This window comes from Cornus florida, unplaced genomic scaffold (genome assembly GCF_030987335.1).
Source record: "Cornus florida cultivar Cherokee Brave unplaced genomic scaffold, ASM3098733v1 CherokeeBrave_3.0.0_Hap2_Chr06, whole genome shotgun sequence".
NCBI classification, from domain to species: Eukaryota; Viridiplantae; Streptophyta; class Magnoliopsida; order Cornales; family Cornaceae; genus Cornus; species Cornus florida.
Window position 1 is genome coordinate 43550661 of NW_026775576.1, and position 72089 is coordinate 43622749.

Consider the following 72089-nt stretch of genomic DNA (forward strand, 5'->3'; position numbering starts at 1 on the left):
ATTCAGCAGCCCTTGACCTAAATATATAAAATCTCTAGTCGGTGTTCCACGACCCCTCTAACCACCGATTATACCTTAATTCTACTGTATGATTATGAAAGTAGACTAACAAGTTCCCATTATCACCGGATGAAAGATAAGGAAATCTAATAAAGTGCAACTTCAACTCATATAGAATTTTTTTTTTTTTTTTTTAAATGTGCATTTCATTAATTGTTTGAGCATGTGATTTAACAAGTTCCCATTTGTTTTTTTGTGTTTGATATGTGGTCTAAAATGGATTTCATCTTTTTTACAAGATGTCGGCATCGTAGCTTGGATGATGATCAATTGAGTTTGGCCATTGGGTCAATCGATGAGACAGAACTCTTCCATGTTAGCAAATGGATGATAAAATGTATGTAAATAGTAGCTTGGATGATAGCACAAGACAGAAAAAAATCATTACGTGTGCTTCAAAGGTTCTTTCTTTCTTCAAGTTAAGATATTAAGAAATATTGTTTGAAGAGACAGAAACTAAGAGTAAGAGAGATTTGATAACTATCAAAAAAGAAGAACTTAGCCTAAAATTTGACGCCTATATTGTTTCTCCTTTTATTTTATTTCCTTTTTTAAATTGTTAAAATTACTTTACCTGCACTGCCATGTGTATTATGTCAAATTAATCGGCCAAAATCATCGGCCCATCTATCACTACCCTAAAAATTATCTCAACTCTCTGTGTCGGTGCTCTATCGATGGAAGCTGGTTGCCATGATGCCTTTTAAATTTCAACCCCCTCCCCCGTCCCCACCCCGCCTCGCCACATTAGCCCCCGTCTCCGCCCCACCCCGCCCCGCCTCGCATAACTTTTTTAAAATTCCAATTCACCTTCAACAAAATCAACACAGCTACAATACTTTTCAACCTAATAATTTAATAAAGTTTCAGCACAATTATAACAATTTAAAACATATTATTTCAACCCGATCAAACTTATTGCAAAATCACATATAACGTTTTTTGGAATAGTCTGGAAATTTTCAACATGATAAATCAAAACAAATAACATTGTTCCAACAACGACTATGCTGCGAGGAAATAGATCCAGGGTTTCAGAAGTGAATATATTATATATATAGTTATGTAATTTAGTAATATTCTATAACATGTACGGGCAGTATTGTAAAAATGTATTATAAACGGAGCGAGGAGGGGCGGGGTTACCCTCCCCCGGCCCCCCCGCCCCCTGCTGGGGTTTCAAATACAATCCTCATCCCCTCCCCATTTACATAAATGGGTCTCCAAACCCGCCATAACAGGGGCGGGGTGAGGCGGGGACCCGCTGGGTATGGGAATTTTGCCATCCCTAAGAGTCGATAACCATTTTTTAACTATGTTTTTTCTAATCAGGTAACCTCACAAAATAAAATCAATTCATTTCTTTTCTCCAATATTTTTCCCAAACACAATTTAAGTTTATATTACATTAACAAGAACAATATATGACAAATGCACTTTTTTTTTTAATATCTTATATCAATCATAAGGGCTGGCATTTGATGAAGCATTCCAAAACTTGACCTACTGCAAGCTGTGGAAATGAGATACCAATAGCTAAAACTGTTGGTAAAATATATGCTTAATGTGACTTTTAAGATATAACAACCCTTATACTAATATGTCATGAGATAATTAACATTATGCTAATAAATCATTAATTAAATATGCAACTCTATATTTAATTAAATATGCAAAATAAAGTAATAAAATAATAATAATATGCAAGGAATGAACCTGGACCGAGGCTAGTATTGGATACTATGTCCTTAAGACAGATTCGCCCCACTATGGTGCTAACGGACTCAGTGGCGTCTATCTCCCGAGATACAACGGTCTACATCCACCAGTAGCAGCACTACAAACTCGTGGATACGGCGAACCTCCTCTGTGTAATACTCTCTCTGACTAAAAAATGCATCTATATACTATATAAATGCTGAATTGGGTGTAATTCGAACCAAATGGTTCGGACCAATCTTAATATGGCTCGATGAAATTGGATTAGGGTCGAAGTGGCTCGAACCACTTAACCTATGGTTTGAACCCTCTTGGGTTGGGTTCCAGTCTAGAGAGGGAGATAGAAGAAAATGAAAATGAATGACTTACAAATGATCCAAAGGGGGGTATTTATAGAAACAGAAATGCCTTTTCGGATGGGGTGCGTCTTTTCATCATTGGACACAACCATTGCAATAGGTTGTAATGGTTCACATGGTGTCTATTCACCACTAGACACATCTATTCCAATAGGTTGCAATGGTTCACATGGTGTCTGTTCACCAATAGACACATCTATTCCAATAGGTTGCAATGGTTCACATGGTGTCTGTTCACCAATAGACACATCCATTCCAATAGGTTGCAATGTGCCTTTTCGAGTGGGTGCAACTATAGGTTATGATGGTTCGGAAAAAGGTGTAACCCTTTGGAAAAAAACTAAAAGTGGTTTTTTAATTTAAAAGGTGTAACCCTTTAGAAAAAACTAAAATATGGTTTTTTAATTTAGAAGGTGTAACCTTTTAGAAAAACTAAAAAGCAGTTTTTTTAATTCAAAAAATCAACCACCCAAAAACCCCCACTCATTTGTGAAACCCATTTAAATAAGCCCAGCCCAAAATTAGGTCCAATCCAAAATTCCAAAAAAGAATAATCTGGACTTTACAATTAGGCCCAAGTCCAAGCCCAAATCGTAAACTCAGCTTATTTAAATTTCAATTTGTTTCAACATTTTTCCATGTGGGACAAACACTTCCCACATTTTGCATACCCATTTAGGCTTATCAAAACACCACACTTTGGAGCTAATTTCTCATTCATCCGGAAATGGATTTCAAAAAATAAATATACCACGTTCATCTCCTTGCGGAGAGAAACGCGCTTGTCTAGAGATCCGTAAAAAATTATTAGCGGAATCTATTTCAAATCTCATCCAAAGTTTATGTTTTTAATGCCTCTGTTTCCAACAAAAACAACTAAATATGAAAGGCAACTCCAAATATGCTTTTATTAACAAATGAAAGGACTTACAGTAGCGCACACAAAGCTTTAAAAAAAATGATTTGAAAGCAAATACGAAAAAAAAAGGAGAAAATCAAGAATGCAACAATTGTACATTTCCTGGGGACCCAAGTAGGGTCTGAAAACTGGTAGAAAATACTCCCACTGACTTAGTAATGATGATCCTGATATATAGCTCCAAATTCTGCTCTCCATGCCTGATCATCGTCTGGCAGCGGGGTACCAGTGTTGTGTGTTATATCAGAATCCTCCCTGTACAAGGGTCGCAGTGTAGCTTCCGGCAAACGACTCTCTGCAAGGTATTGTTTCACGGTGATCATCTCCATTTTGTGTTTATTCTTTTGCTTCTCCACTTGCTTCTTTAACTTCTCATTCTCTTCCTGAACCATTGTGAAGTTCTCCTGTAAATATAGAGAAAAAGCATTAATAAAGACTCAAAAGTAGAAGAAAAGCAACAATGTTTCCAACTTAGAATTTCCCCTTTTATGAAAGAATTATCTACCTCGGATATTGAAGCTGCTTCCTCGGCTTCTCTGAGCCTAACAAGAAGTTCTCCAGCAGCATGAACAGCTTCTGCAGTGTCTCTAAGTTGAATTCTAAGACTTTTGTTCTCCTTCTTCAATAATTCTCTCTCCCTCTCCCTCTCCCTCTCCCTCTCCACTCTCATGACTGAAAGTTCTGCAGCAAGGGACTTGGCAAAACGAGAGCCATGACCTTTATTTCCTGCTTTTGCAGCTGCCCTTTTCACCTCTGCAATCCCTTCCATAATCATCCGGTGTTTTTCAGCCAAGTCACTATATTTCTCCTGTAGTTCAGTATAGTGTTCAACCATTCTAGCATGCCCAAGGACAGCTCTTCGAAGTGCATCATCCAACTCCTCAGTGCAGTTCTTCTCTGACCTCAACTCCATCTCCGCCTTTTCTGCTTGCCGTCGCATGGACTCAAGATCAATTCTTAATTCATCAGTTAAACAAATCCAGTCGCTGTCCATTTCCATCCATCTCTGTCTTTCCTTCTCGAGTTCCTCCTCACTGTTTCCTTGAGAAAACACTCCACTTTTTCTCAATCGAATCGATTGTGATAAAAGGGAGGATCTCAATCTCTCAGTGGACTTGTTTGGAGATGCATCAGTATATGATAGTAATTTACTTCTTAAGATTTGAATTTCCTTAAGAAGAGCTTCCTTCTCGTTCATATCAAATGATGTGTTCCTGCAACCATAATCCAACTCTTCCCGGACTTCTTTTATTTCTTATTTTTCTTCTACGATCTCTGGCTCATGATACTTACTATCATCCCATCACATAAGCTGATACAATTGCCAATGACACAAATAAGAACAAAAGACAATGAACTTTACAAGAATGATCTAATGGATGGAAGGCGTTAAAGAAAAAAGTGCACAACACCAACTAACCTTGTTTTCATCGTTCAGTGAATGAAACTTTTCATTTTTCAACTCATCAGTTTGTATTGTTTCATTCTTCAAGCCCTCAAGAAGAAGAGTATTATTATGTTCCTTCTCATGTTTGTACTGCTCTATCTGCAGAAATATCAGATTATTAATATTGTTAAATCCTGGTTGTGGCAATCTCATACTTCATAGAGGACAAGAAATTATCACCAGAAGATTTAGCTGCTCAATGTTTGCTGCTTGTTCCATACAAATATTTTCTAGCTCGTCTCTTCTTTTGATGGCTTCTGCAAAATCTTTTCCACCATCCTGGTGGAGAATAAATCAAACACAAGAAGTAAATTAAACAGGTCCAACTAAGGGAAAAGAAGTAATAAATGCATTTTTTAGACTAAAACCTTGAATCTAGACATACTTTAGGCACTTGATTTGCCAGACCATTCAAATTGCCTTCCCCATCTACTGTTACTATCCATGATTTCAAGCTATCGTGGACTTCTTTGGAGCCAATTAATGCAGTTCGTCAGCAAGATGCACATAGGAAAGAAGCAGGTGGTCCATCTGAAGATGGTCTCTCTTCTGGCAATGTCTGAACAGAAGCATTGTTTTTGTCAACAGCCTGACACGGTTTAAGTGTCAGCTGATCAAAACAGAAGGCAACTGAAGATTTATTTGATGATGAATTCCGTTGGTGATAGTCTATAATCTGTAAGCCTCTCTGAAGACTAGCAGCCAAGGATTCAGTGGGGCCTGGAAAGATCTTGCTTGACCGCAAAGAGGATTGAACATGATCACTTTGTTTTTGTGACTGCCTCGGCACATCTGAATTGGACTTGGAACTCTTCAATACAATGTTCTGACTCGCCAAATCTGATGAGATTGCTATGCTTTTCCTTAGGGTATTTCCAATTTTTGGGGACTCAGTGAATGTCGGATCTTCAAGAACTGAAGTCTGACGGCATGCACTAATTGAAAAGGTACTTCTAGGTTCAGGATCAATGGTCATTGAATTGGTGAGGGCACTTGAAAGGTTGACCACAGATGCAGATTTTCCCATCTGTGGAGATTCAGTCTGAGATTTCTCCAAATTAATTTCTTCAGTTTCACTTTCTTCTAAATGGCTTATGTCATGTTCACTTGTCAAGTCTGTCTCAGAACCTTCTTCTAAAGAAGAAAACTGGATGCAGTCTTGGCTCTCAGATGCATCTTTTGAATTCTCTTCATAAGAACTACGCAAATTATCTAGCTGGTGGCATAGTTCTCTTACATCATCCTCATTTACATTAACTTCTTCCTCAGAATCATTATCTATTTTGGGTAGGATCAAGGAGCGATTAAGGCTGAGTCTCAGTTGATTCACGCTTCCACGCACACTCTGACCTTTAAAGTATCCATAATCACTTCCAACTGAGTTGCATACATTTGATTTTGCTCTTATGAGTTCCTCCTGCAATTTGTTATATATAAAAAAATACTTTCACCGACTCAATAATGCAATTAGAACATGCCTACCCTTGCAGGACGGGTTAAAATACCTTTAACTGACGAATCTGGTCACTCAGACCATTAACATCATCCTCTGTTATTTGATTTATTACTGGATCATTTTGTACAGTTTTTACTCGCTGTCCAAATCTGAGTGTGCTCAGTGATTCACCATTGCTCCTGCATTCAACAGAGATGACCGTTGCTTCATGAAAAAAATGGAAGCCTGCAGATTTCATGTGCAATTTTGGTAGAAGACAAATATTTTGATCGGCACACTAGGTTTCCTATATCAGAGTGATTCTGATGACTATATAAGTCAAATCTTTCTAAGCATTGTAATAAAGATGTATTAACTAGTTTCATCAAATCTTTTTTTTTTTTTTTTTTTGATAATTAACTAGTTTCATCAAATCTTACTCGTATAACATTATAATTAAGAATGAATGATACCCTATCCAAGGAGTGGTTCTGAACAGCACCACCAGCTTTCAGCATGACCATATACATACCATAACATTTTCTAGTTCACAGCAGTATAAATTCAGTTTGTATAAATAGAATGCTGAAATATTTAGAAAGTGAAAATTACTTCTTGTCTTGGGAAATGGTACATATAACTGTGAGTTTGGCATTGCCACCGAGTGATTCTTTCAGTAAATGCGTTAAAGTGGAACTTCTATATGGAATATCTTCAGGTTTTCTGGACTGCGTTCCTTCAGCAAGGAAATTTACCAAGTGCCTGCGCCAAATTAACGGAACCACAACAAAAGAAGCGGCAGGTAAGTCGAACTATAATTTGTTCACTACTAGACTACTAGTTACAGAAAACAACTAAGTAGTATTGAGCTATAAACTATTCTTAAAAGCAGCCAGACATGAGGTGTTGCAAATTTGCACAATGATATCTTTACCATAACAAGAAAAGGGCAAATAATGAATTAAATCACAACATCAGAGTCAAATTTCTAGATATTCAAAAGATTTATTAACTCGTGAACTTTATTTTGGCAGCATTTGATTACTACTACTCCACATCAATTGTTTTTGAATGCCAAAAACAAACATAAGCAAGCATGGTTTTTTTTGAGATGACTGTTGCAGGGCATTACTTGGTGCATTTAAATGCTTCTATTGTGCAACAAAAATCAATAGTTGCATCGGTAAGAGGAACCAGTGACTTATGACTTCAAGGTGCCGACAACAAGAGGAAAAATGACTGTTGGTTGTTAGGAAAGATAGGGTTTTCTACAAGATATCGCGCTACACTGAGTATAATTACAAAGAGGATTCGTCTATCCTACTGACATGTAAAAATTAGGTTCTGTGGAGATTATATGTTCATAAATTTTGGAATGCAAAATCTACAGGAGTTTTCTGTATGGCTTACTAGGATCACCAGTACTGTGAGATTTGTCAATATTGAAATAATTTTGACAATAAGAACCCATACAAGGATCAGTCATACAGCCAGTAATATAAGATCTATTAAGGTGATGGCTGTTGGGAAACGTGCAAGTTTTAAAAACTTTTCGAGGGATTTTGATTTATAGATCTTGATTCATCACATAGAGACAAGTTTTATGCAAAAATAAAAATATGATGTATCATTCAATTAATGGATTAAATACTTACATCAAATGTCTGAGTAAACCTTTAAAACTTTCCTCTAAAGTGAATGTTGTCACTTATTGTAGATCCCTTAGCAAGATGTCTTCTCCTTAGATCTCCATCTTCTTGGTAATTATTTTACCTTTAAGAATCACTCATAAACCTCTATAAATTACCTTAGAAAACTAAGCTTGTGGGAGCCTCCATTAGATGAGAACATAAACCCTAATTTTCTAGAGAGAGAAAATTTATTCCTTTTTCCTTCTCATAAAAATCACCCCCTAAAATATACATAGACCATGTATATTTATAGGCAACATAAAAAAAAAAAAAAAGGAAACAACAAATCCTTCTCCATCTCTAATTCATATGTCTCAAATCTAATATGATTCCAATATCAAGTTGGGCTATGAGTGAGAATCCATTGGGCCTATTATTTGTGATACCCCTCGGATCCGAGACACGGGTTGATCAGGCCCAGGCCCAAACCCGAGAGAATATCAAATAATTAAAGTATTTTAAAATGAACACAGATGACAAAAAGAACAATAAAGATAGAATAAAACTGAAAGAAACATTAATTATAAAATCCTCCATGGACAACTGAAAAATAAAACTCCGATCCTCCAAAACTTCAAGGTTACAACTTGGGAATCCACTGATGGACCCCTAACCAAAAGTTCAACTGAAACTGAAAACTGAAAATAGATAATGCTAGAAACATCGAGAGAAGTCCTACGTATTCAGATGAAAGTGAGACTGTCCTCGACAAGCACGATCAAGCTCTAAGGCTGGAACCGTCCTGTACCTGAAAAGCATAATAAAGGAGTGGGTCAGACCCACGAGCAAGTTCTAATCTAACTGTAATCCATACAGTGACCCGATACGCAGATACACCGTAAACACCTCACAATATCTATCTAGTCCATACGTATAAATATATCCACACTAAGGGACATTCACCAGTCTATAATAGGGGTCTCAACCTGAATAGAAGGCAACATGCGAATACGCACCCAAAGGTGGGCATGAGTACCTAGACCTAACAGGGTACACCTCAACCTATTATAACCAGCTACGCATCCACTGCATATACGCACCCTAACCAACGAGTCTGAGACTCAAGCTCAACTCGTGGTACCATAACCATATATATAAAGTCCGTCCGAATCCAGGGTATGCAGTTCAACTATTTATTAAACTGTCATACATTAAACCAACTAGTTAGTCATTCAACTTATTCAGTTGACATGACTTAACTACCATCCGTTAATCCAGGAAGTCATCCAACTTGGTTACAGCTGATCTGACTTAGTCACAATTAGGATTCGATATCTTTCAATCCATTCCATTAATCCATTAGGTTAGGTTTACGCGTTTTGAGCTAAACCGTCCTTAGTATGTCACCGTCCCATACCGGTACATACCATCCTCCATATCCATGTAAATTACAACATATATAACAGTTCAATAATTTACAGACCAAAAACTACCATCCAAACAATTGCAGAAAAATATTTAAAGCTTCAGCAATTTAAATCCAAGCATTTAACCATATAGTTGCAGTAAACAAATTAATAATTCAGCAACTAGCCTCCTAAGCATGCATAGATCAAAATTAATAATTAAATGACCTTATCATGCACTTGAATGCATTCTAAAACAAGTTTTATAAACACATTATGTTCCATCAAATTGCTGAATTTTAATTCAACAATTAATTCAACTTCCATTTGTTAAGTGCCTTAATTTTTACACTGTTTGTCCCGACAACTTAGAATTAACCTTTACTCAATTTAGGGTCTTAATGACACTCAAAATTCATTCCTTGATCCCTCTGTAAAGTTCCAAATTCATTCCAACAGTCTCCATGCTCCAACAGTGAACATAGTATGTAGAAAATTAAAAAAAATCGTAAAATAAACCAAAAATACCAAGGGAGCCTGCTCCAGAATTTGGAGCAGGCTCTTTTCCAGCCTAGAGCCGGCTCTAGGACTCCCTAGAGCCGGCTCCACTTTGTTGTGGGAGCCGGCTCCCACTTCCATGGAGCCGGCTCTCACCTCCTCTGAGAGCCTTGTCCCCGTTGCTTCGTTTCAGTCCGTCCGCTCCTTCTCTGATCAAATCCAACCACTCTGTTGGTCTCTAAAACTAATCTTAGGACTCGTAATTTAGTCTAGAAGCATTCCCCAAGATTGTTTACAATAGTTTTGAAAGCAATTACAGAGTTTAATCAGGCTATGTAAACTAGCGTTGTTGAAGAACGGCACTGAAACTAAAGTGCAAGATCAGTTTTATCCCAACCCCTCTGTTCTTCCTCCAATTTTAAATTTGAAGTCTTAAATTACATCTAGTATCCAATCAGACCTCAGTTGATTCCAGTAAGATTCCAAATAAAAATTAAACCAGTAAGACGTTACGCCAAAACAGAGTCAAGAAAACATACGTGCTATAATTGTTTTGTAAATAAATTTCACAGATAAAGCGATCAAGTAAAACATATATAAAACATGCATGGTTCAGTTTAAGGCCAATTAATCTCCTAGAGATGTCCAGGTGCACAGAACACAAATCAAAGGGAAAGAGGAAGATAAGAACTTGCCTGTACAGTTTTATAAACAGAACCTTGACGCCGTTGCTCTAAGCTTTCCGGCAACCACTGACTACCTTCTAGCCTCCTCTGGTTCTGATCTAATCCACCAAACACCTCCCTTGGTCCTCTCTGTTATTCTCCTTGACAGACCGTTACGACGCTCTGTTCTCTTAACTTCTCTCTTTCCTGTATACGGGAATATGGTAAATAGGGTTTTAGAAACCCTCGGCAGACGTATACCCATATATTTATAGAGTTGTACCCAAACCCTACATTAATTAGAGCCCTAACTAAATCCTAACCGGCCCATAGAACTTAATTAAATCATGTGTCGGCTAAAGAAACTAAACCCTCAATTTTGAAAAATAGTTAATTAAAATACTTCCTAAATTACTTCCTAAATTAAAACCTTTAATAATCAATTAAATAAATAGAATGCAATTTAAACAAAGAAATAGATACCAATTAAATACACGTCACACAGGTAAACAATTAAATAAAATAATTAAACCAAATAATCATGCAAAAATACAATAAAAATAATAAATAAATACCGAGACTATCCTTTTAAAATTAGGGGTATTACATTATTTTATTGGCTACAATGAATTAATAATTGACCCGGTCCATGGACCCAATTCAATTAATTTCTACTCCACTAAAAGAAATTAATTGAACTCCAATTAAATAATAAATAACCTCTAAGTCAATATTACACTTTGACCCCTCTATGCATAATTAGTTATCGGATAAATAAAGTCATCAATCCGACTACTTAATTAATATATTTATTTTGGTACCTTTAATTATTTCTGACTCGATCACAATAAAACATTTGTTTGACAAAAATAATAATTTAAATAAATAAATATATAATAAATCATTTTGTCTAAAAACACAAGAAGGCCTTCGAATTTACTTTGTGATCAACCATAATCAATATAAAATAAATACAAGTAACAATGATGCAAATATTGAAAATATAACCCTCTAACTATTAATCACATAACTACCCAAAGTGTCGGTCTAAGGATCCCGAAGAATCCGCCGAACAAATCAAAGTAATTATTAATTAATAAAAGCGTCTATAATTTTCTCATGCTTAAGAGTCAAATGCTATGACGGTGATAGGGGAGCAATTGCATACGACGGCTCTCGCAATATATCTCAACCTAACGCGGATCCAGTTCAAGTCTTAATTAATTATGAGTCCATCTATAATTACTGACTATGAACAATTTATTATTACTATTTATATATCATGCATTGATTGCCATCACATACATATATATAAATATCTCTTGTAATCAAATGAACACTATCAATTCTATAATGAATCGAAATATAATACATTGAATTCACCAATTGTATAAAACATAAATATTTCAGAAACGTCAGGAACATATGTCACTTAATCCAAACAGGAATTTGCTATGCCAGGGCATATAAATCCCAACAGCTCCCACTTGCCCTCATAGCCAATTCAAATTGCACCTAACTCCAATGTTATCCAGATGATGATCAAAATTATTGATCAATGACACCTTTGATAATGGATCAACAAAGTTGTGTTCCAATGCAATGTTCTAGCTACAAGTACATTTTCTTGCCGGACAATATCATGTAGAACATGATACTTCCTATCAGTGTATTTTGTTCATCTATGGAACCTTGGGTCATTTGTTTGGACTACTTCTACACTATTGTCGCAATATAGCTCGATAGGCAGGCTAGTATGCTCCACAACCTCTAAATCAATGAGATCAAACCAATAGGCTTATTTTACCGCCTTTAAGCCTGCAATATATTCACCTGCAGGTTTAAGTCAACAGTTGAAACCTGTTTGACAATCTACCAACTGATTTCCCTTCCATTAAGTGAACATACACTAAGTCATGAACCTCATAGTATCTACTTCTGATTGAAAATCAGAACTAGCATACCTGACTAGGACCATATCATCACATCCATAAATGAGTATGATATCATTGATTCTCCTTAGGTACTTAATGATATTTTTCACAACAGACCAGTTGTCAAGTCCAGTATTGGACTGATCTTTACTGACTATCCCTACTATGTAGCGGATGTCCTGTTTGATATAGACCATGGCATATATGAGACTCTCATATGCCAAAGCATATAGTTTCAGTCTCATTTACTCAATCTCCTCTGCTAGTCTTGGAAACCTACTTAATAGAGAGAGCAATCCATATCAATTAAGCAAGAACTCATTCTTTAAGTTATGCATACCAAACCTGGTCAAAACTTTATCAATGTAGGATTATTAAGATAAGCATATTTTCCTTTTAACCCGATCTTGCAAAAGCTTGATCCTAGGAATATAGCTTACATCTTGAAAAACCCTTCATTTAAAAGTAATTGAACAACTATCTTTTTATTGATGACTAAACTTCCACATCATCCTAAATGATTAGGATGTCATCAATATATATAGAATCAGAAAAATAATGACATTCCCTTTTATACTCATGATTTATTCACTAAGAAATCTTCTGGTGTCTTTTTGTAGATTAACTTGCCTTCTATAGGTATCACCCTACTAGAAAGTTCTATAAGATCCCAGAATTTATTAGAATACATAGATTCCAACTCTGATTTCATCGTAACTCGCCAAAACGATCTGTATCCATATCGGTTCACGCTTCCGTGTAGCTTACTGGGTCTAACTCATGTTTAACAGGGATGTCCATAATGGTCTCACCTAAAAACATGATTCTATCGGATTGGATGATAATCCTCCCACTACATCAATGTACCGATGCAGAAATCGATGATGCTAACGCATTAATAGGGAATTCATATGTTATTCTCAATCTCTATTATATTAAGTGTGTTCATATGTGGTACATCCGGTACTCATACCATATTCTCTAACACTATGCTACTAGGTATATGATTCATAATATGATTCTCCTATAGATAAACAGTGAGTGTAAACAATTAACTTTTATCATTGAGATCATAAAATAATCCGTCCTAGTGACCTTTAGAGTAGCTATCAAATCTATTATGTGTATGATCTGTTTCCAACTTACTTGTCCATATCAAGCGCACATGTGCAAGACTACCCCATATGTGCATGTGATTCAAACTAAGATTTAGTCAAAAACACAGCTCAACGATATCCTTGAGACAGACTAAGATGGAATGCAGTTCATAATGCGCATCGATGTCATTAACGCTAAACTCTTAAATGAAAGAGATAATGTGGCATAACTGATCATAGATCTAACCATGTTAAGTGGAATTCTGTTATTCCTATTTGACACCTAAATGCATTTAGCGTCAATTGCGAAAAACTGGTACACAACACCCTCATTGACCATATAGTCTTTGCACTAGCCCAAGAAATACTCATATCCTCGATCAGATCGAAGTGTCTTGATAAGTTTACCTAATCTGTGCTCCACATCAGTCTTAACCTTCTCAGAATATACCAAGAGTTTAAGACTTGTGTCGCAACAGGTAAATTTATCCAAAACGTGAGTAATCTTGCTTGGATGTTCATAAGACCACACGTGTCAGTGTGTACCGACTCCAATTGTCCTTTATGTCTATTTCATCTGGCTGATTAAGCCCTAAGAGTTATCTACCCTTCAAAACAGGGTTCACAAGTTTGGTTTAGGCTCCTCTGCCTCACTAGGTAATTAACCTTCTTTGACCAATCTTTGAATCTCATTTTGACTGATTACAACCCAAAAATAGACGCTAAAAATACAATGAGTCAGGAATAACAATTTTTCTCTTAACATTCAATCTAGAAGATGCAACATTAGTTTCTACATCCTACAAATCTTAAGAGTTTGTGATTATAGTATATTAACCATCTTTCAATGCACCAGAAGCAATCGCATATCTATTCAATTTTATAAAACCAGTTTTACAAAATAACAACACAGTTTTTATAAACCACAAGTGAAACAAAAATTAGATTGCGTCTAACTTCTGTGCATAAAGATAGTTCTCTAATACTAATATCCTCATACTCTCTAATTTCAGATGTAATACTCCCACTGACCTAACTACAACCTTGGCATCAGGTCAAAAAATAAATATATATCTATATCATTAAGGCTTCTGGATTCCTGAAATCCTTACGATGAATTGCAAACATGTTTAGTGGCTCCAGAATCTATCCATCAGGAATTAATAGATGCAACCACATAACATGGCTCAATGATTAAATATATATTTTCCTATGCCACGTCATTGCTTAGACAGTTCGTCCTTTAGTGTCTTCGTTAGCAGCAAAAGAAACAATTTAATTTGCCCTCAACATACACTGTCTTATTCCCTTTAACCTTTTGGATACTCATGTTTTGTGCTAGCCTAGTCCTATTATCATCCTTCTTTTTTGCTTTGTCCGTCCACTTGGGCCTAGAAAAAGATGGTATAGACTAGGTTAGATTGATAGGAATGCCCATACTCTTGATTATCCCTTCATCTGTTACCAATTCTATAAGAATATCAGCGAGTGTGAACTCAAACTGATTCCTTATTTAGTTCACTCTAAAAAAAAACCAAACCAGTTTGGTAATAAGGCAATAATCATGTCAATTCGAAAATTACCACCCAAGTCAGCCCTATTGATCTCCAGCTAATTTTTAAATAATAAACAATCATTTTCCAAAATTCGATTTCATACTAGAGTTCCTTAGGCTATCTTGATGCTATTCAAGTCTGACATAGTACTTTGGCATACTCTCTATCTAATCTCACCAAAACATCTTATTGAATTTTAACATGATGCTTGAAGAAAATAAAATAATGTAAATGTTAGCTTTGGAGCGTATTCGAGGTAAACTCTAGAATATTGCACCAAGTCATCTCATTTGCCTTATTTCACTTATTCAAAGTATTAATGTTCTCTTGGGTATCTTAAAGTAAAAGAATTAGGTTTAGGAGTAGTAAATACATTTGTACCCTTACGTTGTGAATAAAATATCTAAGTTTCTTTCCCAGTCAATATTAATGAGGTCCAGTTACATTGAATATGTAAGCAAGCAGATAAACTGGATTAGACATAATTAATTTGAATATAAATGCATTCATACAATATGCAAGGTGAATTATTAATACTGTCATGCATATTTAAAATTAAAATGAGCTTGTTAACCACATAATACAATAAATCTCAATCGAACAAGAGATCATTATCATTATTGGTGAACAATCCCTTTTAATTAATGCGGGTCCCTCAACTCTGTAGCATAATAAATCAACCAATCAATATGTCAATAACTTATCATGTTGGAGGAGTTCATTATTACTATTGTTGAGATTCATTTACTATTAGGCGAGCACTTTCATTAAAATAGTATGTGGGTCCCTTAACCACTGCATGAAAAATCAGATAACCAATACGCTAATAACTTATTCGGTTGGCGAAGTTCATTATTGCTATTGGCGGGCAAATCCCATCATCTCCATATATCTTAAGACAATGCCTTGTCTATCTATATGAAATGATTCCCGATTATGTTTAACCTTTCTAAAATCACCTAGTGTAGACCACTCCGTTGGGGAGCTAACACTATTGATTTTAGATTGAGTGTATAACGTTATTAAAGCTCTAATGAAAAATAAAACATTAAATATGTTGTCATTATAATCTAAACTCTTTAAATCATGCGTAGGGCCTTGTTTTTAAAGATCTAATTACAATGAACATTTAACATTTTTATTTTCATGAGACAACCATTCTTGTAATATTAAGACTCTTCAAATCATACGTGGGGCCTTATTTTTGAAGATCTAATTACAATGGTTTTAATAGCGAAGGCCATGGGGCAATATATAAAAATCCCCGCTCCCACTCAATTTTTAGTCATTAATAATTAGGGTTTTCAATTTACATGATATAATGCATGCAAAACGTCTTGATTTTAATCCCATTAAATTTAGAAAATATTTGGACTTTAAATGATTCACTAATATTTAATTTAAAGCACACTTTAAAAATAATTTACAAAAATAATTTTTCGTTTCCCAATAAGTGCCCTCAAATTAATTAGTAATCTCATCCAATTAATTTTTATAATTTAATTAATGTAAATCAAGCCATTTAAATAAATATCATGGATCCAATGCATGAATAATAATTAATAATCAATTATCTATTCCATGCATCACATACATCAATAAATAATTAAACCATAGATAGAAACAATTTAAATGGCCAATGGATTTAGCTTTTAACATTTAATTGCTCTAAGTATTGCCCGAGGGTCCTCCATCCACTTGCAAACACCCGTAGAAGACAAGAACGCGCCTGAAGAAGCATAACAGTGCCTGGAACAAGCCCTAAGGACCCCACACGCGCTCCCACGCGCCTAGGGGAGCTGCCAGGTCAAGACACGCGCCCCCACGCGCTTGCACGCGCCTGGGGCGCGTGGGAGCACCTCCACGCGCTTGCACGCACGCGTGGAAGAGGTTGACTTGTGCTGGCGCGTGCTTCTCACGCGCCAGCAAACTGATGACCCTGGCGCGTGCTCCTCACGCGCCAGGTGTATTATGTTGGTGCTGCACTTGATTGCAGCCCTTGATCAACGGTTGTGGATCTGGTTGCATGGTCCTGCGCTGCACCGGATCCCATCTCTTCCTCCGATCCTGCCTCTTGCCGCCGGCGAGCCTCCAGTCACCGGAAAACCGCCGTTAATTCCAGAAAAATTAATAAAAATTTCCAGAAATTAAATTTAGGCCCTAAAAATTTCAGAAAAATTCCAGAAAATTTCTAAAAAATCCCAGAAAATTCCTGAAGCCTAATTTAACCCTCTTGGACCTTCTTGAAGCTTCATAGCATCATTTGATGAAGATTACATGGCTTTAAATAAATTTACAATTTGAAATACAATGGAAAAATTAAATTACATCATTGAACTTTCAAACGGCTAAATCAAAGCCTTAATTACAGTCATCCAAAGATAAAATTACATTCAATTAACCTATAAGCTTCATCCATGACCTAAACACACATCATCATCCATTCACAATTATACATACATCATCATGTATCAATATATTAAATCATACATCAATATATATATATAATTTGGATCCATGATGATGATTTTGATAAAAACATGATCTCTAGTAATGAATCAAACCATGCTATGATACCACTGTTACGAAACATGCAAGTTTTAAAAACTTTTCGAGGGATTTTGATTCATAGATCTTGATTCATCACATAGAGACAGGTTTTATGCAAAAATAAAAATATGATGTATCATTCAATTAATGGATTAAATACTTACATCAAAGGTCTGAGTAAACCTTTAAAACTTTCCTCTAAAGTGAATGTTCTCACTTATTATAGATCCCTTAGCAAGATGCCTTCTCCTTGGATCTCCATCTTCTTGGTAATTATTTTTCCTTTAGGAATCACTCATAAGCCTCTATAAATTACCTTGGAAAACTAGGCTTGTGGGAGCCTCCATTAGATGAGAACATAAACCCTAATTTTCTAGAGAGATAAAATTTATTCATTTTTCCTTCTCATAAAAATCACCCCCTAAAATATACATAGACCATGTATATTTATAGGCAACATAAAAATAAAGAAAAGGAAACAACAAATCATTCTCCATCTCTAATTCATATGTCTCAAATCTAATATGATTCCAATATCAAGTTGGGTTATGAGTGAAAATCCATTGGGCCTATTATTTTATTGGATACAATGAATTAATAATTGGCCCGGTCCATGGACCCAATTCAATTAATTTCTACTCCACTAAAAGAAATTAATTTCTACTCCACTAAAAGAAATTAATTGAACTCCAATTAAATAATAAATAACCTCTAAGTCAATATTACACTTTGACCCCTCGATGCATAATTAGTTATCGGATAAATAAAGCCATTAATCCGACTACTTAATTAATATATTTATTTTGGTACCTTTGATTATTTCTGGCTCGATCACAATAAAACATTTGTTTGACAAAAATAATGATTTAAATAAATAAATATATAATAAATCATTTTGTCTAAAAACAAACGAAGGCCTTCGAATTTACTTTATGATCAACCATAATCAATATAAAAATAAATACAAGTAACAATGATGCAAATATTGAAAATATAACCCTCTAACTATTAATCACATAACTACCCAAAGTGTCGGTCTAAGGATCCCGAAGAATCCGCCGAACAAATCAAAGTAATTATTAATTAATAAAAGCGTCTATAATTTTCTCATGCTTAAGAGTCAAATGCTATGACGGTGATAGGGGAGCAATTGCATACGACGGCTCTCGCAATATATCTCAACCTAACGCGGATCCAGTGCAAGTCTTAATTAATTATGAGTCCATCCATAATTACTGACTATGAACAATTTATTATTACTATTTATATATCATGCATTGATTGCCATCACATACATATATATAAATATCTCTTGTAATCAAATGAACACTATCAATTCTATAATGAATCGAAATATAATACATTGAATTCACCAATTGTATAAAACATAAATATTTCAGAAACGTCAGGAACATATGTCACTTAATCCAAACAGGAATTTGCTATGTCAGGGCATATAAATCCCAACAATGGCATCATACCCAAGCTGTGATAAAGACTTCTTTACATTTTTTTCTTCCTTTACACACTGTCTACTGGCATCATTGGGCTTGTTTCTCTCCAGTCCAGCAAGATCAATGAAGCTGATTCTGCTTGTCTTTGAACTACCAAAACATTTTGATGAGTAACCCTGTGGCATACGATAAATGTATAATATCAGAACCAACAGTTTTATTAGAACCAACAGTGATTAAGGCACATGTATGTGGTAAAAGGAGCTGATTGACTGATAATAATCTTGACGATAGGAAATCTTTCCGTTCATGATATAATTTTCTACTTTCTGAACAGAGCTCAAAATGAACAAACAGAATTATAGTAGCAAATTCAACTATATCATGGCATTTATGGGCTAAAAAAAAACATGTTTATAAACAGTAAATTGTCACAAAAATAAAATAGTAGGAGTATCATAAGACTCCACAGTTCGTCAAAATACTATCTACCTCTACCATACCCAAAATTGACAATAATTTTGACAAATTGCTAAATCCAAAGTAAAAATAGTAACATCTTACATGAATAATGGTTAGACTGATGTTAACATGGAACTATAGTACGGTATTCCCACAAACACCAGAAAAATATCATTCATAAAAAGTAGATCATTTCCAATAGTTATTGAAGGCAATTATAAACTCCAAATATTACCTTGCATTATAGAGAGAGAGATCTGATGAAGAGAAAAGTTTGCTAGAGAGAGAGTATGTGGTGAGAGAAAGAGAGAGAACCTTCAATTCAATGCTTTGCAGGGAGGGAAGAAGATAATCGTTTTTGGTTGTGTGTGATGACCGTTGAGCTATAGATTTTGAACGCCATCAGGGTTTGAAATTTTAAACCTGCAATTTTAGGTCAAATGACTAAAATGACTACCGACATTTGCCTTTTTACAGTTTTGACTTTTGAGCCCACTGATCAGCTTAGCCCAATACCAATTGATTCCATGGAATCTTTGATAGTTTATACAACACCGTAACTTGAGGGAATTTCTCCATCTTAAAATAAATGGTGGAAGGTTGGAGTATCTATAGGAGCAAAAGTATATGCGAGTGTGTATTTTATACTAATAAAAAAATATATATATTAAATTTTCTTTTTTCTTTTTTTACTTATTAATAAATCTTTGGGTAATTTGCTCTCACACCTCCTCGGGTTTATAAACTTGAACAACAACACCTTCAACCATGATAAGAGTACGTAATTGTTCTTTGACTTTTGAATGGACCCATTTAAATTATGAAAGTACAATATTAACCTTTTACAAGTCCTTTGATTTGACTAAAATGATCCTTGGCTAAAAAAAAAAAAAAAAATTCTCCACCATGGCACTCACAATTTTTTTGCAAAACTAGTATTAAATTAAAATTGTTTATGGTAATGTTTTACATAAAAATTAAAGTTGGCCCCCTCAAATTTTTTGTAACACTCAATTTATGGTACTAAATCATAGATAATAATAATTATTTTCTATATAAAAAATTATAGTTGATTTCTCTAATTTTTTTTTTAAAAAAAATCTATATGGTTTCTTGATATTAAATATTGTTTAATAATAAATTACTTTTAACCCCTTCAAATTATAATAACCTCTTGCTATAAAAGATCAAATTTAGTAAAAAAAAAAAAAAATTATTAATTATTATGGTAATCCTTATAACAACATACTATATTTACGCACAAATATATTCACACACATATATAAATATTATTTGTTATGAATTAGAAAGAAAAAAAAAATTATTCACTTGACAACAACAAATGATTCAATTGACAATTTTTTTCTTCAATTTTATTGCATATTATTCATAGACACATCTTAACAATATACATTAAACTTGCACAAAAAAATTTCTTACAATGATTTTATATTATTTTAAAATTTTAATTTTACATTTCTAGTTTGGCCCTACCAATAAAAAATTTCTGGCATTGGCGGCAACTGCGGTGGAGTTTGATTATTATTATTATTATTTTTTTGGCTAAGGATCATTTTAGTCAAATAAACGGACCTATAAAAGTTAATATTGTACTTTAATAATTTATATAGGTCAATTCAGAAGTTAAGGGCAATTAGGTAATCTTATCATGGTTGGGGTGTTGTTGTTCAAGTTTGTAAATTTGAGGGGGCAATTGGATCACACTCTCCCTAATTTGTATCTACCTGTCTTTATCGTAAACCTGAGAGGGTGTAAGTGCAAATTACACTAAATCTTTAAAGGACTCTAGATGCGGATACAAAATACGATTTTAGGGTATTTGTAGGTCCAAATAACACCAAAAATTAGATTTATGCCGACTTGTAGGAGCCATAATAACTTTAGGTAAACTTTAGAAACTTACTTACCAGAAAGATTAAAAAATAATAATAACTTTTGGAGAAATAGTAACTACACCGATTATGAGAAGGGGTTGTGGCCCCACAACATTGCCCTAGCATTTTTATAACTTGAATAAGACCTTTTTAATAAGGCAATGAGTTATGTCAATTAATCTTTGTAAAGGGAAAATAACAAACCTAAATGTGAAAAAGATAAAATTAATTATTTAAAATATTTTTTTTATCTTGATAAAAAAATTCACACACCCACACCCACATTTGTCTTTATGAAAATTCAAATTCTAAAACATTTAATGATGAAATACATTATAGTCCTTGATTTTAAAAAAAAAAAAAAAAAAATCATAAAAATTGAATAAATAAAACAAAATAAAAACCTCACTAGGATGATCAAGAGAGAGGGACACGTTTTTCGTAGATAAGGACGACTTATGGCAATTATGGGCTTATTTTTGGGCCGTAAGATCCAATATGCTTCATTAAGAAGGAGTTTTTGGTCCTTTTGCAGTTGAAGAGAAACATTGGTCCACCAAAAAATTCAAATATGTAGCCGTTGTGTGACCCCTTAGGGTCTGGACGGCGGAGCGAGCGGATCACCAAAAAAAGATGGCTACAATCACACCAACAGCCTGTTTAATAGTGACTGCCCGCAAAATGGGCACCTTCACATGCTCCTCCTCTCATTTAGGTGCATATAACGCACGCACGCACGCACTCTCTCTCTCTCTCTCTTCTCTCTCTCGCGCGCACGCAAATGAGTCTAGATCAACTGCGTATACGAGTAATGGTGAGAAATAGATTATATCGGTATGTGCATGGAATTTGCAAAAAAAAAACTACACCATTCATTTTAAATAATGTATTAGTAAAGTGTCCAATGCGCACAAACTAATCATAAAAAAGGAAAGAGTGGCATCATGAGAAGACCATACCAACAAACATCAGAGGTCCAGACGTGAGAATCCTATAACCTATGCCCGCGGAAGTTATGAAAAGGTTTGGGTAAATTACTTTGACTTTTCATCGAGTCTCGAAGTGTTGAATTTGAAATTGAAAGAAATTTAGTTTAAAATTTATACTAAATTTGTTTTAATTTCAAATTCAAAACGTTAATTCAGTATCACCAAATATAACATCAGTTAAATGTTACCCTCGTATAAGAAACCAAATTTGTTTCATCTTAATTAATGTTATGTTTGAGAGCACACAATAGATGTCTTAAATTTGAGATTGGAGTAAGTTTAATGGAGATTTGTACTAAATATTCTCCAATCCCAAAATCAAAGCACTTTTCAAAACTGCCAAACATAGCATAAACTAAATTTCATTGGACAGAAATATCCTTATCCCAACTACAAGCACAAACATCTTAGCACTTTCTCTCTCCTGCCATTAGCATAAAAATACCCCAAAAATTTTAATATTTTGATTATAAACAATTAAAATTAATAAATAAATGAATATTATATTTATTTAATATAAATATTAAATTTACATTTAGTTTAGACACGGAAACACTAATGCATTATTTTACTTGCAATGAATTCCTTTCACACTGATTTTTTTTTTTAATGATTAAAATTTTTATTTAAAATTTAATTTTCAGAGCCTTAATATTTGACAATGATAAATTATATAAAATTTATAATTATATTTTTATAAATTCAGTAGTTGACAATTATTAAACATGATATTATTTTCTGTTTCGGCGGTAAAAAAGCAAAATTATGATTTTACTTTGGAGAAAGTAAAAATCAAAAAGTGAAAGTTTAGTCAACATACCCTTAGAGTCTAGCAAATTACCTAGGCTAACCAAAGGGCCAAGTGGCCGAGAAATACCGACTCTTACTCTTAAAAAAAATGTCTAGAGTTCAAATCTACCTAGAGGCACTTAGGTGTGTGTGTGTGATTACTACTTATCTATCAAGGAAATAAAAAATAAAAAAATTTACCTAGGCTACTCCTGTTCCTTGAGACCACTTGTAATTAACTTGCATATTGTGAGTCACACTATATATTATCAAACTTATTTCCTAGAAAATCGAGTGTGTCATGATCTAAAGGAGTGGTTTACGTAATTTCAAATGTGCAATACAATTTATTATATCACCAACCATAAATTCATTGATGGCAAAACCCATGGAGGGGAAAACAAGATTGTTCTGAATTGTTTTAATGTTTTTTTATATATAATTTATTTATAAATTCATAATTTTAATGTTTTTTTTTTCTAATTTTTATTTTGACAAAAAACTCACATATTATTTCTGTGCAGACAAAAACTCTAATTTAAAAGGTGAAAAAGTACCATTGTGTTACAATTCACTTAAATTATAGTAACAATTACAAATAAAGAGTTTTTAACTTGTTATTAACATAAAAGTAAATTAATATTTTGCAATTTGAAAAGCAAATAATAATAATAACAGTAAGGAAAAAAACAAAATATAAACCCTGAAAAAATAAAAATGAAAATGAAAAATTGCTGTTGTAAGTTTGCTTTGCATGTATAGCTTCATTTTCTTATAGTCAATCGTGGTCAAGATAGCTTGAGGACCGTTATGAAAATAGGATCAGATGATTTTAGCTGATATTTAGTTACATGGCTTAGTCATGGAATAATGGACATCCTTCATTCACATTCACATTAACATTAATGTTCTTCATGTTGTATCAATTTTTTGTAATATTATTAAATTAAATAAAATAATTAATATATTTATAAATAAAGAAACAAGTAAATAAAACACAAAATTTCATTTCACAACACATTAAACATCAAATAAACTTAAAACCTTAAACTATTCATTACAAGAAAAAAAAAAAAAAAAAAAAAAAAAAAAAAAAAGACAGCTAATTTGCATCAGTTATTTTTTATTTTTTATTTTTTTATTTTTTTTTTTATACCCAAAAAGTACACTCGGCGTATCCTAGCCGTATCCCGCGTATTTCAACCATATCCCAATCGTATCCAAAAATTTAAAATTTATAGTAAAAATTGGAATTCTTCTCGGGAGTATTGGACATGTGTCCAAATGTACCCTAGGCGTATTGGGCCTGACACATGTCCGATATCGCCACGTTGCCTTCGGAGAAGTATCTGTGCTTCTTAGATCTTGATTAAAAATTTTGATTAGTAGATTCTTTTAAAATATTCTCTTTCAAAGGGATAATGAATGTAACATAATTAAGATTAAAACTCCATTTGTTTCAACTTAAAATATTTTACTCAGAAAACATTTTTTGTTTTCAGCCTAAAACACCATCCAAAAAAAAATGTTAAAAAAGAAAAGAAAAAGGGTCAATGCAATTTTTAAATTAAATTAATTAATAAGAATAGTCCATCTAATTATTGAGGGGTTTTTGGAACGATGGACGCAAACAAGAAAGGGTAAAACTGTAAAACATTCCCACCTAATGCTTTTTGGGCCAAAAAGAAGCATATTGTTTCTTTACCCTATGAAAAGGGATTTACCGATCGCATGATTCCTTCTAAAGCTAGTCCCAGCCACATGAAAGCTGACTACTTGGAATTATGCAAAACTGAAATCAGCTCTTTAATAGCAAAGAAGCTTGTCACTTACAGCCACTCCCCCTGGAGTTGCAGAGCTTTTTATGTCAACAAAAATGCTGAAAAAGAAAGAGGAATTCCTATATTGGTTATTGATTATCGACCACTTAATCTTGCTTTAAGCTGGATTCGATATCCAATTCCCAACATCAAAGATCTTTTAGACAGGTTACAATCTGCTGTAATCTTTTCTAAATTTGATCTTAAATCTGGATATTACCAGGTACAGATTGCAGAAGAGGACAGGTACAAAACAGCTTTTTGCGTACCTTTTGGACAGTATGAATGGATCGTAATGCCATTTGGATTAAAAAATGCCCCTTCAGAATTCCAACATATTTTGAATGACATATTTAATCCTTATACTGAATTTTCTATTGTTTATATTGATGATATTCTCATATTTTCAAAATCAATCGATCAGCATTATAAACATTTGAAAATTTTCAAAAATGTTATTTACCAAAGTGGTTTAGTAGTATCTGCTCCTAAACTAAAACTGTTTTTAACAAAGGTCAGATTTCTTGGTCATGAAATTTGTGATAGGAAAATTAGACCTATTGATCGCAGTATTGAGTTTGCTTCTAAATTTCCAGATGAAATTAAAGATAAAACTCAACTTCAGAGATTTCTTGGTAGTTTGAATTATATTCGCAACCATTACCGAGATCTTGCACAGGATACAACAATTTTGTACACCAGGTTAAGGAAATCTCCTTCCCTATGGACTTTGGAACACACCAAGGCCGTCCAGAAGATTAAACTCAGAGCAAAATAAATTCCTTGCTTAGCTCTAGCCAATTCTTCTTGGTTCAAAATTATGGAAACAGATGCATCCAATATTGGATATGGTGTTATTCTTAAACAGAAGAATCCAAATACAGGAACAGAGGAGCTTGTTCGCTTCACTTCAGGAACTTGGAAAAATGCACAATTAAATTATTCAACCATCAAAAAGGAAATTCTTTCTTTGGTTAAATGCATTTATAAATTCCAAGATGATTTAATCAATCAGAAATTCTTGTTACGCATTGATTGTAGTGCTGCTAAACAAGTACTGGAAAAAGATGTAAATAATTTAGTTTCCAAACAGATATTTGCTGGTTGGCAAGCTGATTTATCTGCTTTTGATTTTTCTATTGAATATATTAAAGGCAGTTCTAATTCTTTACTTGATTTTCTAACTCGTGAATTTTTGCAGGGTTTATGAATCAGCCCCCCCATGGGCAGGGCCGGGGTAATACTCCAAAGGCTCGTGGCAAAAACAAGGCTAAGGCCAAAGTGGTTATACCACTAAATGATGATCAATTTCCATATTTGGATCATGTTGCTGATCTGCTCAACACACCTTCTAAAGGAAGCAACAGTACACAACAGAAACAATAGAAACCAACCATGAAAGAGGTTCTTGAACAAGAAACTCCATGGATACCTAATCAAAGGTATATTTAGACAGTATTGGTACTGGATTCTCAGGATGAGCAATGGATGCCAGATCCTTGGGAAATCAAATCTAGATATTTCCAAACTCAACAATATGCTGCACCGGATGGTTGCCATAGATATATCTATGAAGCCATTCTTACTGAAACTTCCTCTGTGGAGATCAACCACACGAAGCAATTTCCGAATTCCAAAGATAATCCTCTTACTTATAGTAAAGCTATCTTTAAGAGGCTTATACGGCCTAGTGACTGGGGATTAAATCCTAATTTGCCAAGGAAAATATCCTATGGTCACAGTTACAATTATTGGAATTATATCTCAGTTTGGACATATTCGTTCTTTTATCAAAATCCAAAGCATAAGCATTCTTGGTTCTTCAAGATATGCCCTCAATCAGTTAAGGCTGATTTCCCAAACTGGGTTATACCCTGGTGGGCTATATTTGGCCCTGATCTGGATATTTTGCCAGAATCAATTAGGCAATTATACTTGCCATGGCAACAATTTCATCCTCAATTAAGGGGACAGGATAATATTCCTGTAGGGAAATCCACCCTATTGTTCTTTACTGAATTTGGAATCCCTTGGATTTGGAAATGGGATTTCCAATGTGGTTATACCACTGACAAATTACCAGTCCTTTAGAGGATCTTTTATTACAGATGGTGGTCAGGTATGACTCAAGACCCTATCCAAGCCCTCCTCCATCAGATCAGAAAAAAAACACTGGAATACATGGATAAGGTTCCAAAGTTAACTATTCCAGAACCCGAAATCTTTAACCCATTTGAACTTGTTAAAGATATGATCAGAAAATAACAACAATTAATTACCGAAGCCGATTTAATGGTTAAATGGATGGATTTTATGAGGACTAAATTTGTTAAATCTTTTAATTCCTCCACACCTACAGTACGAGATGATGCATCCATGGTGTCAGTCTCTAGCCAAACCAGTCAAGAAGGTAATCAGTTTTCCTATCTAGCTGGTTATGCACAAGATCCCAATGAAGATCTTATTTCTGAAGAGGAGCCTACAGTAGCCGACTATTGGGACTCTCTCACCAGTCACTTGATGGACAAGATGAATCCACCTAAAAAGTAAAGATTCCTCTTATCCTGCTGACAGAAGAAGACAAAGAACTTTTCTCAAAAGTCTTTGGTTCTACAGTATTTCCTTCATCAGATGTCTACTTTTCATCAGATAAGGAGACAGAACTTAGTGGTGGGCCGACCGACTGCATTATTCCAGCACACGATCCCATGCACTATGCGGACTTCAAAATGTTAATTTCAAGTCCATTTTATGTATAAATAGAGGGCAAAGTTTCCCTTCAATGTATCTTTCAATTTCCTTTTCTTCCTTTTGTAATATTTCTCTGTACTAGCTTGGAAGTTCAATAAAGGAAGTTTTCTGTAAGTCTGTTTAAATTTCTTCTTCTTATAAATTTGTATTTGTATTTTATCTATATAATCGATATTATGTTGGTAGGAAGGATAAAATAGGAAATTAATCTTTATTAAAGTTGGAGGGGAGTGTTGTTAATTTTTTTTTTTTTAGCCATATGACATCTACAAAGTACAACCAAACTAAAAAACACAACACAACACACAAAGGCACATGACATATAACAAACAAAGCCACCACAAGATATGGCCACAAAAATCCTACGCCCATTTCCATGACCCAACTAAAGATAAGACTCATAGTCAGCTGGTAATGATAAATTGCAGGCCTAAAAAATGGGCTTTAAACTACACTTAACTGAACATCGGACCTATTAGCATACCTACCATTGATTGGGCTAAGCCACAACCAAAAAGGCCCATTTGGATCTGCACACTCCAACTTCTACTAGAATCTTCACCTAGGCCCAAACTATATTTCCCAACTTGAATAGCACACAAAGAAAACCTAACCATGAGGGCAAAAGACTGGACAAATGGACTGCTCACAATAGTGACAAGAAAGTGGGTTTGACTAAAAACAAAGCCCATAGCCATAAATTCCATAGGCAACATAAATACGACAGCCTGGGCACTTCCTAAGTGATTTGGTGTATGCAAGATAAAACACCCCATAGGACCCATAGCTTCAATATAGACACCCAATTTTACGTGCCTACCACGCTGATGTAACAGACTCATCATGACTTTTGACTGTTGAGGCTCATTCTGACAGACAAATGGATGACGTGGGTTGTGAGAAGGATTCAGAGTCACCGCCAACCGGGAAGAAGGTAGGAATGACAAATCTCGAAACTTTGAAGCCTTTACAACAAAGAAACTTTGAACAACAAATTTATATAGAGAGTTTTATTTCATATAATTTCAGTGGGGGCAATTTCAAAATTATATACATATAAATACAAAAAATATAAATTTAAGGGTGTAAAATGAAATAATAAAAAATTTCTGTGGCGGTGGATGCCCCCACTGAGCCCTTCACAGATCCATGCTTGCCACCGGTGAATCCATTCATTGTTCATGGAAATATATATATATATATATATATATATATATATATATATATATATAATGACCTTTATAACCTTTATACTTACACACACACACACATATATATATAAGTATAAATATATACACACACAAAAGTGGAGGAAAATAGAGATGGTGGTGGCGGCGGCGGTGGCGCCCATGGTGGTTGGTGGGTTATTATTTTTTTGGGTGTATATGGTGTACATTGCTCTATATATTTTTTTGATGTAGATGGTAGTGGTGGTTTTCATTGGTGTAGGTGGTGGTGTAGGCGGCAGTGCCCCCACAGTTTGAGAATTTTTTTTTTGTGTACATTGTTCTTATATACACACACATACTCACACTAGATACTTAAGTCATTTATCATAGAAAATTGATGGCATTTTAGTAAATTAGACTGGTACGTTAGTGCAATTGACGGTCCGTCATTAAGAAGGGAGGTTTGTGTAAGTTAATTCATTTTTAAGGAAAGTTTGAGTAATTTTTCAAATAATAGAGGAACTCCCTGTAATTATGATAAACTATAAGAGAGATTTGTATAATTTACCCAAAATACAAATCAGAAGTTACTTTTTGTCTGAAGTTCGTGGCAGGATTATGCGTGTAATCTCAGCCAGTAACCAGTAAATTTTGTACCTTAACTTATATTGAGTATGTGTCAAAAAAAAAAAAAAAAAAAAAAATCTTATACCGAGTATGAAACTACTTTTTAATGGGATGTAATCAAATAATTTTCACAAGAAAAAAGAAAACAAAAAAAACAACCTATTTAAAAAATTCAGTACCTACTCTAACATTGGTTTGACATTTATATAGTTACTATTTTGGGTCTGCACACCCATTGGTTCTTTAGAAGCTCTTTAGAAGAAAATTTCATAATATTTATGCACTTGCGAGATTCTGTTTTTTTTTTTTTATTTTTTAAATCTTACATATTTTTATTAGTTGTTTAGTGTATTACTTATTTATAGATTGGGATGCAATTTGGGTGGATTGAGGGGTCATTTCAGGTTCACCAAAACATTTATTTATCAACTAAAATTAGACCCAATCCAATCTTAGCCTCAGCTGAAGTTGCTGAACCCGTTTTGGTTTGAAAAATAGAACTGAAAATGGGGATAATCTTAAGTTACTGATGGGTTCGATTAGTCGAATGGATACAGATTTTAAAATTTGAATACTGATACATAAAAAGTTAAAATGAAATTGTAGACAACATATTTTGTCACACCCTTTTTGTCGATTATTTTTCATCGCTTGGACTTTGTAAAAGTTCATAAAGGGGCATAACCGAGGAGTCCCGTATACTCCAAATCCACTAATTAGGAAAGCATGAATTCTATCACTTCAAACTATTACAAACTGATTAATGAATTCTTCACTTCACCATTCGATCGAATTACCATTCTAATCAATATCACGGGCATAAGAACTCGTCACCGACATAAAGTTGGAATTCATCACTCCCTAACGTTTCTAGTGGTTTACACCATCCGATCAAAGAAACTATCTCAAACCAAGCTTCGACTAGGATTTATGATACCACAATTTCTATCTCAATCAACATTGAGAGACCATAATCCATCATGGAATCCAAACCAACAATTTCTATCTCAATCAACATTGAGAGAGAGACCATAATCCATCATGGAATCCAACCCAACAATTTCTATCTCAATCAACATTGAGAGACCGTAATCCATCATTGAACCCAACCCAACGGTTCAAAAACATCATTTCAAATCATACTCATTTGCACCATTTAATTTCAAGCAGGTTCACCCCATTTTAAGAAAATCACACAAATTATTGTTTCAAGTGTGCACCAATTCTCACTTTCTTAATCACCATATTAAAATTGTAAAACCATCAAATTGACACATGGTGAAATTGTAGTCATTATATTTAAAAGCCCTCAAATACCGCTTTCAATGAGACAGACTACTTTCACCATTGGCTACCAAATTTCAAATTTCCAAATCACGATTGAGAAACTCATTGTTCGTGTTCGAAGTTTCAAACTCACACTCTTTGTTCTGTTCTCATAGAATGGCAAACTTTTGACTGGTTGGTCACAGCAATAGAGGACAGAGTTTGACTCTTTGACTATCAGGTTTATCAACTGAACTGTATCCAACCCTTTTTTTTTTTTTTTCTTACTGAAAAGCAAAGTTGGCTTTTTGACTGGTTTCTTACTGAAAAGCAAAGTTGGCTTTTTGACTGGTTTCGACAGTGTTTGACTGTTGGACTGATACTCGAGTTGTGAGAGTTTAAAAACCCATTCCTCATAACTTCAGTGTTTTTATATTTTTAGGATTAGCATTGTGCATCAAGAACTAGCAAGAATAAGTTAAATGGGTCAAGAAAACATGCCTCCTCACTCCTCTGATAACAAATTCGTATTTTTCTAAAAATTTTATTCACATTTTTAGGTATGGATTACTTTTGCCACCAAATTTTACATGTTGAATATTTCTTCTGGTTTATGTTTCTATATACATTTTAAAATGGTTAATTACAACGACACTCTTTGAGTTTTGTCATATTGACAACTATATACAATTTAGCCGTTTTTTAAACAAAGACACTCCCTTAGGTTTGATAAAACTAACAAAGACACCCCAATGCTGGTGAATTGACATTATTGTCCCTTGATACATTCAATTACCAATTTATCCAATACAATTCTTTCTTATTGACTGAGGACACCAAAATGACCCGGGCTTGGTATGATCCGTATTGCAAAGGACGGGTCGGGTATGGATAGACAGGATGGAGCAAGTTCACGCTGGATGGGCCCAGATCCATAAAGTCATTGCAGAAGCCCATATTAAAATTAGAGAAGTTGAGTCCAGACAAAAGGAGGCAGATAAGGCCCAGGCCAGAGGAGGTTGTAACCGTCTATAAATAAGGGAAATCGAGAGGGAAAAGTGGTTAGAAAGCATTGGGAGTGAAAATTTTCTCTCTCTGTAATTGGGGGAAATTCTTTATACTTTCAATTGGCGCCGTCTGTGGGAAGAACAGGAAGGATTGATTGATGTTGTTCTAGATCGATTCGATTCAAAGCACCCTACGAGGAAGACGATTAATCTGCGAAAGCTGAATCAACATTGGCAACAGTACGATTTGTCTCGATGAGTCCAGGCTCTGGTTAATTTCGAGAAGTTGGCGTCCGATCCCAGCAGATCAGATCTGTGCTTGATCCAGTGAACTGCACAATTGCGATCTGTTGTGATTACTGAATCCGGCCAGTAGCGGACTAAATTCAGCAAGTGTGAGTTCAGATCTAGTGTGTGGGCGTTAGCGGAACTCTGATCTGGTCAAGAAATCTGCAGTTGATGACTTTGCTCCGATCTGGAATGATGATCGGAGGGGCGAACTCAAATCCTTTGGAGAACGGCCAGCAGACGAAGCTCGATGAGCTGATGAACATGATCGACGCTTTGAGGAAAGAAAATGCAGAGCTACGAGCTGGAATAGAGCGTCGTGAGGCTCTTGCAATTCCTAGGCCACCTCCTGAAGGAGAGGGATCGTTACCATCCCAAGCTGATCGTCAAGGTGATCCAGAAGGTGTCAATCGTGTTGATCCACGTCGTGATGAAGTTATAATCGGTGATCTGCCTCCGAATGTCCGTCGAGTAGAGGATCGAGAAGGATCTATTTATCTGGAACCACATCACGAATGGATTATGAGGGAGGAAGCATCGGCATATGAACATAGGGTTGCGTCACCGTGGCGGAGTGAGTTTGCGGAGGACAGGTCGTTCGATCCGCCTTACCGACCTTCATTAGCAACATTTGATTACCACAGTTCAGAAAGGAGATCTACCGATCGGGGGTTTCCGTCACGGTTTTAAAAGGAAAACGAAGCATTGCGTTCATCAGCAAGGACGGTTGCATCTCCATTCACTAATGAAATTCTGAACGCGCCGAATTCGAAGAAGTTCTCCATGCCGGTTTTCATTCTGTTTGACGGAACAATCGATCCGGTCGATTACATCTACCATATTCAGTTGAAAATGGCTTTGAATACTAATAATGATCCTTTGATGTGTAAATGCTTCCCTACGAGCTTGGCTGGACCAGCTCTCAATTGGTTCAAGAATCTGGCTCAGGGCTCAATCGCCAGTTTCCAGGACTTATGCGATAAGTTCATAAGCCAGTACTATGGGAATAAATGTCCGGCTAAGGATGTATCAAGCCTTTTCACAATGAAGCAACATGAGGATGAACGGGTCTAAGCTTTTCTCACCTGGTTCAACCTCGTTAAAAGCATGGTAATGGAGTGTCATCCGTCCACAACAGTCCAAGCATTTAAACTCGCAATGAACCGGGGGACGCCGTTCCACACCAGCTTGGTGGTTAATACGCCAAAGACCATGGACGAGTTGAACGAGAGAGCTGACGGTTTTGTTCGTTTTGAGAAGGAAGAGGCAGCTAATTTGAGGAAGACGTCAATTATTTCGATGGAAAAGAAGTCCAAAGCCAAGATCCGGCAAAAACAAGCTCAGCCGCAACGTCACACCTCATGGAAGGCAGAGAAGAGGCCCAGGGAGGAGGAATCAGTCACTCCACTCAGAGTCACCTTAGTAAGGCTATACCAAGAGAACAAAGATAAGTTTCGTCCTCCTCTGCCAATCAGGCAACCTCTTGAACAGAGGGATCAAACTAAACATTGTGCTTTCTATAGTGATTTTAGACATCAGACTAACGAATGAAGGAACCTAAGAAGGCAGGTAGAGATGTTAATCGCAAAGGGGGAATTTGCAAGCTATGTTCAAGGTCCGGCGCAAGAGCAGAACCGCCCGACTGAGCAGATCAAGCGAAACCAGAGGCCGAACCAACACAACTCTCAGCCTGTTCGGATTATAAATGCAATTCATGGCCGGCCTGAACAGACGACGGAGTTAGAAGAGTTGCTCAGAACGCGGTTACGCCAGGCCCAGTTGAAAAGAAGGATTGGCAGTGTGCATGCTTTGCACCAGCAGAACGCGTCCACATCGATAAAGTTTGATAGAACGGACCTGCTATGTGTTCAGATTCCTCATGAAGATCCATTAGTCGTCAGTCTGACGGTTACAGAATACCTGGTTCGAAGAGTTCTGATTGATCCAGGAAGTAGTGCGAATGTCATGCCCAGGGTGACGTTCGACCGACTTGAGATTGAACCTGAAAAACTCAAACCCACAGGAAATCCGTTGCTTGGATTTGATGGGAAACGAGTGGAACCCATTGGAATGGTGGAATTGACAGTATAAGCTGCTGAGCGAGTTTTGACTGAAAGTTTTGTGGTCGTGGAAATTCATCTATCCTACAACCTCTTGATGGGTAGAGGATGGATTCACAGAGTTTAGGGTGTCCCATCAACCTTGCATCAAGTGATGCGATGTTTGGGTCCAGATGGGACCAAGGTGATAGACATACATGGGGACCAGGTTGCAGCTAAAGAATGTTATTCAGTAACTTTGAAATCTGCTGGAAAATGAAAAAATCCCATCCATTCTGCCAGTCCAAAATAGCAATTACAGAACCCTCTTCCCAGCAAAGATGGGGAGGAGGAGCCACCAGTTCTGACCACAGAACCCCTTCATGAAGTGAAGATTGACCATAAGAAACCAGTACGAACAACAAGGGTGGGAACCAGACTTACTGAAGAGGAAAAACTAGAGTTAACTGATTTCTTGACTCGGAATGCAGATGTATTCGTATGGAGCCATTCAGATATGCTAGGGATAAATCCTGCTGTATCCTGCCATTCCCTCAATATAGACCGGAATGCAAAGCCAGTGAAGCAGAAGCAGAGAAGATTTGCTCCAGAACGAAATCGAATTATAGCTGAGGAGGTTGATCGGTTGCTTAAAGCCAGATTCATCAGAGAAGTTCAGTACCCGGCCTGGCTCTCCAATGTTGTTGTAGTGCAGAAAAAGAATGGGAAATGGAGAGTGTGTATCGACTTCACTAATCTGAATAAAGCTTGCCCAAAGGATAGTTTCCCATTGCCAAGGATTGATCAAATGGTAGATGCCACCACAGGATACGAGCCATTAACTTTCCTGGATGTATATTCCGGTTATAATCAAATTCCCATAGATCCAGTTGACGAAGAGAAAACTTCATTTGTTACTGAACGAGGGACTTATTGCTACAAAGTCACGCCGTTCGGATTAAAAAACGCTGGAGCTACTTATCAGAGGCTGATCAGCAAGATTTTTAAGGGCCAAATGGGAAGCATAATCGAGGCTTATATTGATGATATGGTGGTTAAGAGTAAGAAGAAGAACGATCATTTAGCGCACCTGCAGGATGTGTTCGATGTGTTGCGCTAGTATGGGATGAAGCTTAATCTGACCAAATGTTCATTCGGCGTAAGCTCCGGTCAATTTCTGGGACATGTGGTTAATCATAGAGGAATTGAGGCCAGCCCAGCGCAGGCAGAAGCCCTGATTAGAAATGCAGAGCCAAAGACAATTAAGGAGGTGCAAGCACTCACAAGTCAAATAGCTGCACTGAGCTGATTTATTTCTAAGCTTTCGGACCACTGTAAACCTTTCTTTGATACAATTCGAGGGCACGGAAGGCAAACCTAGGGGGATGAACAATGACAGGTGCTAACCAGCCTGAAGGAGTACATGTGCAACCCTCCAGTTCTATCTGCTCCCGAGCCGAATGAGAAACTCTTTCTGTATCTTGGGGGTATCTAGTATAGCGACTAGTGCCGTTCTGATCCATTGCAAAGAAGGAAAGCAATTCCCGATATTTTATGTTAGCAAAACAATGTCTGAGCCGGAAAGAAGGTACTCAAGGGCCGAACGAATGATCTTGTCGCTGGTCAACGCAAAAAGGAAACTTAGACATTATTTCGAATCTTATCCGATCGTCGTTTTAACAACTTTTCCTTTAAGAATGATCCTGCACAAACCGGACCTATCGGGGAGAATGACCAAGTGGGCCATTGAATTGAGTTCATTTGATATTGCGTACGAGCCCAGGACAACAATCAAAGGTCAAGCGGTGGCGGATTTCCTACTTGAAGATGATGCTGAAGATTTGGTGAAGGATTACTTGTGGGAGCTCTTCGTGGATGGCTCTTCGAATCAAATGGGGGCAGGGATTGGAATCCAATTGCTAACACCAGAAGGAACCACGCTGAGCCAAGCGATAAGACTTGAATTCAACGTAACCAACAATGAGGCAAAATACGAGGCGTTGATAGCTGGGCTGAAGTTGGCTAAAGAACTGAAGATCAAGAATCTGATTACTTATAGTGATTCACAACTAGTCATTCGGCAAGTCACTGGGGAATATGGGACCAAGGATAAGACCATGGAAGCATACCGAACTACGGTTCTGCGTGAGGCAAAAGGTTTCGATCAGATCAGGTTCATCCAATTGCCGAGAGAGTATAACGAAGATGCTGACCACTTGGCTTGTAGTGTATCCAGTTCTGGAGAGACTTTGGCTAGGGTCATCCCGGTTGACATTCTGGTCCAACCTTCCATTTTTGATGAGCTGCCTAATCCGAGCCCTCAATATGTTAATGTTATACCATATGAGCGGAGCTGGATTGATCCGATAATGGCTTTCATACGTAATGGTGTACTCCCCGAGCAGAAGGACGAAGCAAGAAAAATTAGGTCCAACGTTGCAAAGTATGCCATTGTGCGTGATCAGTTGTATAGACACTCCTTCTCGGGTCCATATTTGAAGTATGCTACCCCAACAGAGGCTAGACAGATTATGCGAACCATTCATGAGGGAGTATGCGGAAATCATTCAGGAGGAAGATCTTTAGCACACAAAACAATGACACAAGGGTACTTCTGGCCAAACATGGCACGAGATGCAGAAGAATTCTCTAGAAGATGCGATAAATGCCAAAGGTTCGGGCCATTGATACATCAACCACCTGAAGAACTGCACGTAATGGCACCCTATGGCCTTTCGCGCAGTGGGGGATGGATGTGGTCGGCCTTTTGCCGACTGCAAGATCGCATAATAAGTACGTTCTGCTAGCAACTGATTACTTCACCAAATGGGTGGAAGCAGAGCCGTACCTTAGTGTCACCCAAACTCAAGTAAGACGCTTTATCTAAAATAATATTATCTGTCATTTTGGCGTGCCAAGGTCAATCGTGATGGACAATGGGACCAACCTCGATAGCAAGCAAATGAAAGAACTGCTAGAAGAATATGGAATCAACCAAAAGTTAGCAGCAGTCAGTCATCCCCAGGCTAATGGTCAAGCCGAAATCACAAACAGGATAATATTTGCTTGCATTAAGAAAAAGCTAGAAAATGAAAAAGGAAAATGGTTAGATGAGCTTCAAAACGTCTTGTGGACTTACAGAACAACCCCAAGAGGGCCGACCGGAGAGAGCCCATTCGCTATGGCATACGGCACCGAGGCGGTGATACCAGTCGAGCACTTGGTTCCAACTGTAAGGAGCTTGGCATGGGATCAAGAGCAGAATGATAGAATACTAAGGTTTAATCTCGATTTGCTGGAGGAAAAAAGGGATGCGGCTGCAGTAAGGCTTGCCTATTTTCAACAGACACTTGTGAATAGCCATAACAAGAAGGTGAGGCACAGAGACTTTGCTCTTGGCGATCTGGTTCTGAAAAGGAAGGTGGGAATAATCAAAAAGATGTTCTCCCCCTGGGAAGGTCCATACAGAATAGCAGAGGTCATAGGGAAGGGGGCGTACGTCCTAGAAACTATGGCAGGAAGGGGGGTCAATAAGCCATGGAATGCTACGTCCCTGAAAAGGTACTATCAGTAGAAGTAGAGTTTAATTTCAAACAATATGCACGCTTTAAATTGCATACTTATAAGTATACGAAATTCCCAAGTTTTATAAAAAGTCTTTTCTTTGCTCAAAAAATTAATTGACACCCTTCCCATTCAGCAAAGTTAGTGGCAGCTGGCACTTTAAGCCGAACGCCAAACACTTGCTTAAAAATAAAAATAAAGCCAAGTAGCAAGAGGCGTCCAAGCCGAGCGCCAGGCATTTAGCAAAGTTAGTGGCAGCTGGCACTTTAAGCCGAACGCTAAACACTTGCTTAAAAATAAAAATAAAGCCAAGTGGCAAGAGGCGTTCAAGCCGAGCGCCAGACATTCAGCAAAGTTAGTGGCAGCTGGCACTTTAAGCCGAACGTCAAACACTTGCTGAAAAATAAAAATAAAGCCAAGTGGCAAGAGGCATTCAAGCCGAGTGCCAGACGTTCAGTAAAGTTAGTGGCAGCTGGCACTTTAAGCCGAACGCCAAACACTTGCTCAAAAATAAAAATAAAGCCAAGTGGCAAAAGGCGTTCAAGCCCAGCGCCAGGCATTCAGCAAAGTTAGTGGCAGCTGGCACTTTAAGCCGAACGCCAAACAGTTGCTCAAAAATTAAAATAAAGCCAAGTGGTAAGAGGCGTTCAAGCCGAGCGCCAGGCATTCAGCAAAGTTAGTGGCAGTTGGCACTTCGAGCCGAACGCCAAACACTTGCTCAAAAATAAAAATAAAGCCAAGTGGCAAGAGGCATTTAAGCTGAGCACCAGGCACTCAGCAAAGATAGTGGAAGCTGGCACTGCGAGCTGAACATCGAACACTTGCTCAAAATAAAGTAAAGTCGCTCAAAATAAAATAAAGCCAGAACGGTGACAAGGCCGAACACCAAACACTCGTGAAAATACACAGCAAAGCTGAAAATGGAAAATTTGAAGAATGGAAGTCATACTGAGCAAAAACATTGTCATTCATTACAAAAAGGTCCTGAGGTACATAGCTTGATACATGAAGATAAAAAAAAATAATAATAATAAAAAAAAAAACCTGTTATAGGATGTCAGTTTTGATGATCTTCTCCAGGCTGTGACCTGTCGTTCTCCCCACCATCATCCTCTGGACCATTGAGGTCTTCTCCATTCTCAGCTGCCCTATCATCCTTAGAAGGGGAGTCAAGATGAATCACTCCCTCAGCAGGCATAGGACTGTCAGTAACAACTGAGGAAGAGGGCACAATGGTAGAAAGGGGAAGAATATTCAGGGGATGAAAGGGTGGGACAATTCCTGATGATGCAACCTCTATGCACTCGATGAAGATATTCTCAGCCGGGTCGCATGGTGGGTTTTGATAATTATTTGGGGGGTGGATATCCAGAGAAGCATCTAATTCATCTGGACCAGCACAAGAGCTTGATTCGCCTTCAGGGGGAGAACGGTCAATAAAACCGTCTCTGTACCCTTCAGCATACCGGATGGCACTGGTTCTGGTGAAGCGAGCAAGGAGAGCTTTCATACCCCCTTCGACTTTGCCAATCATGTTCAGCAAGGAAGACCGTTCATTTAAGAGCTTCTCCTGTGAGTTCGCATGAGACAACCGTTCAGCAATGAATGAACGCTGAAGGTCTCCCTTCTCAGCTTTGAGAGAGTCTCTTTCTGTCAGAGCGACACTCTTCTCAGTTTTCAAGACATCAACCTCATCCTGAAGAGAATCCCGTTTGGTCTTCAGGGTATCCCGTTCAGCTCTGAGGGAATCCCTCTCATTTGCCAGACCGTCCTTCTCTACCTTTAAGTCAGCAACCCCCTTCTCTGACTCGCTCAGCTTAGACTCCAGCTCAGCAACCTTGGCCTTAAGGAGATTCTCTGCTTCAACAAACCTTTTAAAGCCCACAGAGAGGGATTTAAGCTTTTTGTTCAGAGTCTCAATGGTTTTTTGGAAAGTGAACATCCCGAATAGAGTCTGCATAAAGGAAGGGAAATTCAGGTCAGACTAGCTAGTAAAGAGTTATAGCAGAAAGGAAACGCATTTCAATAAAAAGAAGAGTCACCTCCATAGCAGTAGCTGGGAACCGCTGGAACATCTCACCAAAGGATAGCTTGTTCTGAGTCTCAAGGTCCTTAAGGGTCCAGAAACCCTTGTAGAAAACAAAGGAGGTGAGGGGGTCCTTATATATTGAGTCAGTGGGGCCAATGGTCGATCCATCTTCATGGCTGAGCAAAGGTCGCCATGGAAGAACAGATGGAGTCGGACCAGAGGCTCTGGCCGATTCGCCTTCTGGAATGAAGAACTGGGCAGGGGGCAATGGTTCAGTAACCCTGAAAGAAGCCATCTTGATCCTCCGGGCTGGTGGGATATCACTCCGGTCATGACCGCCCTCAGGCATTGGCCTTTTTCCTAAACTTTTTTCTGACAAACTAGCATTAGCTAGCCCTCCATTGTCTTGAGAATTTCCAGCATCCTGAGTGCTCTCTGAGGAAGTATCAGACGAGATGTTGGAAGGCATAATGATGGGAGCAGCAGGACGGATCTCAATAGTATGGTCCATAATAGGGTTCTCAGCATGAGTGAGCTCAGAAGGCTCAATAGTAGAATGGTTTGTGACTTGAGTAATAGTTGGAACAATCACAACTTGCTCTGGGGTAGAGACAGCAAGGGAAGACGATGTGGAAGCAGGTGTAAATGATGATGTGATAGCAGGAGCGTTAGAAGGGGTGGGAGCAGAATGCCTCCTCCTGCTGAAAGATGGGATATGAATGTTCTTGTGACGACCCTGGATTTTTTAACTCAGTGTGTCCTGTGATGACCCAAAACGGATCCAAAATGCGGAAGCAAAAGATAGAACAATGGTCTCTAGAGATATAACACTCCTTTAAGACACCAATGTGACCCTCAACGAGGTCACAAAACCCAAAGGAAGAAAATGCGGAAGCAACGTTTTAAAAACGGAAAAGAATGAACTAGGGGCAAAATGGTCATTCCACCCTGAACTGGGTGCCACTGTGCACACCATTGGAAAGACAACGAAAAATTAATAAATATAGACTCAAGAATCCCTTGATTCGGGGTCCGGACGGTAAAGATATCAAGTTCTGAAGTCGAAGGAAGGAATACCCTATCCCGGTTCGAACCAAAAACAAACACTACCTTACTAAAACTTGAATAACTTGAGGCACAAGAATAATCTGAAGCTCTAATTAGTACCATTGGAAAGCTTATTTCGACGCGATCAATTTAGACTTAAGAACGGACCAATTTGGAGTTAAAACGAAGAAGTTATGATGATTTGAAGTCGGAGGTGCAGTGCTGAACTAAGACACACACACCCATGAACAGTACTTCGAGCGCTCAAACAAGGACTTCGAGCACTCGAAATTTGCCCTAAGAAATCTGCCCAAAGTTCGAGCGCTCGAACTCCCTATTTAGAGCGCTTGAACTCCTGTAGGCTGCGCCTGAAATGCGGACTTGAAATGCAATTTTGAGGACTTTCTGGGCTTTTTTGAGAAAAACACAAAGAAGAAACTACCCTCAAAATCATGTTTCCTAACCAACCATGCCAAAAAAAACTTTATTTTTCAAATAAAAACCCCAAAATGCCCTTATGCTCAGTTTAGGCTCAAAACGGCAAAAAATGTAAGTTTGCACCAAACATACTTTTGACTCCAAATACACTTCTAGGCTGAAACGAATATGCACACAAACGTAATAAATGATTTTGAATGCGCGGAAATGGTCCGCGGCTCCCGGAAATGGTCGAGTCAAAATCCGACCCCCCGATGGCCAAAAAGGCGAAAATGAAAATGAAATGGAAATTTTGAAAACCAAAATTAGCAAATGATTGGAAATTACCATTTGGCCCTTGGCCACACTTCATGCATGATTAATGAGATCCTACGGAAGAATCAAAACGGAATTCCCACACCCGATGCAAACATAGTGAGACAATAACTTAACATTTTTCAATATTTTTCATAATATACCATAAAGTTAAAATTACATAGGATACAAATACCTGTCATTGGCCTCTGGCCTCATCTCATACATGTCAAATATATTGTAAAGAGTGTACTCGTGTACACACTACATGTTTAAATTCAAATATACATATTTTGACATATAAGGCAAATGGCTTTCCAAGCCAACCTTTACAAGAAATGAAAATCTTCAAGTCCACCAATCATCCAAGCATGACGAGAATCGCAACCTTGATTCTTGTACCTGAAATATGCCCCAGTATCGTAGGGGTGAGTAACATAAAGCTATTCGTAGGAAATGAGCATGCATCGACCTACGTTTTACAAGTTTGCATGATTTAGTTATTGTGGTTCATTCCACCTAACGTCTATGTCAAAGGTGAGACTCAAGGAGCATCCTAGCTACCTAGGATCATTTCTAGCATCAATCACCTTATTCATACAATTTTAGCAACATAGGGTCATGCTTACACAAAGCAACAACATAGGAGCATGCTTACACAAAGCACAACATATAGATTCTTAAGGTAATCAACTTGGAGTCTAAAATGCAACATCAACTAAATATAACAATTTAGCATAATTAGAATATCTAATACCACACATCAAGACATAGGTTCTCTAGGTTATCAACTAGAAATCTAAAAGTGTGAAATCAACTAAATATATCAATTTAGTATGGATGTACTTAACAACATCAAAATGATTCATTAAAATCATATACATGGATGTACTTAACAACATCAAAATCGCCAATAACTAAAACCACAAGTTACAATATAAACATGATTGTTAACTTGGAATTGAATGCGAAAACAAATAATGGAAGACTTGGACATCTACGCTCGGAATTCTGCCGAGACCTCAATGGTTATTCCGGGCACTAACCCGCAGGGAAGACCACCCTAAGTGCGCACTATCTCAATGACTTAAAGGACTCACGTCCCCGTACTAGAGCCAAACCCTAGCCATCTCAACTCAACAATGTTCCAAGATTCCAAAATTAAACCAAATAAGTTCACAACTTATACATAACTTATATAATGCATGAAAACACCTTCCATGCACAAGTAGGTTGAAACCACACAATCCATGCCTTAGAGTTTCAATTCTAAAATGACATACATAATGTCAATTATAAAGTGTGCAATTCACTACACATGGCATCAATATATTCTATAAAGAAAACATGTTCTCATGAATATAAATATAACAACAAAGTTGTCCAATGCTCAAAACACAATCAAGTGAATACATAACAAGTTCAAGTCCATGATTTGAATATAGAAACAACTTCTAAAATACCAATAGATTCATGGAGCCATTAGATAGAATTTAATTAAACAAGGTGATTAAATTCTCTAGATTTCAAATAACCTCAAATTAATATATGTTAAGCAACATATCATGGTCTTTACATATATCAAATCAAAAGTGCAAGATAAGCAAGATATCATCAAATAGAATTTAATTAATTTAAATCAATTAAATATCTAGATTTCAAAAGTTGTCCAAATGATCTCAAATTAATTTATATCAAGCACTAAGTCATGGTCATACCATATATCAAGTCTAAGATAGATTACAAGCAAAACACAATTTACTATAATTTAAACCAAATTAAATCCATTTAATCTCTAGATTTGAAAACTCATCTAAATCAACCCAAATTAATATATATCAAAGATCAACTCATGGCCATGCCATTTACCAAGTCTAAAATGAGTTATAAGCAAACTACCATTAATCATAATTTCTCAAATTAATACACCACATGCATACAAGTTGTATAAGCATCAAAAACATGCAAGACAACAAACATATAACTCTATAACATTCCCTACCTCATTAGAGAAGTGTCTCTCTAGAATCCAAGGCAAAATCAACACAAAATGGCAAATCCTTCTAGGGTTATGAAGAGGAAGATGAGGGGAACAAAATGTATTCCCAAGTTCAAGCTTGGAAATCAATGGAAGGCTCTCAAAAATCAAGGTCAAAGCTTAATGCTTTAGGCTCCATCCATGGAGGCTAGGGTTTTCTTTACAAAAGAGGGAGGAAATGAAAAATGATAAAGATAAAATGTGAGTGGAGGGGATAGAGATCCTCCACTCACTATGTGCTCTTACACTACCTCTCACACACACACTAATGCAAGATCAAATTGTGAGCCTACATTTATCACAAATCCAAGGCTTCATCCTAGGCTAAATCTCAAGCCTACACTTGTCAACCATCCAAGCCAACAAGTGCACCAATCCTAGGCCAACAAGTGGTTAAATCTCCACCCTCCACATGTCCTCATCCAAGGCCTCAAAGTGTTTCCACACACATGTCAACAAGTGGACCAATGAGAGTGTGACACTTGTCACACTTTCTAAAAATTACAAAAAAATCCTTTTTGAAAATATCTTCTAAATTAAATTACAAAATGGTCCCTAAGACGAAAAATAATTACTTTACAGTAATTACACAAAACCCCTACAAAATAGTCATGCATCTATACCTTTTACAAGAAAAGTAAGCACTTAGCATGCTTTTCTACAAAAGTGAAAATACACATAGTATGGAATTTAAATATCGTGGAAGCATGCAAAACCGGAATCAAATCCGAACACAAAAAGTGAGGTTATGCCAACAAAGTGACAACCGAGAAAAAGACGAAAGTGAATAGTGTCACAACAGTGAAAATGTGAAAATGACTCGGTCCTCAAAGGAAGTCGTCAATCCACCGAAAAGAGTCTTAGAAACCATTCCCGAGTACTCAAGATGACACTAAGTGATGAGAAACTGAACTCAGAAAGGAAAAGATCAATGGAAAAAAATATCCGTGAAAATCCGAGAAAAGGAAAGGAATGAAAATGACCGGGTCATTACAGTTCTCCATTTTGGACCCTAAAAGAGAGATGTCAGAGAGATTGTCAGATGTAAGCAAATCAGTAGCTGAAGGGACATTGTTTAGCACACTTTCTTGCAAGATGTCTAGCCTAGCCCTACAAACTCTATAAACCAGTTCATCATGGGGAATTTGAAGGCACTTACAAAGAAAAGTGCAAAAACGGGGAAAATAACTTTCACAGTGGCATTCAGTAGGACGTGTTTTCAACTTTTTGTAGCCAGAGACAGAGCATGTTCCAAAGGAAGAAGGGATAGAGAAGGATTGGCCGAGCGGAGTCTGCCAATTCCCACTAACCACAATTAAGTTTCGTCTCCAACCTTTTTCAAATGAGTTCTTATCAGTGCAGATCGACCTTTTGTCAATAGGGAAGAAGTGATAGTACAAATCATTTTGTGAAATCTTATTAATCCGATAGCAGAGGAGAAGGTCAATAATGTTAAGATTGAGACCCCTGTCACGATTCAAGAGCAGGAGGACTGAAATTACCCTAAGAAAGTTAGGGTTAACTTGTAGGGGGTAGAGCCTCAATTTGTTGAAAGCATAACAAAAGAATGGGTATAGGGGGAACCTAATGACGTTCAAGTGAACGGCGGAGAATAAAACTTCCCCAGGAAGGAGACCCTCACCAGATCTCCCGTCTAAGTTTATTGGATAGACTTTGAGAGAAATATCGCGAGGAATGCAATTCTTGGATCGAATGGCGTTCAGATTAGGGGGTGCCATAGAGAAAGGGAGGAGTCCTAGGCAGTAAAGGCGTCTTTTTAAAGAGGGATTTAAAAAAAAAAAAACTGACCTTGAAAGTTTGTGATGAACGCAGTAACAACACAGCAGCTAAAAATCGAAAAGGAAAAACTCGCCGGAGAAATTGAAAAAGGATCGCCGGAATGTGCAGGAAGGCAGCGGAAAGTAGAAGCGAGATATAAGAAGAAGGGTGAAGGTTGAAAGACCGGAATTTATAAGGAGGAAAAGTAAAGGCGACATGGAACTCAAAAGGTCAAGGCAAAAAGTGGTGCTGCAGATCTCGAAGCTTGGGTTTTTGTGCCAGCCATTCGATTCCTCGTGTCATTGCTCCAAGCCGTCAGACCAAGATCGTGTCTTTTCAATAATCTCACCCTCATTAATGAGGGGAGAGATTATTGGGGGTAGATGAGGACACCAAAATGACCCGGGCTTGGTATGATTCGTATTGCAAAGGACGGGTCGGGTATAAATAGACAGGATGGAGCAAGTTCACGCTGGATGGGCCCAGATCCATAAAGTCATTGCAGAAGCCCAAATTAAAATGAGAGAAGTTGAGTCCAGGCAAAAGGGAGCAGATAAGGCCCAGGCCAGAAGAGGTTGTAACCGTCTATAAATAAGGGAAATCGAGAAGGAAAAGTGGTTAGAAAGCATTGGGAGTGAAAAATTTCTCTCTCTGTAATTGGGGGAAATTCTTTGTACTTTCATTGACCAAAATACCCTACTAATAAACCAAACCAGCAGCCACCACCATCGACTCAACCTACCCTATCACACCCACAATGCACAGAATCTACTGCCAATGTTCAAGGATTCTCACCGGACATAACATCCTCAGTCGAGCCCGTCTTCTTCCTCATCGTACTCTTCTCTGCACCGCCTTCTGCCGTCGCCAGATCTTCCTCTCTGGCCATCTTAATTTGCTTACCAGAATCCGAGCTCTTTGCCATCGCCCATCACGGCTGAGCTCTCTAATATCGAGCTCGCCGCTACAATCATTCGAAGCCACAAACTCGCCATTAGCTGCTGCATCACAGTCGAGTCCTCCGTTCTGAGCTTTCCGCTGTTTTGGTCAAAACCGGTGAAGCCAGCCGGTCAATTCTTGTCCCCCAGTTTCATGCCGCAGTCCCTCTCATGGCCGAACCCTCCATCAGCTGAGCCGCGCGCCATCCATCACAGATTCATCACAACCGTGAACACAGTCCGATGCCGTCACTCCATCTCGGTCGACCTCACCGTTCCGAGCGAAGCCCCAAGCTCACCGCTGCAAGTCATTCATGACCAAATCAGCCGACTTCCCCGCAGCCGTACTGAGCCCATCACTGTCCCGCCGCAAGTCCATCGCTGTTCCGTGCTCTCTGCCGTGAATTGTCCATAGCCGATTCCAACCAGTCGTCGCTCACCGTCGCAGTTCACCGTCGATTGTGTTTCTGAAAGATAAGGAGAGGGTTTTTTATTGAAAACCCTAGGTAATGAGTGATGAATGGTGTGGGTGAAATTGAATTGGTGGGTTTTTCTTAGGTTGTCTTGGATTAGGTGATGGTGATTGAAGAATGGGGAGGAAAGAGGCAGTGAGATTGTGGAAGGGTGGAACTTACGGTGGTGTAGGGATGGTGGGTGGCGAGATGTAATAGTGTATATATATAAGGGCAAAGTTGAACTTTCATGAATTCTGATATTTTATCATAAAAATGAATTAAACATTGAAGGGCAATCTCGTCTTTTATAATGTTTTAAGGGCTTGTTTGGAACAAAAATTTTACAGGGGGTGTCTTTGTTCAAAAAAGGACTAAGTTGTATATGGCTGTCAATATGGCAAACCTCAGGGAGTGTCATTGTAATTAACCCTATTTAAAAATATGTATAATTATATATATATATATATATATATATATATATATATATATATATATTGTTGTTGGTGGAAAGACTTCTAAGTATTGTTAACACTTTCAAAAAATTTCCTCTTTTATCTTAATAATATAGGTTGTTTTCTGAAAAGAAGAGAGTTGACTTAAATGAGTGAAATCGAAAAATAAATAAATAAATAAATAAATAAATATAGCTATATTATATGAGATATTATCATCCTTGTTTGATTAGCTTCTCCGTTTTGTAATTTTTTTCCTCATTCATTTTATAACTTTTTCTGTTTTCTTATACATAGAAATAGACTTTGTGCACTATAAAGCTTGTACTTGCAAAATGTTCCTCTACTTTTGTTTTTTGGGCAACAAACACCCTTAATTTACAAAAGATTGCAAATTGTCCCTCGTAACTCACTTTTGATAACTAATTGGAGTTAAAGAATGGTGTAATTTACATAAATACCCATACATAAGTAAATAGGAAAAAAAAAAAAAAATTTTGTTGACATTCACATCCATAATAAAACTGCCGATATTTCTATTGTTTTTCTTTTTTCCTTTAACTATCTCTATATCATAAATTGGTTGGATTAAATATATTTTTTAAACACAGGACTGATACAAGCTTGGCTATGCAATTATGGACGAAGAAAAGCGTTGTAAGTGAATAATGTTTATTATTATAACAAATTATTTTTAATTTTTTTTTTTTACAAATTTAAAATGTATAATAAAATTTATTTTATTTTATTTATAGAGGCTTGTTGGGCTATTGATTCTACCAGCATCGCCAATGCACATTCTGGACAATTAGGATCAGACATTCTGAGTGTGCAAGAGATAATTGGTGGTTTATATGTAGCAATTCAAATGAAGTTACAGTTGCTGTTGATTTTCTATATGATCATGACGGCCATCGGTACGATTTTTTCATTACAGTATATAATGTATCTATGGTGGAGGGAGAGAGTACTCAGCTCTCAATGGGGAATGATGACACTCTCAATTACCATCATAAAATATAGGGTTAAGTGAAAAAAAAACCCCTCTACTATTGATATAATGCATATCAGTTCATGTGTGATAAAAAAAAATCCCCTATACTATCAATTTGGTGCGAATAGGTTCCTGGTGGTGTAAAATGACGATAATATCCTCACTTCAGTTGAATAAATTAATGATTATAAATACAGGCCATGTAAAATGACCATTTTTGTCCAAATTTGTATAAAATGGAATTTGTTTGGCAGAAGGATAATATAAACCTCAAATTGTATAAAATAGGGATAACCTAAACCTGAATATAATTAAATCTAAAACCAAACATACCCTTTTATATTTTAAAATATAAATAAATTTATAATATATATATGTATATATATATATATATATATATATGCACACCATATATCATTAGGGCAAATCTGTTTTAGGGCAAATCATTTCAGCCTCCGCCTCTGCCTCTGCCTCCATCGCTATTCTGGTTCTCAACTCTGAACTTGCCCCCTCTCTCTCTTTCTCTGCAACTGCAAACTACAAGAATCAGAAGTTCAAAACCCATATATTTTAGTTTATCTATCTGCTGTAAGAATCAAAAGTTCAAAACCCATATCGGCATATCATTTCATATTGTTCAGAAAATCAAAACCTATATCTTTCTGTTTCCATCGCCAGCTGTTCCAGTTCGGGTTCGTCGTTCGCAAGCTTCAGCCGCTGTTCCAGTTCTGGTTCAACAAGTGACCATTGATTCCGGCGAAAGCCAAGCTGCATTCCGAGCTCCTGTAAACTGATCGACAGCAAGCTTCACGGCCTGCTTTCCTTCTCCGGTGATAAATCAAGGAACTCATCGACATGCATTCGACTACGGTGAACAAAAACGACAAGCTCTGTTTCAGTTTTATGAGCTCACTGTTGCGTTTTTTACAACAGTGGGCCTAGGTAGCGTGGACACGTTGCCGAACTGAAGTGGGTTTCGCCGAAGAGGAATGCACCGAACTGACATGGGTTTTGCAGATCTTGGAGCTCACCGGAACTGGCTAGAGTGGACTTCACCGGAACTGGGTATAGTCTTGGTAGGAAATACTGATAAACATTACCTTGTTTATTAGTCCGTCATCAACCAAGTTACTGCTAATACTCTTGAATAGTTCAAACTGTGCTTCAACTTCACTAACACTGACTGAGGAACAAGAAATCACATATAAGTTTTCTCTAGAAATCAAAATGAAACTGAAGTAAATACAGGAAAAAAAAAAAAAAAAATTACTCTGGTTTTCACTATTTAGCTTATATAACAGATTAATCTCAGAAGCTTTAGCAAAATAATAATCAATCCTCAGATGATACTTAATAAATTCCAAAAGCCATCAAATTAAACAAGAATAATAAAATTTCTGACATAATAATTTTTATATTAAAAAAAGAAAAAGAACTTACAAGCTGTCTGTGAAGCAAGAACTACTGGGTCCTCATGTCTAGGAAATTGTTTTTTTGCTATGGAATGAAAGCAGCCCATTTATTGAAGAATAACAGCTTCTTCGGTGCACTACGAAACTAGCGCCTAATGTTGGGACTTCAACTTCACTACAATATATCATCCAAACCATCTTACTGTTGGGTCTTCAATGAAATTTTTTGCTACGACCTCACTGTTGGATCAAAGCAAAGCCATCCAAATTCAGACACCATCATACAAAATGCACAATTGGTGAGTTTTTAAATTTTCCCCCATAGAATTGAAGCAGACATGGAGGGAGAGGGAGAGAGAGAGAGACGAATTGGGTTTAGGGGTGGGGGTCCTTAAATGCATAATTGGTGAGGGGCAAAATGGAAAACAAAAGAGTAAAATGGGATTTTCATTTTTACTTTTTGTAAAAAAGTGGTCAGAGGGACCAGTTATGCACCTTTTTTGAATTTTATGGACTTGCATGTACATTTTCAAAAACTAGAGACTAGTTTTGCACAAAGTCTATATATCAGGGATTTTTTTTGCACTTAACCCTAATATATATATATATATATATATATATATATATATATATATATATATATGTACACAACAATAACAACAAATCAAGATGAATTAGAAACCTTTTCAACATTGAATTATCAAGGTTTTGATTTCAAGAACTGTTTATAAAACCCAAAATGATCAAGTTTTTACACATCACAACTATATTTGAAAAGGTGGAGAACAAATTCATTTATATGAGTTGTTATATAGAAAATATATATATTAATCAATCCAATCTCTCTAACTTTCTCTCTATATATCAGTTACATATATGAGTTGTTTATTTTTTTTTATTTCCTCATGTATGTGTGGTATTTGTGAAATTATACACTGTACTTAAAATATATATATAGAGGCAGTATTTTGCAATTCTATAAAGCTAATACACCATTTCATCCACCCAAATGTGACTCTGGCCTAAACTGTACTTTTAATACACCCTTAAATGGAGTCTTCAAATATGTGATTTTTTTTTTTTTTGATAAGTAATAGAAAATATGTGATGTTTATTATGTGTATGTCATCATTTCAACAAAAAAATAGGAATATAATAAACTTGTGGGCACCCGATCTTCCCCACCTTCTAAAAGATAAACTAAACTGGTGTTAAGAGTATATTATTTGAAATTTTTTAATTTTTCGCAACCTTTGGATGCAATATTAAAAAGATTAAATTAAATTTGAGTGATTAAAATAAAAAACAATAGCTTTTAATGGACCATAAAGTAATAAAATGATGAATAAAATTAAACGAGTTTCTAAGTTTAAATATATAAAAAAATAATAAAAAAATTCTTTTGAAGGGAGGGGACATAAACAAATTATTGTTACCATATAAATTATTATATTACATATATAAATTGATATTATAAGTACGTGTGCTTATTGTCATAAATTTACATAACATCTAAGTATGCGTATTGTCTTTTAATTATAAAAATTATGATATGAAAGGAATATGTGTTTTGATTTTTAATTGGTTAATGTTGTTACGTGAGATTATGAAAAATATTGACATTAAGACATATACTACTATATTTACACAATTATCCTAAATTTGAGACCCTTATAAGTTGGAGGCCCTAGGTGACCCCCTAGGTCGCCTTGTTGGGAAACGTGCATGTTTTTAAAAACTTTCTGAGGGATTTACATACATAGATCTTGATCTATCACACAGAGACAAGTTTTATGTAAAAATAAAATATGATGTATCATTCAATTAATAGATTGAATACTTACATCAAGGTTTAAGTAAATCTTAAATCTCTCCTCTAAAGTGAATGTTTTCACTTATTGTAGATCCATTTGCTATATGCCTTCTCCTTGGATCTCCATCTTCTTGGTACTAGTCTTACCTTTAGGAATCACCCATAAGCCTCCATGAATGACCTTGGAAAACTAGGCTTGTGGGAGATGAGAACACTAACCTAAAAATCTAGAGAGAGAAAATACATCTTTTCTTTTCTTTCAAAAGTCTACCTTAAAATATACATGAACTCATGTATATATAGGTAACATAAAAATAAGAAAAGAAAATAATAAATCATTCTCAATCTCTAATTCACATATTTCAAATCTAATAGGATTCCAATATCAAGTTGAGCTATGAGTGAGAATTCTATTGGGCTTATTATTTTCTTGACTACAATGAATTAGTAATCGGCCCGGTCCATGGATCCAATTAAATTAATTTATTAATTAATTTCTACTCCACTAAAAGAAATTAATTGAACTCTAATTAAATAATAAATAACCTCTAAGTCAATGTTGTACTTTGACCCCTCTATGCATAATTAGTTATAAGATAAATAAAGCCATCAATCCGACTACTTAATTAATATATTTATTTTGGTACCTTTGATTATTTATGGCTCGATCATAATGAAACATTTTTTGACAAAAATAATAATTTAAATAAATAAATATATAATAAATTATTTTGTCTAAAAACACACGAAGGCCTTCGAATTTACTTTGTGATCAACCATAATAAATACAAAATAAATACAAGTAGCAATGATACAAATATTGAAATATAACTCTCTAACTATTAAATACATAATTACCCAAAGTGCCGGTGTAAGGATTCCGAAAGTTCCGCCGAACAAATCAAAGTAATTACTAATTAATAAAAGAGTCTATACTTCTCTCATGCTTAAGAGTCAAATGCCATGACGGTGATAGGGAGCAATTGCATACGACGGTTCTCGCAATATATCTCAACCTAACGCGAATCTAGTTCAAGTCTTAGTTAATAATGAGTTCATCCATAATTACTGACTATGAACAATTTATGATTACTATTTATATTCATGTATTGATCGCCATCACATACATATATAAATATCTCTTATAATCAAATGGACACTTTCAATTCCATAATGAATCGAAACATAATACATTAAATTCACCAATTATATAAATCATAAATATTTCAGATATATCCGGAATATATGCCACTATAATCCAAATAGGAATTTGCTATGTAAGGGCATATAAATCTCAACAGCTCCCACTTGCCCTTATTGCCAATTCTAATTGCATCTAACTCCAATGTTATCCAGGTGATGATTAAAACTATTGATCGATGACACCTTTGTTAATGGATCAATAAATTTGTGTTACAATGCAATGTTTTAGCCACGAGTACATTTTCTTACTGGACAAATATCATGTAGATACTTCCTCTCAGTGTACCTTGTTCTTCTATAAAACCTTGGGTTATTGGTTTGGACTGCTTCTGCACTATTGTCACAATATAACTCGATAAACAGGTTAGTATGCTCCACAACCTCTAAATTAGTGATAACAAACCAAAAAGCTTCCTTTGTTTCCTTTAAGGCTGCAATGTAATCCACCTTCATGTTTGAGTTAGCAGTTAAAATCTGCTTAACAATCGACCAACTGATTTCCCTTCCATTGAGTGAACATACACTAAGTCATAAACCTCATAGTATCTATATCTGATTAAAAATCAGAATCAGTATACCTGACTAGGACCATATCATCACATCCATAAATGAGTATGAGATCATTGGTACTTCTAAGGTACTTAATGATATTTTTCACAACAAATTAGTTATCAAGTCCGAGTATGGACTGGTATCTATTGACTATCCATACCATATAGTGGATGTCCTGTTTGGTATAGACCGTGGCATATATGAGACTCCCATATGCCGAAGCATATTGTTTCAGTCTCATTTGCTCAATCTCCTCTATTAGTCTTGGAAAACTACCTACTAAAGAGAGCAATTCATGTCAATAAAGCAAGAACTTATTCTTTGAGTTTTGCATACAAAACCTAGTCAAAACTTTATTAATATAGGATTTGTTAAGATAACCCTATTTTCCTTTTAACCCGATCTTGCAAAAGCTTGATCCTAGGAATATATAGCTTACATATTGAAAATCCTCCATTTAAAAGTAATTGAACAACTACCTCTTTACTGATGACAAAACTTTCACGTCATTATAAATGAGTAGGATGTCATCAATATATATATAGAATTAGAAAAATATTGATATTACCTTCCATACACATGGTTCATTCACTAAGAAATCTTCTGATATCTTTTTGTAGATTAACTTGCCTTCCATAAGTATCATCCTATTAGAAAGTTCTACAAGATCCCAGATTTTATTAGAATATAAAGATTCATACTCTGATTTCACAGCAACTTGCCAAAACAATCTGTATCCATATCGGTTCACGCTTCCTTGTAGCTTACTGGGTCCAACTCATGTTTAACAAGGATGTCCATAAAGGTTTTACCTAAAAACATGATTCTGTCAGATTGGATGATAATCTTCCCACTACAACAATGTACCGATACAGGAATATGTGTACTAGATGATGCTGACGCATCATTAGGGAATTCATATATAATTCTTAATCTCTGTAATAAGTGTATTCATTTGTGGTACAACTGGAACTTATACCATATTCTCTAACATTATTATGATCCTCCTATAGATAAACAGTGAGTGTAAATAATCAAGTTTTATCATTGAGATCATAAAATAATCCATCCTAGTGCCTTTAGAGTAGCTATCAAATCTATCATGCGTATGATCTGCTTCCAACTTACTTGTCCATATCAAGCACACATGTGCAAGACTACCCCATATGTGCATGTGATTAAAACTAAGATTTAGTCAAAAACATAGCTCAAAATGTATCATTGAGATAGACTAAGATGGAATGCAGTTCATAATGTGCATCGATATCAATAAGGCTAAACTCTAAAATGAAAGAGATAATGTAGCATAACTAATCATAGATCTAATCAAGTTTAAGCAGAATTCTGTTATTCCTATTTGACACCTCAATTCATTGAGCGTTAATTGAGGAAAAATTGGTACACAACACCCTCATTGACCATACAGTCTTTGCACTATCCCAAGAAATACTCATATCCACGATCAAATCGAAGTGTTTTGATAAGTTTACCTCTCTATATCAGTCTTGACACTTTTAGAATATACCAAAAGTTTAAGACTTGTGTCGCATCAGGTAAATTTATCGAAAATGTGAGTAATCTCACTTGGATGTTCATAAGACCACATGTGTTTGTGTGTACCAACTTCAATTATTCTTTATGTCTATTACATTTAGCTGATTAAGCCCTTAGAGTTATCTATCCTTCAAAACAGGATTCACAAGTTTGGTTTAGGCTCCCCTACCTCACTAGGTAATAAACTTTCTTTGACCAATCTTTGAATCTTATTTTGACTGATATAACTCAATAATAGACACTAAAAATACAATGAGTCAGGAGTAACAAATATTCTCTTAACATTCAATCTAGAAGATGCAACATTAGTTTCTACATCCTGCAAATATTAAGAGCTTGTGGTTATAGTATATAGATCATCTTTCAATGCACCAGAAGTAATCGCACATCTAATCAATTTTATAAAACCAGTTTTACAAAATAACAACACAATTTTTATAAACCAAAAGTGAAACAAGAATTAGATTACGTCTAACATCTGTGTATAAAAATAGTTCTCTAATACTAATATCCTCATACTCTCTAATTTCAGATGTAATACTCCCACTGACTTAGCTATAACCTTAGCATCAGGTTAAGGACAAATATATATCCATATCATCGAGGCTTCTGGATTCCTAAAATCCTTGCAACGAATTGCAAACACGTTTAGTGGCTCCAGAATCTATCCATCAGGAATTAATAGATACAACCACATAACATGGCTCAATGATTAAATACACATTTTCCTATGCCACGTCATTACTTAGAAAGTTCGTCCTTTAGTGTCTTAGTTAGCGGCAAAAGAAATAGTTTCCTTTGCCCTCAACATACACTGCCTTATTGTCACGCCCCAAAAATTCTAACATAAGAACCCTTGTCTTATACTAAAATCTAATACGTGACTCACATCATACATTCACCATAATCCATGATTAAATCAATAAGAAAACATTTTATTCAAAAATCTATAAATCCAAATGAATTTTATTACATCCCCAACTAATTTAAAATTCCATCAACTAAGTGAATCTTATTACAAAATGTTTGCTAAGAAACAATAATAAAATCAAAATGTGAAAATCCGATAAATCTCTATCTCCCATTGTGTCTCCTTTACAAGCTAAATCCATGTGCACCTGAAAGTAATAAAGGGGTGAGCTCACAAGCTCAGTAAGAAATTGCTAAACACAATCATCGTTCAGCAAGTCAATCCTTACTTAAAATTCGTATATATATATATACATGTATAAGTGACCACGAAATATCTACTAATCATCGTCATTCTATAATGTTAACTCAAATTGTGAATTTGTAACACATCTAGAATTTAAATTACTAAAATTCCACTTACCTCACATGAGCCCCTAGCTCCCCTCAATCGGTTGGCTTTCTAATGCCATTACACATGAGCCCCTGGCTCCACTCCAAATAAATGGTGTGAATTGCATAGTCCCTGACTACCAAATACACACATGTGGCTGGGTTGTACGTCTACTCACCCAAATGGCCCCTGACCATGTCCACATAGATATATATTATATGGATAAAACATGAATTCAAAAATAAATAAATAAATAAATAAATAAATAAATAAATATATATATATATATATATATATATATATCTGGGTGTTACATTCTACCCTTAATTGAAATTTCGTCCTCAAAATTTACGTACCTTCATTTATGGTCCAACGACTCCGCCTTAGGATCCTCTTCAGGATCATCCTCTTCACTTTTCATTTCTTTGAGAGGAACTGAGTTTGCATTGGGTCCGTAAAATGGAGGCCAATCTCGTACACTAGATACGTTTCTCGGTTTATACTTTAGGATAACACCTATTAGAATAGAACTTTTGATATCCATTCCTGCCTTTTGAGTTCTCCCTCGCATACAAGCCGATAAATTGACCTTTTGCTCCTGTTTGTTCTCATTAATTTTCTTTCCAGTCATCCCGATTCTAAAGTGCAATCAGATAAAAGAAATAAATAAATAAAACCTTGACTAACTTTTTTACTCATTACAAAATAATCAAAAAAAATCAATGGCAACCATCCAATAATAATCAATGAATTTACAAGACTTATAAATCCAAATCCAAATTTATTTATGTCCAAATGCAAAGAACAAACCAAATGTTCAAAGATAAAAAATAAAAATAAAAATGCTTAGTGACCATTAATAGGTAACCACAAACCTCTACTTTATTCCTATGCCAAAAGCTAAAGAGAGAAAAACAAATCATAATAATAAATTCCCACTTCTTCATTCATAATCTCTTTCTCCTACTTCTGCGGTTGCGGTTCCTTTTCACCTGTCTCAGAACTCTTACGTGGCTTTGGGCAAAACCTTGCCATATGTCCCTTCTCTAAACAATTATAACAATTTCCCCAGAATTTATATGGCTCCTGTCCCGTTTTTGTCGGCCCTACTGATTTGATTTGTCCAGAACCTTCAATTCTTTGTCGCTTCCATTTCTGTTCATTTTGTCCATCTCTTGAACCCCATTGGCCATGTTGGAACTGATCATTTTTACTTCCTTGAGCTTATTGGAAAGTACCCTTTCCTTTTCCTTTCTTTTCTGACTGTTGCTCCTTTTTCTTTTGAAAAATATTGTTGTTATTTTCTTCAATTGCCATGGCACATTCCACAACCTTTGCATAAGTGTCACACCTATGCTCGACTACCAATCTTTTAACATGGGAGATCAAACCCCACTCAAACTTTCGAATCTTGTGTTCCTCATTAGCCACTATGTGAGGAGCAAATCGAGAGAGTTCTGTGAACTTTGTCTCATAGTCACTAACCGTCATTTTGTTGCTCTGTTCTAATTCCATGAATTCAATTCCCTTCTTTTTTCTCACTGACCGCGGAATATTTTTTTCATAAAACCGTGTCTTAAATTCTTCCCAAGTCATAGTGGCTATGTCTACAGTAGTCCTAGTCACGGTTTGCCACCACTGGAGCGCCTCACCCGGCAAGAAAAATGCAGCTATCATCCTGTTTTGCACTTCAGTGCAGTCCATCATCTTAAAATACTTTTCCATGTCATCGATCCATTTTTCGGCATCAAGTGGATCGGCAGCTCTAACGAACTTAATATCTCACAATTTGCGTATATCCCTTATGTATGTAGTCATGGGAACTTGTTCCGTATTAGGATTAGGCATTTGAAGTGCCTTATCCATCTGAGCCATGCCACGGCCTACACCACCCGGAACGGTGCCTCCTTGACCTCTGCCTCTAGTAGGTCGTCATCGGCCTCTACCAGCTCCTGACATCCTATTTAATGAAAAATGATATAATCATTAGTCTTAACAATCAATCAAACCTAAGATGGAACATGCTACGGAAGCAAATAATCTACACATTTCATAACACATTTCATATCTTAAATTCCATTCTTACAACATTCCCTTCACCCTAGGATTCTTAAACCCTATGCTCTGATACCAAACTGTCACGCCCCAAAAATTCTAACATAAGAACCCTTGTCTTATACTAAAATCTAATATGTGACTCACATCATACATTCACCATAATCCATGATTAAACCAATAAGAAAATATTTTATTCAAAAATCTATCAATCCAAATGAAATTTATTACATCCCCAACTAATTTAAAATTCCATCAACTAAGTGAATCTTATTACAAAATGCTTGTTAAGAAACAATAATAAAATCAAAATGTAGAAATCCGGCAAATCTCCATCTCCCATTGTGCCTTCTTTACAAGCTAAATCCATGTGCACCTGAAAGTAATAAAGGGGTGAGCTCACAAGCTCAGCAAGAAATTGCTAAACACAATCATCGTTCAACAAGTCAATCCTTACTTAAAATCCGTATATTTATATACATGTATACGTGACCACGAAATATCTACTAATCATCGTTATTCTATAACATTAACTGAAATTGTGAATTTGTAACTCATCTAGAATTTAAATTACTAAAATTCCACTTACCTTACATGAGCCCCTGGCTCCCCTCAACCGGTTGGCTTTCTAATGCCATTACCTCACATGAGCCCCTGGCTCCACTCCAAATAAATGTTGTGAATTGCATAGTCCCTGACTACCAAATACACACATGTGACTGGGTTGTACGTCTACTCACCCAGATGGCCCCTGACCACGTCCACATACTAAGGGCACCTTTAGCCCAATGGCTCTAACAAAAGAGTATTTCACTCCCGAAGACAGTCCCTGACTGCACTCAACAAACTCATCATTGTATAAGTCCCTCCAACCTGTTTAATCACATCAATTAAACACTAATTATATTTAAATAATTTCTACTCATACTTTCATGAGTTCATCCAACACCATAAATAATAATTAATTAATTAATACCGACATACCAACTCATACTCCTAATTACAATAAGTTGTAACTTAACTCTAAATTCCAACCTCAGTATCATTAAATTTGTATATTGCCCACCGATACTAACCAATTCATAGTCTATCATCAAAACAAAGTCATTCTTAAATTTCTAATTCTAATGACTCCAAAATGTACCATAAACTATGGCTGAAAGAAAAGTTTTATATATATATATATATATATATATATATATATATATATATATATATCAGTGGCTTTATTTATTAATGACATGCAAAACCTCAAAACCCATTTACTGCCAACCACCACCTTCATCTTAGTCTCTATCTAATTCATTCATTACTCCAGTTAATCCCGTACCCATCATTACATACATTCAACCCATTAGTATAAAATAACTTGCATTTTATGAGCCTTTTCTATCCACCTGCAGACATAGGTATATATATATATATATATATATATATATATATATATATATATATATATATCCCAGGTGCATAAGGAGCCCAATCCGAGAGGGAAAAATTACGGACAGATGGTAGCATCATTCTGGCGTGAGCATGCAAGGATACTCTTGTTTTTAAATCCTTTGATTCTGACTTTTGATTTGCTTGTCAGTGGAAGTATCAATCATGCAGCTTCTACAAAAATCACATCCTAGTAGTGACCTACAATAGATTAATTTAATCCCACCAATTATTATGTACATATGTCTAGACCATATATATCCATCTGTACAGATCCATTCCAATCTGAATGTATAAGATCCACATAGTTCAAATAACACTATTCATACCTATTATATAATTATCCCAGATTATCCAATGAATTCAACTAAAATCATACACTGGCATTCTCTTATATACATGAAAATTGAGAGATTCTATAACCAATCATTTTGATATACTCATAATCCGATCAAAGAAAACACCAATACCTCAATAAAACAAATCATTCTAATTCACATATAAAGTAACTATCAACTGAAATATAATCAAATTCTAATAAATCAGTAACTCCAAGTGTAATCTTCATATATAAGTCTAATTAAACATAATTATCACGAGTTCTATAATTATATCATAGATAATCATCTTACTATCAAATCACATAATTATATGCAGGATATAAGCAAGAATTAACTTGCCTGACAATGGAATCTGCTTAAGCCTCTTCGTTACTCACCGACTTTGTGGAGGGAAAAAACTCCCTCCAATAAAAAACGCACACGTCACCACCACACATATCTACATTCCAAGGCCATTTAAGGCCCATCATGTTCAAGCCCAAATTGAGCATACTTACAGCCCAAGACCATTATAATTTGTCCTCCAACTTCCATCAAGGCCGAATCAAGAAGAAGTCATCAGCCCAGCTTATGAGTATTTACCATCCGGTCTGTAATTCAAGCCCAGCCGGATCAAAATATATTCAGCCCAAGAATGCACAAATCCTACCATTTGAAGGATTTACTGTAGAAGGAAAATTCGAATAGGAAGTTCTGTACAAGGCAATTTTTATGCATGGAAGATTCGACAATGGAAAGAACTCTATTAGAAAAGAATGGTTATATAAAAAGAATTGGAGGGCAAGCAACGCGAGTCCTACCATAATTTTGCAATCTTTTGTATATAAATAGAGGCTAAGACCTCCAATAAAGGATCAAGCAATTCCACACTTCTCTATACATTATTCTTGTTTATTTTTATTGTTTTTGAGTGAGTTGTTTTATTTTTCTCAATCATTATTGGTTGAGCGAAATTTTGCACCTACACTTTGGCGCCGTCTGTGGGAATTGTATAGAAATATATTCCCACTTGTTCTTCAAATTAAATCCTTTAGTCGTGTCTGGAATGTCAAACGGAGATTCAGCAATGAATCAACAGATAGAACTGATGCAAAAGATGCGAGAAGAGTTCTTGCACCAATTTGAGACACTCCGGCAAGCAAACGACACGAGTGTCGCCCAGATAGCTGCGCTTCAGCAGCAGACTCATACGCTGCACATGGCCATGGCCAGGCTAACGCCACAACCACCACCAGGCGAGGCTGCGGCACCACCTCCCACCCGAAATTTACCTCCGGTTCACGAGCCTCCAGCCAACGAGACACCACCCAACGGGGCTCGACCTAGTGAGGCGCAGTAAAAGCAAGGGACGAGGTTCGAGGCGGTTGTTTCGGATAATCTCCCGCATCGCACACAGGACGAACAGGCCGAGTCCAGCCATAGGCTTACGGTATGGTCCAATGGCGTTCCAGATGGCGCACGTGTACAAGATGCATTCGATGAAAAAAAGCTCTTGAGAGTCCAAACACCAGTCGAGATGGCTAGAGAGCACAAGAACTCCTTGGTCAAGACCCCCTTTACTGACGAGGTGTACCTTGTGGAAAGGCCGAAGAAGTTCACTATGCCATCCTTCACCCAGTTCAATGGGGCAGGCGACCCTTCTCGGCATCTTGATCATTATGCGCAAAAGATGGCATTGGACGATCATAACGATCCGTGGATGTGTAAGGTTTTTCCTACCAGTTTAACCGGAGCAGCGTTAGAATGGTTCAGGAATAGGCCACACAAGTCTATCCCTGACTATGAGACCTTGTGCACTATGTTCTTAGCCCAGTATTGCGGAAATAAGAAGCAGAAGAAAAGTATCGCCAGCCTTTTCACCATAAGGCAAAGGAAGGGAGAAACTCTGCAAGATTTTTTATCCAGGTTTAACATGGAGGCCTTGGAGATAGCAGATTGCCATCCCGCCACGGCAATCGAAACATTTAAGCTGGCAATGATCCAGGGAACCAAGTTTCACACGTCCTTGGTCAAATATTCCCCCCCGGATATGCAGACTTTGAACGCTAGGGCACAAATCTACATTCGGTTGGAGGAAAACGTAGCTCACCGTGCACAACACGCTACCCTCGTCACAGTAAAAAACAAGTCTCGAGAGAAAGCTGCAAGCACAAGGGGGCAGAAGGTTCCTCATACCGCCACACAAGTCACCCAAGCATCTGAGAAAAGGCGAAGGACAGAGGACAGGCTTACCCCTCTCCGTACTACCTTGGCGCGCTTATTCCAAGATAATAAGACGAGGTTCGCGACTCCTCAGCCCATGAAACAACCCTTGGAGCAGAGGGACAAAAGCAAACATTGTGCCTACCATAGAGATTATGGGCATACCACCAATGACTGCAGGTCCCTACAGCGACAGGTAGAAAGCATGATAGCGCGAGGAGAATTGGTGGAGTATCTCGCCACGAAGGAGCACGTAAAACCTCGGGAGGTTAACCCTCGACGGGTAGAGGGCGGTCAGGTAAAGGTTATCCATGCTATACACGGAAGATCAGAGGATGATGAAGAATCTGAAGAGTTGTACAGATCCAGGCTGCGAGAGGCTCATAAGTTACGCAGGTTGTCTTCGGTAAACACGGTTGCACCAGGCAGCATCAACATTGGATTCGGTAACAATGACCTTTCTAGAGTCCAGCGCCCGCATGAGGACCCCTTGGTCATCAGCCTCTTGGTAGCGAATTACATGATCAGGAGAGTTCTGATAGATCCGGGAAGTAGCGCCAACATCATTACAAAAACAGCTTTTGATCAGTTGGGGATTTCACCATCATCCATCAGGCCAACTTCCGGCCCCCTAATGGGATTTGATGGTACTAAGGTGAATCCGCTTGGGGTGATCGATCTATCCGTTACTGCAGCAAAGAGAACTCTAAAGGAAAACTTCGTCGTGACAGAGATTCATCCATCTTATAACCTCATTATGGGAAGAGGTTGGATCCATCGTATGAATGGAGTCCCTTCTACACTTCATCAAGTAATGAGGTGTTTATCCCCGGATGGCAGGGATGTCATCGACCTCTGGGGAGACCAGGTTGCTGCCAAAGAATGTTACATGCTAACGCTACACGAAGCAAAGAAAACGTCGAAATCACCTCAGTCAGAGGCGAATCCCAAAGACGCAATCAAATAGCAGTTACAGTATCCTCTGCCCAAGTATCTCAAGGCAGAGGAAAATGCCGAAGCTGAAGCACCTACCGAGGAGTCCCTCGAAGCTGTAGAGGTAGTCCTCGGAGACCCTCAGAAGATCACCTACATTGGCTCATCTTGCACAGCCGAAGAGAAGGAAGCATTGATCAGGGTTATTCGGTGTAATTCGGATGTCTTTGCCTGGGATCACTCGGATATGGTGGGGATCAATCCTACAGTCTCATGCCATAGTCTGAGGGTTAACCCGGAATTCAGGCCAGTCAAACAGAGGCACCGACGGTTCGCACCTGAACGCAATCGCATAATAGCCGAGGAAGTAAATAAACTGTTACAAGCAGGATTCATTCGAGAGGTGCAATACCCACAATGGCTCTCGAATGTAGTAGTCGTTCAAAAGAAGAATGGGAAATGGAGGGTATGCGTAGATTATACCAACCTTAACAAAGCTTGCCCAAAAGATAGCTTTCCTCTGCCCAAGATTGATTAAATGGTGGATGCTACGACGGGTTATGAAAGGCTCACATTCCTCGACGCATACTCCGGCTATAATCAGATTCCCATGAATCCTGAAGATGAGGAGAAAACTGCTTTCATCACAGAAACGGGCACTTACTGCTACAGAATGATGCCCTTCGGTCTAAAGAATGCCGGAGCCACCTACCAGCGACTTGTCAATAAAATTTTCAGTAATCTGCTGGGCAATGCAGTTGAAGCCTATATCGATGATATGGTGGTTAAAAGTATACGGAAAGAGGACCACCCGAAGCACCTCCAGGAGGTCTTTGATACTCTCAAGAGATACAATATGAAGCTGAACCCCACCAAGTGCTCCTTTGCCGTTTCGTCAGGACAGTTCCTTGGGCACGTCGTAAATAAAAGAGGAATAGAAGTAAGCCCAGCTCAGGCAAAGGCACTCATACAGAACCAGGAGCCGAAAACTCGCAGGGAAGTGTAAGTTCTAACAGGCCGAATTGCGGCTCTCAGCCAGTTCATATCCTGATTATCTGATAAGTATAAACCTTTCTTTGATGCTATTCGATCCAAAAACAAAGATATGTGGGGACCTCAGCAGCAGGAAGCTCTCAATCAATTGAAAAGCTACATGACAAAACCCCCAATCCTTTCTGCTCCAACGCCCGGAGACACTCTCATCCTATACCTGGCAGTATCAGCTGTAGCAACAAGTGCAGTGTTGATCAAAGAAGAAGACAAGGTTCAGCACCTAATCTTTTACACAAGCAAAACTATGACGGATGCCGAGACACGGTACAGCAAGACAGAAAAGGTAATCTTGGCGTTAATTTATGCCAAGAGGAAACTTCGACATTACTTCGAGTCTCACAGCATAGTGGTACTTACAAATTACCCTATACGGGCTATCCTAGCTAAACCAGACCTGTCTGGTCGAATTACAAAATGGGCTATTGAACTTAGCTCTTTTGACATCACCTATGCACCGAAGGTATCTCACAAGGGGCAGTCGGTAGCGGATTTCCTACTAGAGTACGAAGATAAACCTGAGGAACCGACACTTCCAAAGCCATACTGGGAGTTACGAGTTGATGGCTCGTCCAACCGGAAAAGGGCAGGGGCCGGTATTGACATCACAACACCCGAGGGTACCAAGCTGCAGAAGTCAATTCTGCTAGATTTCCCATCTACTAATAACGAGGCCGAGTATGAGGCAATGCTCGCCGGACTTCGGCTAGCTAAACAGCTACAGGTACGATGTTTAAAAGTTTTTAGTGATTCACAGCTTGTGATCAATCAAGTGACAGGGCAATATTCTCCCAAGGAGGAACGTATGAAGTCATACAAAGATGCTGTAGAGAGTGCTATCCGAGAGTTCGATCAAATCGAGTTCCATCAGGTACCACGAGATGAAAATGCCGAAGCAGATCGATTGGCCGCAGCCGCATCGTCTTCAGATGAAGAATTGATTCGGCTTGTTCCAATCGATGTTCTCGAAGGACCTAGCATTAATCCCCAGCAAGAGGTGATGGTGATCCCGGAAGTACCACGCGAGCCCTACTGGATTGATCCAATCGAAGCCTACCTCAAGGAAGGGGTTCTCCCGAATCAGAAAGCTGAGGCAAGGAAGCTTAGGCTTACCGCGGCTAAGTATGCCATCATCAATAACCAGTTGTACCGAAGGTCATTCTCCAGTCCCTATCTCAAGTGTGTAACCCCTACTGAGGCTCTCACAATTCTAAAACAAGTTCATGAAGGAGATTGTGGAAACCACTCCGGAGGAAGATCCCTTGCACACAAAATTCTGACCCAAGGTTATTTCTGGCCATATTTGGCTCGGAATGCCGAGGAATACTCAAGACGATGTGACAAGTGTCAGCGCCATGGTCTAATAAAGCACCAACCTGCCGAGGGTTTGCACGCCATGGCTAATCCATGGCCGTTCGCCCAATGGGGGATTGATATAGTAGGACCATTGCCCAAAACAATGGACAAAAAGGAGCATGTGCTTCTGGCTACGGATTACTTCACCAAGTGGGTGGAAGCTGAAGCCTTCTCTAGCATCACCCACGAAGAAGTAAAGCATTTCATTTGGAGCAACATTATTTGCCGGTTTGGGGTACCAAAAGTCATCGTAATGGACAATAGTAAGAACCTCGATAACAGAAGTACAAGGAAATTCTTTAGCGAACATGGAATATTGCAAAAGTTGGCTGCAGTTAGTCATCCACAAGGCAATGGGCAAGCTGAAATAACTAATCGCACGATATTCGGGTGCTTAAAGAAAAAATTGGAGAAATTGAAGACAAAGTGGTACGAGAATCTCCCTCAAGTGCTTTGGGCCTATCGAACCACTCCAAGACGACCCACGGGAGAAAGCCCATTTGCTATGGCATATGGATCCGAAGCTGTCATTCCTACCGAGTCCATAATCCCAACCCTTCGGACATCCTTGGTATTGGAGGGGAACAATGAGCAACAACTCGAACATAGCCTTGATTTGGTGGACGAAAGGAGAGATGCAGCAGCAATTCGACTCGCGGCATACCAACAACAGGTGTGTAACAGTTATAACAAACGCGTCAGGATCAGGAGTTTTGTGGTAGGCGATTGGGTGTTGAAGAAGGAGACAGCTCATGTAAAGAAACTGGAACATCATTGGACCGGACCCTACAGAGTTACCGAAGTAGTGGGGAAAGGAGCATATCGTTTGGCCGAAGCTGGCGGACGCCCCATTGCGCGTCCTTGGAACGCAATACACCTGAAAAGGTATTTCCATTAGTTAAGTTTGTCAATTTTGCTATAAGTTCTTCACAAATAAGGCTGAATATGTCCACAGTCAGCCAAACTTTTCTTTATTTTGCTTCTATATTCAATATAACTCTCCTCTGTTTTTGTTTCTTTTTATAAAAATGGGGAGTCATACGAACTCTATGATTACGCAATTTTTATGCGCATGCCAAGTCGCATTATGCGTTAGAAGCAAAGCATTTACAATGATTTTTACAAAACAAAAAAATGAACAAAACACAAACACAAAAACCAACAAGCACACAAGACACAAAACACATGAATTATGGCCTGTGCTTAAAACTTTCTATCCCACATCGATAAAACAGTATGTGCTACATTCTGTTATATATGGGAATATTCAAATAGTTAATTATGGTGTAAGGAGGGCCCACTGGTATTTAAAGCTGTCAAGCTCAATACCAGAGGCATTCCTTACACCGACTTTTTTGACAAAATTTAGTCTATGTCCCACATCGGATAGAAATAGAGAAGAAATGCGGTTCATATATGCGTGGTCCACAACATTTGGCTGCCAAGAAGGGAGTATCAGTGGAGGCAGGTCTCTAAAGTCGACAAATGGAGAACTTCACAGCCACTGTTACTCGCTTTCTTGGCCTCCTATCATTTTTGAGTCTTCGGCCTCATAATAAGTGATTTGAGGAAAAATATGAAATAAACCTCCCCTCAGGCTCAGCGCCGGGGAGTAATTCATTCGCCTCGGACCTCAAGTGTCCGGTTCTGCACAACCTCCCCTCAGGCTCAGCGTCGGGGAGTAGTTCTCTCGCCTCGGACCCTAAGTGTCCAGTTCGGCATAACCTCCCTTCAGGCTCAGCGCCGGGGAGTAATTCATTCGCCTCGGACCTCAAGTGTCCGGTTCGGCACAACCTCCCCTTAGGCTCAGCGCCGGGGAGTAGTTCTCTCGCCTCGGACCCTAAGTGTCCGGTTCGGCACAACCTCCCTTCAGGCTCAGCGCCGGGGAGTAATTCATTCGCCTCGGACCCTAAGTGTCCGATTCGGCACAACCTCCCCTCAGGCTCAGCGCCGGGGAGTAGTTCTCTCGCCTCGGACCCTAAGTGTCTGGTTCGGCACAACCTCTTCTCTCGCCTCGGACCCTAAGTGTCCGGCTCGGCAAAACCTCCCCTCTGGCTCAGCGCCGGGGAGTGATTCATTTAAACCTCCCCTCAGGCTCAGTGCCGGAGAATAAGTCATTCGCCTCGGACCCTAAGTGTTCGGCTCGGCGAAAATCTCGCCTCGGACCGTAAGTGTTCGGGTCGGCAAAACCCCCCTCCGGCTCCACGCCAGGGAATGTATAATTCGCCTCGGATCCTAAGTATCCGAGACAGTTTCGGACCCTAAGTGTCCTATTCAGCACTAGTCCTCCACACTCAATGCCAAGGAGTAATTCGCCTTAGATCTCTGATGCCCAGATCAAAACTCTTTCCTCCAGACTCCAAGTGTTTAATACCTTGTGTATGCGGATATGTCATAAGTTCATCATACTCCACATCAGGAACACATGAGAAGGAAAGAGTATGTATACTTCTACTGAAGGCAAATGAAAGGCAAGGAGGGTTCGTTTAACAGTTAAATCATTGTCCATACGAATCATCCTGCGATATCAACTAAACTGTTAAAAGGATCTCCTTCTTCTCACAATCCTTGCGTTTTCACGGATAGCATAAATCCGAAGCATAAAGACAATGTTTAATGTTTAAACACATTACCAAACAGAGAAATATGAACAGTATCAAGAACATACAACAAAAGCAAGTCAGACGAGCCTAAAACGAAAAGGTATATTCATTATCCCAAAACAAGCTATTCATAAAAACAAAGTACAGGGCTCTACTTCCTCTTCGGATCGAAGGGAGTAGATTCGAAAGCATCCACTACATTAGGACTTGAGGTAGGAGGAGTTGAAGCCGCAGGAGCAGGGGAGCTGGGAGTACCCTTCAGATGTGCCTTCACCATCTCGGCAAAGCGGATTTCAGCTTCCAAAGCCTCTGGCCCTTCATCATATGGGAAGTGCACCCCCACTTTCTTGTCAAAGGCGTCCGGATCCATCGTCTTAGGGCCTGAACCCTGATTAAAGCCAGACCGGAACGCTTTAGCACTAGCCAAGTGCGCCAGACAGGAGTAGCGCCCTTGCATTTGCTTCCCCGCCTTGAAGCAGGTAGTAAGAGCCTCGGTCAGGCGTTGAACCTCGGCCTGAAGAGAATCCACCTTAGCCTCAGAGGCTGATAACTGCCTCTTGTACGCATCCTTGGCTTCAGAAGCTATCTTCAGATTGGTAGAGGCAGTAGTGGCTCTCTTCTCTGCATTTTCAAGATCCTTTTCCAACTTCTTGATGGAGAGGGATTGAGCTTCAGCAGTGGCACAGAGGGCCATGGTATGGTATAGACTCTGTTTAACAGGGAAGCAGAAGCAAATATAAGCATAAAGAGAAACATAAGCAAGCAAGAGTAACTTAAGGTTGAAGGAGCAATGCGAACCTCTATAGCCCGGACTGGGGCAGAGGGGAGTAGTTGCTCCAACCCCATTTGGCTGATGGCTTCCTCGTCCTTTGGGAGCCACATTCCTCGAGCCACTGCCAGTGCAGCTGAAGGGTCTGTAACCACAGAATCCCTTGAGTGCAGGACTGACCTGTCAGCCCTGGTGAAGGAAGGAGTCCAAGGAGCCCCAGTCTCAGCAAGAAAAGCCCTGACTTCATCTTCAGGTTCGGCCTCTCCAGCCTTTTTCCCTCTACTTTTAGAAGGGACTTTGCCCTTGCCAGAGGAAGAGGGGTTGAGGCGAGATTTCTTCAATGGTGGTTCCTCAACCTCCACCTCATCCTCAGTTGATCCAATGACGACCAAGGGTTGGGCATCTTCGGCTTTCTTTTTTAAAGCCTCAGCCCTCCGTATCTCCTCCTCAGTCATAGGGAAACTGTCAAATGATGGTAGAGACAGATCCATGAGGTCTGCAACAACGGCACTGGAAGCAATGTCCTTGAGGTTTGAAGAGGTTAGCAGGTCCTCGATAGGCGAGGGGTCACTCCAGACTCGTTCCTCAAGAAAAGAAAGTATGTTCCTTGCTGCGGAGGCTGGGAATGTAGCTGAAAAAACACCAAGAAATTCATAAATATGGCGAAATATTAAGACTTGGCAAGGAAAACAGCCAGAACACTTGGTATGAAGGGAGGTTAAATATTCTATACCTAATTTCCCGAATTTGCGTGGGATGGGAAGCGCAATTGATTGGGACATAAACCATTTTCCTTTAACTACAACCATCCTTTCTTTCCATTTCTTTTCGGATGAAGGAAGGTTCGTGCATATCCTTTGATGAAGGGGAGAGGTAAAAAAGAAGCGACCAGGCTCGGTCCCATGCTTAGATATATTGTAAGTAAGCAGAAGGTCGGCAAGGGTCAAATCCAGAGCCTCTAATATCCGGCGCACCAACAATGCCGAAAGGATGCGAAAGAAATTGGGATTTACTTGAAGGGGGGCAAGACCTAGCTTATTGAAAACTAAATGATAGAAGGGATGAAGAGGGAATCGGAGGGCGTTAAGGTGCCCTACCGAAAGAAGCAACTCATCCTCCTCAATTCCCTCGCCGGAGGTGAAATCGGCACCCTCGGGATATTCTGCAATTTCTACTCCTTCAGGAACATCAAATTCTTCCATTACCGAGGCACCCTCGGGATATTCTGCAATTTCTACTCCTTCAGGAACATCAAATTCTTCCATTACCGAAGCAACAGAGAATTTGATGCGGCAAATAGAGATGATTGCTTTCTTCTCTTCATGGGTAAGAACGTAATCAGAGCCTGAGGTGGATGTTTCGGTTGGAAGAGGGGAAGTACCTGATGGATTCGACGAAGGGCGATCTGTAGAAACCCTAGGAGGGGGAGCCCTAATGCGAATGGGGGAAGATGAAGGTGTGGATTCAGAATCCCCAAGGTCTACACGTTTGGGAGTAGATGAAGTACTCATAATGAAAGAGAAAGATGCGAAGCTAACCTGACAAAGCGATGGAAGCGATGGAATGAAGGACGCAGAAGTGCAGCAAGGGCAAATGTAACTCTTGCAGAGTCTTGTGTGACGGATTAATAATGAGAGACCACGAACCGTTTCTGAAGCAAATAAAAACCGGTTTCAATTCCCTCTTTAATAGGAGCCGTCACTCAATTAAAAATGGAATTTGGGGCAAAGTGTGGAGGGAAAAAACTCCCTCCAATAAAAAACGCACACGTCACCACCACACATATCTACATTCCAAGGCCATTTAAGGCCCATCATGTTCAAGCCCAAATTGAGCATACTTACAGCCCAAGACCATTATAATTTGTCCTCCAACTTCCATCAAGGCCGAATCAAGAAGAAGTCATCAGCCCAGCTTATGAGTATTTACCATCCGACCTGTTATTCAAGCCCAGCCGGATCAAAATATATTCAGCCCAATAATGCACAAATCCTACCATTTGAAGGATTTACTGTAGAAGGAAAATTCGGATAGGAAGTTCTGTACAAGGCAATTTCTATGTATGGAAGATTCGACAATGGAAAGAACTCTATTAGAAAAGAATGGTTATATAGAAAGAATTGGAGGGCAAGCAACGCGAGTCCTACCATAATTTTGCAATCTTTTGTATATAAATAGAGGCTAAGACCTCCAATAAAGGATCAAGCAATTCCACACTTCTCTATACATTATTCTTGTTTATTTTTATTGTTTTTGAGTGAGTTGTTTTATTTTTCTCAATCATTATTGGTTGAGCGAAATTTTGCACCTACAGACTTGTATTGCGCCTCTTCGTTACTCACATAATAGTATTGCACGTAAAAAATAATAATGCCGATACACCAAGTCTAGATATATATCTAGTAGTTGAGTTCTATAAGGACTCTTTTTTTTAAAAAAAAAACAAACTAAACTGATAGCCTGATATCTCTCAAATTTCATTATACGATAATCTTCATATCCCTCATAATTCCACATAGATATATATTATATGGATAAAACATGAATTCAAAAATAAAAAAATATATATATCTGGGTGTTATATTCGACCCTCCTTAATTGAAATTTCGTCCTCAAAATTTACGTACCTTCATTTATGGTCCAGTGACTCCGCCTTTGGGTCCTCTTCAGGATCATCCTCTTCACTTTTCATTTCTTTGAGAGGAACTGGGTTTGCATTGGGTCCGAAAAATGGAGGCCAATCTCGTACACTAGATACGTTTCTCGGTTTGTACTTTGGGATAACACCTATTGGAATAGAACTTTTGATATCCATTCCTGCCTTTTGAGTTCTCCCTCGCATACAAGCCGATAAATTGACCTTTTGCTCCTGTTTGTTCTCATTAATTTTCTTTCCAGTCATCCTGATTCTAAAGTGCAATCAGATAAAATAAATAAATAAACAAAAGCCCGTCTAACTTTTTTACTCATAAAAAAAATAAATAAATAAATCAATGGCAACCACCCAATAATAATCAATGAATTTACAAGACTTATAAATCCAAATTTATTCATGTCCAAATACAAAGAACAAACCAAATGTTCAAAGATAAGAAAAAAAAAATGCTTAGCAACCATTAATAGGTAACCACAAACCTCTACTTTTTTCCTATGTCAAAAGCTAAAGAGAGAAAAACAAATCATAATAATAAATTCCCACTTCTTCATTCATAATCTCTTTCTCCTACTTCTGCGGTTGTGGTTCCTTTTCACCTGTCTCAGAACTCTTACGTGGCTTTGGACAAAACCTTGCCATATGTCTACTCTCCAAACAATTATAACAATTTCCCCAGAATTTATATGGCTCATGTCCCGTTTTTGTCGGCCCAACTGATTTGATTTGTCCAGAACCTTCAATTCTTTGTCGCTTCCATTTCTGTTCATTTTGTCCATCTCTTGAACCCCATTGGCCATGTTGGCACTGATCATTTTTACTTCCTTGAGCTTCTTGGAAAGTACCATATCCTTTTCCTTTCTTTTTTAACTGTTGCTCCTTTTTCTTTTGAAAAATATTGTTGTTATTTTCTTCAATTGCCAAGGCATATTCCACAACCTTTGCATAAGTGTCACACCTATGCCCGACTACCAATCTTTTAACATGGGA

General features: G+C 37.6%; 1 protein-coding gene and 1 pseudogene across 1 annotated transcript; one reads left to right on the forward strand and one right to left on the reverse strand.

The window, feature by feature from the left end:
* Nucleotides 1–3021: 3021 nt before the first annotated feature.
* LOC132313996 (kinesin-like protein KIN-12F) lies at nucleotides 3022–19962 on the reverse strand (annotated as a pseudogene).
* Nucleotides 19963–33368: 13406 nt separating this feature from the next.
* On the forward strand, nucleotides 33369–33884 carry LOC132313998 (uncharacterized). The gene has a single exon (XM_059812923.1). It carries the CDS (start codon nucleotides 33369–33371, stop codon nucleotides 33882–33884), a length of 516 nt encoding a protein of 171 aa, XP_059668906.1.
* Nucleotides 33885–72089: the final 38205 nt, after the last annotated feature.

Bases quoted from the DNA above. Each gene is read 5' to 3' on its own strand.
- LOC132313998 (XM_059812923.1), top strand. From the start codon at position 33,369: ATGTTAATCGCAAAGGGGGAATTTGCAAGCTATGTTCAAGGTCCGGCG.